The sequence below is a fragment of the Cupressus sempervirens genome, chromosome 9 (assembly GCF_028749045.1).
Source record: "Cupressus sempervirens isolate cs-2001-9-10 chromosome 9, ASM2874904v1, whole genome shotgun sequence".
Classification (NCBI taxonomy): Eukaryota; Viridiplantae; Streptophyta; class Pinopsida; order Cupressales; family Cupressaceae; genus Cupressus; species Cupressus sempervirens.
Window position 1 is genome coordinate 11,534,820 of NC_143126.1, and position 72,089 is coordinate 11,606,908.

General features: G+C 35.8%; 2 protein-coding genes and 3 long non-coding RNA genes across 6 annotated transcripts in view; 3 read left to right on the forward strand and 2 right to left on the reverse strand.

Annotated features, from left to right (window-relative positions):
• LOC149537387 (gibberellin receptor GID1A-like) overlaps positions 1-1,609 on the forward strand; it is a 4,740-nt gene extending 3,131 nt beyond the window's left edge. For both annotated transcript variants that reach the window (XM_089802883.1, XM_089802884.1), the window contains one exon: positions 19-1,609. In XM_089802883.1, the coding sequence (XP_089659009.1) occupies positions 19-1,047 (1,029 nt within the window). In that variant the 3' untranslated portion in view covers positions 1,048-1,609. The remainder of the gene's footprint in view (positions 1-18) is intronic.
• A 6,729-nt stretch (positions 1,610-8,338) lies between these two features.
• LOC149537388 (uncharacterized) lies at positions 8,339-33,970 on the forward strand. The gene is made up of 2 exons (XR_016356567.1): positions 8,339-9,217; positions 33,679-33,970. It is a non-coding gene; the product is annotated as an uncharacterized LOC149537388 (long non-coding RNA).
• Positions 9,631-17,488, reverse strand: LOC149537389 (uncharacterized). Its single transcript, XR_016356566.1, has 2 exons — positions 11,077-17,488; positions 9,631-10,373 (listed from the first exon to the last, which is right to left on the reverse strand). It is a non-coding gene; the product is annotated as an uncharacterized LOC149537389 (long non-coding RNA).
• On the reverse strand, positions 29,967-33,016 carry LOC149537390 (uncharacterized). The gene is made up of 2 exons (XM_089802885.1): positions 32,369-33,016; positions 29,967-32,009 (listed from the first exon to the last, which is right to left on the reverse strand). Exons 1-2 carry the CDS (start codon positions 32,389-32,391, stop codon positions 30,983-30,985), a joined length of 1,050 nt encoding a protein of 349 aa, XP_089659011.1. The 5' UTR covers positions 32,392-33,016; the 3' UTR covers positions 29,967-30,982.
• A 19,586-nt stretch (positions 33,971-53,556) lies between the features above and the next one.
• LOC149537391 (uncharacterized) lies at positions 53,557-57,443 on the forward strand. The gene is made up of 4 exons (XR_016356549.1): positions 53,557-53,613; positions 56,896-56,949; positions 57,050-57,115; positions 57,202-57,443. It is a non-coding gene; the product is annotated as an uncharacterized LOC149537391 (long non-coding RNA).
• Positions 57,444-72,089: the final 14,646 nt, after the last annotated feature.

The window sequence follows — 72,089 nt, forward strand, 5'->3', positions numbered from 1 at the left end:
TTTCTTCCGTGTTTGCAGACCGTGGTGCCCTTAAATACATGGATTCTCATTTCCAATTTCAAGGTGGCGTACAACCTTCTCCGCCGTCCAGACGGCACATTCAACCGCCACCTGGCAGAGTTCTTGGACCGCAAAGCAGCAGCAAACCCTAACCCGGTGGGCGGGGTTTACTCCACGGACGTCATAATGGACAGAGGGACAAGCCTCTGGAGCCGAATCTACAGTCCCGTGGCAGACGAGCCCGCTGACGAGCCTGCCATGCAAGCAGCAGCGCCTGCGATTCCTGTAATAATATTCTTCCACGGAGGCAGTTTTGCCCACTCGACCGCCAACAGTGCAATTTACGACGCACTCTGCCGGCGGCTCTCTTCCCTTTGCGGAGCTCATATCGTCTCTGTAAACTACCGCCGAGCGCCGGAGCACATTTACCCGGCGCCGTACGACGACGGGTGGACGGCGCTCCAGTGGGTTATCTCTCCATCTGCGCACGCCTGGCTTCGAACCGATGTGGATACGAAGCGCCACCTGTTCCTCGCCGGAGACAGCTCAGGCGGCAACATTGTCCACCACGTGGCTCGCCGCGCCGGTGAGAACGGTATTGCCCTCGCCGGAAACATCCTGCTACACCCTATGTTCGGCGGCGAGAGAAGAACAGCGGCGGAGCGCAAGCTGGACGGAAAATACTTCGTGACAATCCAGGATCGTGACTGGTACTGGAAGGCGTTCTTGCCAGAGGACGCTGACAGGGATCATCCCGCGTGCAATCCTTTCGGTCCAAATGGGACGCCTTTAGAAGGGGTTAATTTCCCGAAGAGTCTTGTCGTTGTGGCAGGCCTGGATCTTCTGCAAGATTGGCAGATAGGCTACGCGCATGGCCTGCGGGACGCCGGAAAAGAAGTGAAGCTCATGTTTTTCGAGCAGGCCACTATCGGATTCTATCTGCTGCCGAACACGCCTCATTTTTACGGCCTCATGGAGGAAATCAAAAGGTTCGTAGCAGGAACAGAAAACCCTCGGAATAATCAGCCAGCCCTAGATCTCCACTGACAAAAGATCAGGGAAAAAAAAAACAGATGTCGGAGAGAAACAGAAAAACAAAAAACAGAGATCGGAGAAACAGACTTCGATCTTAAATTATTCTTCTGCCGTGTCCGCTAGCTAGGGTTTTGCTGGTTTTCCTTGTGTCCTTTCTTCTTCTGGCTAGGGTTTCAATGGTTTTTTCCTTTTTTTTCCTCCGTGTAATTAATTTTTTTCTTCTGTCTTTTTTATATCGTCATCATCGTCATGAAACGCATGGTGTTGATAAGGGTGAAGACTTTTGCTAAGGTCCCGGCAGTTGACAGTGACGGCAACAGACGTGTGTCAGTTGACAGGACTTTAGCCAAATGCTTTATTGTTGACTCGGTCAATGGTCTTTTTGCGCTCTTCCTGCTCCTGCTGTATTTGTGTGATTTCCACTAATTTTCCCGATGCTAATTAATGTTTACTCTCAACATGGGACCTGCCATTCATCATATTGTTGACATACATTCCACATTATATATTTTATATATATATATATATATATATTCCTTTTTTTCATCCAATACAAACCATGGTTTTAGTGTAACGAGGTGGTTTGTGATATTATCATCATATGATTTTGCAAGGTGAATTGTTTCTTCTGATCTCCAATACAAATCAACATTTGATGCCACATTTGACATGAAATATTTGTTTGCTCATAGGGTTTATTAAGTTTTGTATTAAGACTATATGATGATTTTTTTGGGCGGATTATGGAGATCATAAATGCTTTAAACAATTACATAATCATAAAATGATTTACATTTTTGAAAAATTCTGAAATTTTTAATCACTATTTTTGGTGAACACTTTATTCTTTAATTCAAAAAAATTGATCACTATCATTAGTAAACACTATAATGCTTTAATTTCTCTTTCGTTTATGATATAAGTTGTATAGTATGAATCATGTGAATATGATAGTTTCATGAAAATGAAGTAAATAGTTGTCTACATGGTTGTTTTCCGAGGGGAAAAATAGATAATTTTTTACATTAATTATATATAATGAATGTGTTTGAAATTGGATATATAAACCCGATATATATTGTCTGAGGTGGTGGTTTGTACAATTGTTTTTGACCCAATCGTATATGCTTGTACTTGAATTTAGGTTCAATTGTGTGATTTTGTGTATGCAAACATTTTAACTAGTTTAAAAAGGTAAAAAAAAAGTGTTGATAGATATTTATTTTGTTATAAGTTTATAATAATCATATGATTATCATAAATGAAGGAATATAAGGAGGGGTATGCTCCTTCAAAGACCTTTGCAAGATAGCAAAGGCACTTACCCGTTCTTTCCCCCTAGTGCTTGTATTTGAACGAGGTAAAAGTAATTGTAATTTTGTTTTTTCAAAATATTATTTAAAAAGCTTTAGGCCTTGACCAATCAAAAAATAGTAATAATAATATGATTATAATTTGTTGATTAAAGTTGCAACTTCACATTTATTTCTCATGCTACAAATAATGACAAAAAATTACAGACTTTGATAGAAGGCCCACTCCTTGTTTAGATTCATGACATTAACAATCTTATAGTCAAAGGGAACTCCCAACTTCTCTTCAATAACATCACCAATGGGAAACATCAAAATAAAAAACATTGGTACATACTTCAATCAATGTTAAGGCCACTCTATTGCCTTGAAGTATAAATTTATCGTGTTCTTTCAAGAGGCGAATTACTTGCTTGCCTTTTGAAAAAATGAAAAGAATTCTCTTTTATTTTGGAAGGAGCGAGAAATTCTAAATAAGGACTTCCTAAATTTTCAATAAAATAGAAAGGGCTCTCTTTTAGTTTGGTGGTACCAAAAAAAATTAAAAAGGACTACCAAGGGCTTCCCATTTCATATAATGTAGACTTTCACCCTTTCTTTATCTATTTCTTCCTAGCAACTCATTCCATTTATAGCCTCCCTTCTCACTTTATATTACATGAGCTTACAAAAGATGTGTTATTATTACTCACCAATCATGAGAAGACTTTTTAAAAATATGCTTGCTTGATCTACGAATTCTACTAATTACTTGAGCTTCCTACATACATTTATTATTCTTTCCTTTGTTCACTTCTCATTGTCAACATTCCTATGTTGTGCATTATTTCACAACATTTCCTTCATGACACTTAATTCTATAGTGAACCCTCTCTATTTCATAGCATTAAAAATCTTCTTTACGCTTTGGTTTGACATGGATGAAATGGAATATGACTTTGTTTTATGGGTGCTTTTTCAGAATGGTTTTAGAGGCTTTTCTTCAATGAGAAATGTAAATTAGGTAATTTGGGACACATTTATAATGCATCTTGGTACCTTCAACCTTACTTCTATTGTGAAAATAATTGTCCCCTTATATTCCCCCACTAGTTGATGAACTCAAATAGACTTAATATTTTTGCCCTTTACTTCAATCTATATGAAGATATTAGCTTCCTTGAGATTGAGGTTATAGAAGTTGCTATTCTAGATTGGCATCCTTGCAAGGAGAATAATAGAAAGGGCCCTAAATCAAACACCTCAAATTTAAAAGATAAAATGTAATTACGTGAGCATTGACTTATGACTCGTGAAAAAATATTAAACTCTTTCATAAAATATCTCGAAAAGGTGTCCCCAATAGAAAATTGATAACCTCACCAACCTCATCCCACTCTTTATCACTTGTAATGCAAATCAAACCTCAGTCTCAAATTGGTAAGTGCAAATAAATTACAAATAAAATTTCAATAGAAAACATATCTTGTTGATGCATGAATACAAATAGGATCATAATTTACAAATGTCTCCAACACTCCATCTTAGTTCTATTCACTTAAATAATCAACTTGAGATAGTCAAAATCTCTTATGAGCCAATTCTAATTCCCTAATTAAAGTTAAAATATCATCTAAAATATGCAATTAGGACTATACAAGCTACATAAGAAGAGGAAAATATATAAGTCAAACTTACAAGAGTGTATGATTTGAAATGCCATTAGGTCATTTCTTAGACACTTGTGAAAATTTTAGTTGTTGTAAACAAGGAGTTTCATTATCACCTTGGTAGTTGTGAAACTTTCACTATGAAACTACCCCTTTAGAAAACTATTGGTGCAAAATCACCCTTCAATGTTTTTTTGGTCAAACGTCTCTTGAAAGCCATTACTTTCACATATCAACTCAAAACTAGTAGTTACTATTGTTAAATCATAACTTTTCAATAAGAATCCAAATATGTGAAAATATCTAGCTTTGGATGATATCATTTTTTGACCTTTTCATTGAGTTGCAACGTGATGATCTCATGCTTTTGATCCATTTACAAGTCACAACTTCCTCAATGGAGGCTTTTGATCCCTAAAAACTATGAAGAGTAAATAAATGAGGGAAGCTTATGCACAAGTATTTAAATTGAAGTGCACAATTATTCCTTAGGGACAAGTTAAATTAACTTTAAATATTAAATACACTTCGAGCATATGGACACACAAGCTTTGTACGTTCTTTTGATTGTAGTTTTATATGACTAATGCTAATCAAGTTAATTTACCCCTAAACAGTCTAATATACTTGAATAGCCATGCAAAATGATCTCATTGGTTTTGGTTCTATCAATCTAATTAGAAAAGAAAAAATATAGGTTGTGTTTTTTTGTTTTTTTAGATAGTAAGAATTGGGCGATCACCCTATAAATTGTAACGTGTTGAGTAAACGTTTTAACATGATGGATGACATTAGTGCAACACATCCTCCAATATCAAGGGTTGGGGGAGATTGGACGTTGACACCTCATGCCCACCATAGGAAGTTCTCATCAATCAAGCCAGATCCTTAGCCCTTTATGTCACTTTAATCTATACTATTTCAAAACATTTACATAATGGTTATCTTTTTTCTTTGTTTAGATATATACACTCTTGGATATTAAATGAACTCATTGAACAAATTCTAGACATCTTCTCTCAAAAACATAATAGCATTACTTTTTGTGATATTGTCATCAAGATTCAATTGTGTTATTTTTTTAGTCAAGCTCATTTAACCATGTTTCATCGGTAGTGGTTCATAAGAACCCACCTCTCATGAGGATGAATGGAACACTTAACACCCGCTACATCTAAGTAATGCTCAGAGAGCTAAAGCATTAATTTTGTTAGATATGAACCATAATCATATAACCATAATTTGGTTATTTAGTAGTCATAATTAAGATCTCAGTAATAGTGCATAAGTTCAACGTCCAAATCAATTAACACCAAAGTGGGTACACCTTCTAGATGGTTGGGTTAAAATGAAATTTGATGGAAGAACTACGCCTAGATAAGATTTAAGATAGTGACAACCTCTTAGAGACTTCCAACTTGTCATCAACAACCACCCACAAGAACCTTCAAGTGAAAAGCTTAGTACTTCAGTCAACCATCAATGGACTACACAACTTCATTTGAGTAGTTAGCCACTCTTTGCAAACAAAGCAGTTAATTGTGAAGTTTTCAAAGAAATTGATAGCACTCTCTCCTCCAACTAGAAAGGGCTTTTATAGACTCTAGCTAAGAACTACCTTAAGGTTATCCAAAAACTACATTGACATACCCTAAGGTTATCCACTATATGTAACAATGCACTTTTTTCTTATTATCCTCTCTCTCACTCTCTTCCATTTATCCAAGTGCACTTCTATACATAAGGAAATTGAAGTTGGGTTATCCTTCCCAACTTGGAAGGTACATTTAAGTAATAGTTGTATCTTTAGTAGTTGTAATGGGACCTTTTATATGTCTGCTTGCATGATTGAATTTTATTGCTGATTGCCTAGGGTGTTGACATACTTCCGTCGTTCATATATTATTTTATCTCCTTCCTTCTCTTGTTTGACTATCTACCTATACTATTGTCTTCTTCTCATCTTGACAGTCTTTTGCATAGGTTTTAAAACATGGAATGAAATGTAATCTTTTTGACTAAATACTTACTTGGAACTTTTGAAGAGGATCCATGCAATAGATGACATTTATGAACCAATTAGAACCAATTAAAGATAATGCTCATTTAACTTAAGCCAACGTTTCACATTTGCATGATCTCTGATTGTAAAAATAATCTTCCTCACACGTCATCCATTAGTTGATGAAATCAACTAATCTTGAAAAGTCTCTTTATCAAAGCCTACACTCAAAATTGAATGAAGGGGTTCACTACTCATCGAACCAAAGCTATTGACAATACTATTGTAGAGTTGCAACGAAAGGGAAAGTCAAGGGTCATGAATCAAGCGTCTCTTTATATTTTGAAGATGGAATAGATTTGCTCAAGCATCAACTCAAGTCGGTGGAGCAAATTGCATAACCTTCCAAAAAACTCCATTTATTATTACTTTTATTTTGTTTCAAAGGATAAATTTTCATTATTTTTATTGTTCAAATTATTTGATTTTTACTTATTGTTACGCCAAAGGCGTACCTTTCATGAAAAAAATAGTTCACTTTTATATCGATAGTTCATAGTAAGTTTGGAGGCTTGTAAGACAATCAAACCAATCTAATATCGCCTGTTCGCCAATTCTCCTTATTGAACAAAAGTTTATAAGAAACATGTGTGTATGTGTGTATAGCAATATAAACCCAACTATTTTATTAGAATTTATTCATTGTAAAAAACACAAATAAATAAGTCAAGAATCAACAATACAACAAAATCTACTTGAGCTAAACTAATAATCATAATAATTACTTATAAAAAGTAATAACAATTAACCTTGGCTTCGACCTCTTATTGATTTTTAAAAAATACAAAAAAAAGAAGAAGAAAGTTTTCGTTTAAAACTTGATGGTTCAAAATAAATTTATGCAACATGATTTTTTTGCTGTCCCTAATTAACTATTGTGGGTTTCAATTTTGATACTTATTTATTTATTTAATATTTTTAATAGATATTTCATTTCAATTTTATTTTCAAATATGTTTTGCATTTCAAATTTTTAGTATTTTTTATTTTATTTAATATTTGTAATAGATAGTTAAGTTGAGTTTTATTTTAAATGTTTAGAAAAATTAGGTTTTGATTGAATATTAAAGTTATGATTATAGTTGTATATTTTATTTCTAAAGTATAGGGTTTAACAATTTTATTAAGATATTTAAAACTATAAAATAATTAAAATATTTAATCTTATAATATATGAATAAAAAGAAAAGCAATTTTTATATATGGATCAATTTATTTGTCAATAAATTTTATAAATATTTCATCCATTTTATTTTTTATTTTCAACTAATGTTGTATATAATTTTAACTTCAAACTTCGTATAATATAGTATTAATCATGTTATACTAGTTCCTAATGTCATGGTTAGGGTTAACACTAGGTTTAGAGTTTGGGTTGTGATCTTGTTTAGGACTAGGGTTTAATGTTTGAGTTATGATAAGGTTAGAGTTATGATTGTCAATAAGGTTTAGAATTAAAATTATGGTTAGAATAAGGGATAACATCATTCTTAATATTACAGTTAGGATCATGATTATGATTAGAATTAGAGTTAAGACAACAATTGAGGTTAAATTTAGGAATATGGTTAGTTTTATGGCTAAAACTAGAGTTATACTATGGTTAGGGTTACGATAATGGTTTAGTTTGTCATAATTAGGGTTAAGGTTGTGTTTAACTTTTGGGTTATGATGTTGTATGAAAAATATACACCTACATTAATTTGTACTCATTGCACCTTGAAGATGCAATTGCTAGTTATATATCATTTGCAACATCTACCCCATCATATCTACCATAAAATCATTTTTTTTCAATCTTATCTTTAGGATCTGTTTTCTCCACTTTCATATTACTTCTTTTGTGTTAAATTCCAAGTTTTTTCCATTCCATTTTTCTTGGGCAATTAATATTGAATTATTTTGAGTTCCCTTAGTCAAAATTCCAAGAGTTTCTATTCCTTTGATCTTAATGTTGAACTTTTAAAAGTTATCATGTATTAGGAAGAATTTCCCAACGGCTAACAAGATCTAACTTTTATACTATTGTAATATAACTTGATTGGTTTATAATATATCAGAACCTAACTAGTGATTATTTGTCCAAATTGAATATCCCCTTGAAAGATAGCTACCAAATTTGTTGATGAACCAAACAAACATTATCAACTTAAAATCTTTATCAATGATTGCTCTACAAAAAAATCAGTAACATAATGGTGATTTTCGTATTAAGAAATTGAGTATTTGTCATGCAATTCCAAACTTAAGGTTAGATTAATTGAATCATAATTCCATGCCCCACGAGTAGTAATCAAATTATATAATTGTTGATCAATGATGCCCTTTCCCCATGCTTGGTCTCTTACGATTTCCCCGTCGCATCTCTTCACATGCCTTTTGTTTTTTATGCTAGGATAAAAGGTCGCATCTAACTCGTCTTTTGTTTTTACTTGTGATTGAGTCGTCTTTTTCAGCGCCTCTGATTCCCTTTAGCAGCTATTGATATCAGGAGTGGTTAGAAAGTAAATCTTCCTTGTCCAGTAGCAGCCGCCCACAGTTGCGTACCCTTTCGAACTACTCCAATAAATTATTACAATTCATGAATATTTTAATCAGAGTTTAATCTTGATGGGGGCAACTAGAACATTACTATTATCCATCCGCCAGTTGAGATTTTTGACAATTTTGAGTAATATTGTATGTACAGACAAGTCTATTGAATTATGGTCACTACCGCCCATACTTTTATACAGATGGCGATAGAATACTCCATTCATGCCTGAATTTCCTAGAATATAATGGAAAAAAAAAAAACATTACAAGACGAGCCCACAATGTTTTTGGGTTTCTTTTGAGGGGTACCCGTCCGCACTGCCTAATCTCCAGATAAAATGCATCAAAGAGAAAAATAAAAATCAAACTTGTTTTTTTCCAGATTCTCAAAAACACTGACTTTTTTGTAGATTTTTTTGTTATTTTTTAATACAAAATAGTAAATAATGAAGAAAAAATGTTGAAAATTTTGTGAAAATCCATTGTATTTTCCATTTTAAAAAATTTTGTCAACAGTGCATTTTGTATGGAGGATAGCTGTGTCCTAACTCTTCTGCCAAAATCTAGCTCATACGTGCACTCTGCTTCATCTCCTTTACGGATGCATTAGTGACAATTGACAGGTATGGTTCATATTTTTTTTTTTGATAGGTAATCGGCCAAAGCCTAGATGATTTATTATTATTGTTATGATTAATTATTATTGTGTGTTAATGTCGAGTAAATTTGAACCCAAGACCTTCCCGATGAGAGGCTAACAATTTACGGTTGCATTGTAGGCTCTTGCCTGTATGGTTCATATTATTACAACAAAGTTGATAGAGAAATTTATTGTAGTAGGTTTATTGAATGATTTAATGAACTGTAACTGTTTACAAGCTTCAACCTACAAATGTTAGCCAAACAAAAATGCAAACATAACACAGAAGCGATGAAGTAAAGCAATGTGTGCTTCAAAGAAACGACAACTGGATACAGACCATGACAAACTCCAATTTAACCAAGACAAATTCAGATATGTTAAATAGCAAGCAAAGGAAAAAAAAGTTCTTGTTTTTCAACCACTGAATATAACATTCCATAGCTTTTGGGTCATTCAGCAATTTAGCACGAGCAATTTAGCATGTTACAAACATTGTAAGGATATATCTGACAGCACATTTTCACTTGACTACAACTAAATACCTTTTGAAGTCATGGCTTGCTAACAAATGGTTCACTGACAAGGGAATTTATAAAATATTTGCATAAAGACCTGGCTGACTAAGCTAACATAGCTTTCGTGAAACAAGTTTGATCTAACCTTCCAAGTTTGTTCCGAGATTTCTTTCTGCCCTATACCCTTGATTCTCTTTCTCAGTTTCTGTCTTTGTTCATCAATTCACCAAATAGTACAACAGCGGAGTAGATTGTATGAGTGATCATGGGGGCAAGAATGTTATTAGTCTGCAAATGTGAGAAACTACCAGTTCATTGTGAATTTGATCATCTTGTCTAAGAAATCCGTCAGGGCATAATTGAATCCACTCAAACCCCAAACATAGTGCAAAAAAGAGACTCCAGTTGTGAGTGAATCATCTTCATTTACCTTCTCATGTTCCAAGCTATTCTATACCAGTGGAACAAGTAACTAACGGGTAACAATGGACTTTCTTCTTCATTTATTTGATATTTTCTACATTGTTATGAAATAATCAACACACCAACATGCAAAGCAGTTTTTCATGTCTTCATGTGCTCCACTACCATGAGGAACTTGAGCCACCATTTGCGAGGGATCTACATACAAGAACCACATGTTTCCATGATCAAAGACACAGCCAAACATTGTGCTTAAGCAATAAAATAACCAACTGGAATGAGACAATGAATGATGGAACCTGGCATTAGATGATTCGTTGTTTGTACCTTTCAAGAGTAAACATTGATTATTGATTTGAAATTGATGAATTTAGGCAAAAGTCAAATAGCAACAAATGCAGAAATACTTTAAGTTGCACTAGTACTTCATACCATGGACGTCCTTTTACACCATATGGTCCGACCTAAAAATATGGAGGATATGCATCCAACGATATCATATGAATGGTAAAACCTGAAACATCTGACACTTTATGACTGAGATAATAGATTTGTATCAGACGCTAATCTTTAGTCAATAATCTAGGTGTTCTCCCAGGCCTAGTAGAGAATGCATCACCAAGGGGAGAATCCAATGGCAAAAGCCAATCTATTACACTCGGATATTTCATCAAGCTAAACAAACACCCTTCGTTAGGAAAGTGATCTGAAGCTTTAGCAAATGAGGATGAACATTAGTCTAAGAACTTTGTGGGGGATCACTCCAAATGAATGTCATTGCTTGGAATGCTGAATGTAAGGAAACTTGGCAATAAAGAATATAACCGTTTCCACATAACCCATAATAGATTTGAAATAAACATGGAATTAAAATCCACATGCAAGAGAATAGACAACATACCCATAAAATGTGACACAAGATATACCTTGGGAAACCCTCATTGAGGGAAAAACCCAGCCTCCAAAAGCATCCATCACCATGTATTATTCAACAAAAATACCGTTGCCATACAACCATGGAAGCCTTCATGGCCATAGCCACAACCGAGCAAACTATGTTAACAAACATGAATCCACACATCACATGCCATGCTTCCAACCTTCACAAATGCTCCGTTGGCTAACCTGTCAAGCCTTGTCCCGCTTGACTCTTGCCTTTTGTCTTCTCCTTGTCACTCTCTCTCCTACAACAACTACCCTTGTGGCTGCTTATATAGTAGCAAGTCCCACAAAACCACTAAGTGGTATTACATAAACCATGTGCTACCTAACCCACTAACTCCACATTTAATATTGGGCATTTAATTCTTCTCTCCAATATTAAATAATTACATGAAATATTTTCACAATGTTACAATACAACTCATCAAGAATATTCCATGGGAATCTTTACATGTTGCATGTCCATCTAGGTACAACATTACATAATAAAAATAAAATAATAAAATAGCAATATTATGCAATGTGTGCAACACCCATTATCTCAACAATCTCCCACTTGTTGTATACATTGCATAAGGTCAATCCGTAGCCACACAAAATGAACAAGGGAACAATCCCTCCCAGCACATCCACCATCATGGATCAAAATACACCAAGTGCTCCATCCTGGTACCCGCAACAAAATCAAAGTATCCAGCATCTCGAATATGAATGATCTCACCTCCTATTATGCCACTCCCACTGAACATACATAGAAGCCATCCAAAGAGAAAACCACCCAACCTGTCGCATTAGAAGATCATAAAATCCTATACCAACTAAAATTCCAAGCACAAAAAACCTGATCCAAAGGTAATCACATGTATCCGTAGTTGTCAAAATATCCATAGCTAAAATAACACCCACAGCAAGTGCCAAACCCATCCAACTATCCATACCTCAAAGGTATAACAAGTGAATCTCATATCATCGACATATCCAATCTGCAACCTGCAATCACAAGCCTCAAGAGCAATACCTGCCACATATATATCAAGAAGCTCCCACTGCAAAAGATAATGTCAAATCTATAACCAATCCACTCAACACATCTCAAAGAAGTGAATCCATGTAGTATCAAGGACATCCACAATACATAAACTAATATCCTGCAAGAACAACTCTCATAACAAGTCTCCAATGCTCTCCCAAGTTCACCACAACCAACAGAGGAAAGAGATAAAGGAATAACCATGTCATCTCTCACATGACATACATGAGCACAAACCAGTGATCACAATCTCCAACCAATCTCAAATCCAATGTAGGCAAAACTGAACATCCAAGAAGATAACCAAGACCAGAGAAACCATGCAAATCATAACTTGTATCATGTCCTTCTACACACACCTCTAGATGTAAACTGTGCAAGTATGATCTCCTCCATAAAACCCCAACAAGAAGCCTCAACAACACCCAAACCATACCGTATAACTAATCATGGATGTAAGCCTCTCACAAGAAGATCAAACTCAATAAACCCATTCCTAAACCAAGGAATAACCATTCCTAATCCAAGGAAAAATTCCCAATATAAAACCATCTCCCAAACTCAACCAGCATAACAACATATGCACATGAAGATAACCAATGCTAAACCATCTCTCAAATGAACCCTCCAGAATTAACTCATGTACCATAGCTCAAGATCCATATCCATGAAAGACAAGCATAAATATAATGCAACTGAGAGAAACAATAGGCTATACCTCTCAAGTAGCAAACTGCCGAGTAGACCAAGAGTGGGGAATGAGAATGCTCATCAAGATACCCAAGTCTCCAACCAAGACTCATCTAAGAACAATCTCCTCTCAAGTCCATATCAGGTGACTGCCCCTCGGACTTCCTGCTGAAACCATCAATCATCCCAACAAATACTTCTCTAATCCAAGAGAAATCAGCGTCACCATCGTCTCTAAATATCCATGAGCACCCGTAACCAATCAATCTATGCCAACTCCAAATGCAACATAGCAATATCATGAAGTATCCAACTTATGATCAGTGTACTCAATACCAAGAAACTAAACCAAGATCAATGTCAAAGTTCCAACCATGGCCTCAGGAACATAAACATGAGAACATGATCTAACCATCTCAACCAAAGAGATAACATGCTCCACATGAACATACTATAACATATCACAACTCTAAATGCGTATCAAGAGTATACCATGACATAATAATGAAACCATCCTCACACCAAGGATAACATGCCAAATAAAAGCATAAACCACACCTTTGCCAAGAACCCTGTGAGTCCTCAAGATGCAACCATCTCCATACACCATGAAGAAAACCATCTCCACATACTAGGAAGAACCATCTCCACATACTAGGAAGAACCATCTCCACACACCATGAAGATAACCAAGAACTCCATGAGTCCTCAAGATCTAACCATCTTCACATACCATGAAGATAACAAGTGCACCATGCAAATGTCAAAGATGCTTCTGCAGCAACAGGATCTAAGACAAACCTCCAACATCTGCAAACACTCAATAAATATATCAATGCCAACAACTCCCACTCAACTGTGGTACCAAGTCACCTATGGCATCATAAAATCCATCTCCTATATGAAGATCCAAACTAAACCAAGAACTAATCCTGCACTGTCACCTCATCACTGTCACAAGCTCCCACTAAACCATGTATCCAAGCTATCCATGACATAATGATGAAAAACCATCTTCTAACCATGAGAATCAACCAAAGCATCAAACCATCAAAGAACTCAAAGTGCACATCATGAGCTCCTCAAAAGAAACCAAATAACCATGATCCTCAACCAAGAAGATATACCACCATAACCAAATCAGAAAATTCAAGCTAATGAACATCAAAGATGTACCTATATAACCAATCATGTCATACCAAAATCTATGACACCATGATCACATCCATGAACCGAGCATCTGGCTCTCAATATGTCCAACCTGTCAGCATAGTCAACCACAATCCTCTGCCATGACTGTACCTGGTAACAACATCTCATCCCTTCTACATGAAGATAAAATCATGTGACTTAGGGCATAGACAACCCAAATCCAAGCCACCAATCTGAATATGCATCAATAATGAAAGATCAATGGGCAAAGACAACCCATAACCAAGCGATAAATGCAACCTGTAAGTATAGACCGCTTACAACACTGCACAACTTGTAGACCCAAGAAGTCATCATGCATATCCAAACCAAACACTAATAACCATATCATCATGAGACCAATCTGAATATGAACTGAGTATACAATGACATCAAAACTTAAATCTCCAATGCCATAAACTCACAAGTTACCATAGTCAAAATATATACCATAAACTGTTCAGATAAATATATCAACAAATAAATTATGCCAAACCTGCACCAAATCTAAACCAATGTGTAGAGCTTTCCGTTGACTACTCGAAGTCCAAAATTCGACTCCGTATGCCCAAGTTATGACCCAATTCGTGTTCAAAATAAACAACATCTGACTTTAGGGCTCTTAAAACTTGACAAAATCTCAAAATCATAGAACCAAACCTACACCATCTTGTAGTGCTCTGAATTAGCTTTCCAACGCCTATAAGAACTCTGAAATCTGATATTCTGAGAAAAAGTTATGGTCGTTTTACTAAGACAGTCTTTTTACCATTTTCAGTACGATTTTTCATTTTTTATTTTTTCAGTGACGAAAATTCCGACGGGGATTAAATTTGACGGCCATCATGGGCTGAAACCAAAAAACTCTTTTATTTTCTCTGAACATGGCCAAACTAGGGCATATTATATATCAAATTTTATGAAAATGTCGACCCGGATCCAATGGTGAGGTCTGTTTTTACCCAGGAGGTCATTTATGCAAGCTACCCCTCAAAACCCTCATTTTAAATGAAACATCCGAAAAAAAAATTCTTTTGTCCAACAATTTCACATGCCCAAATTTTTTAACATCCCATCATAACAGCAAATCAAAAACCCTCAGGTCTGCAATAAATCATTCATATATCTTGCCCTTTCTTTTATCCTCTCATGCATTCCCATGGATTCAATCTAGGGTTACAATAAAACTATAGCTCTGATACCACTTGTAAGGAAACTTGGCAATAAAGAATATAACCATTTCCACATAACCCATAATAGATCTGAAATAAACATGGAATTAAAATCCACATGCAAGAGAATAGACAACATACCCATAAAATGTGACACAAGATATACCCTGGGAAACCCTCATTGAGAGAAAACCCAGCCTCCAAAAGCATCCATCACCATGTATTATTTAGCAAAAATACCGTTGCCATACAACCATGGAAGCCTTCATGGCCATAGCCACAACCGAGCAAACTATGTGAACAAGCATGAATCCACACATCACATGCCATGCTTCCAACCTTCACAAATGCTCCCTTGGCTAACCTGTCAAGCCTTGTCCCGCTCGACTCTTGCCTTTTGTCTTCTCCTTGTCACTCTCTCTCCTACAACAACTACCCTTGTGGCTGCTTATATAGTAGCAAGTCCCACAAAACCACTAAGTGGTATTACATAAACCATGTGCTAAAACCATGTGCTACCTAACCCACTGACCCCACATTTAATATTGAGCATTTAATTCTTTTCCCCAATATTAAATAATTACATGAAATATTTTCACAATGTTACAATACAACTCATCAAGAATATTCCAAGAGAATCTTTACATGTTACACGTCCATCTAGGTACAACATTACATAATAAAAATAAAATAATAAAATAACAATATTATGCAATGTGTGCAACACCCATTATCTCAACACTGAAGGCCTTACAAAAGTTTCTCATAAGTTCTCTGTCTAAGCTTCACCTCAGATGTTGGGTCCATACGACATTGTCTATCGACAAGAAATCCAATTCACAAGATTTTTCTTCAGGCTTCCTTGAATTTAGTCTTAAGTTGAACATTTTAGCTTATCACCTTGCATAGCGAGGGTTGCAGCAAGTGAATGTTGTTTTCTCCTGATTTTAGCTATTCACTCAGCTATTATTACCTCTGAGGAGGCCAAACACCATGTCGTGTGGGTGATCTTCAGACAAGATGGGAGAATGGGGAGAATTGCAAAACATTACAAACCTAATAAATCGCCTGAAAGAACAGCATTATTGCACTGGCTTGTTGAAAATTGTCACTTTCCAACTAGATCATTTGCAGTGATCTTACTATAGTGGTGATCTTACTATTGTGGAGTCACCCAAGGAAAATTTGGCTTGTAGCCAATGCATTTGTGTGCTATAAAGCATCATGGTTTTATTTCAAAACTTGTCCAGGCTACTGGACCTAGATTTTCAGTGGTAACATGTAACGTCAAATCCTTGGTTTACATCATCCAACTTGCAGGTCAGCATGGGTAAAGTGCTCCAACATCTTGATCTTGTTATTCTTTTTAACCAACATCTGCTCTATAGATCTGTGGAAGTACATCTTGGGATCATTCTTTTGGATCATAGCTGCATCACTTTTTAAAGTTGAATGGATTTTCATGCTGATGAAAACCACATGAACCCTTTTTCTTAGCATGTCACATCTGACTCATTAGGGGGCCAACCATGTCATTACCAAAATTTGCAATTTGGCTACACATCCTCCCTTTGCTGTAAGTTGATTGGTGTGATTTTGTGACTGCTCCCATAACCACCTTCTTGCGTAGGTTTGGAAAGCAAGTTGCCCACTTCTGTATGCATGTTAAGGCATCTGTTGCCAAGGATTTTGAGGGTCTCTTGCAAGCTTGAAGCAACCCTTTCAACATGTAACTGTAAATCTGTGTTGTCAAACTGCAACACCACCTCAAGAATCTTGAAGCTCATTGACCCAAAGATGCTCAGGTTTGATCTTGCTTATATTGACTCCAGGTGGGAGGTTGATGCAAGAATATTTGGGTTCACAAGCAATCCTGAAACGCCAGAAAAGGCAGTGGGTTATGTTTTTCAATTTCCCGAGTTTTATGTTGTTATTTGGTCGATTTCTTGCAAACTTGCTTTCTCAGAGAGTGCTATACAACAGATGCAGATTTTATTAAATGTTTACAAATTACGACCATCTGTAGTAGTGCTTCAGGTCATTTTCAAGTTTCTACAGGCTAAAATCTTGTTGATATAGGCCAACTCAAGTTGTGTCCAGACAGGTTCATGCTTAAATAGATCATTTCAGAAATGCTACATTAGCTGTGTAATTACTAATATTCTACCGGGGCTGATGTGTTTTAAAATATAATAATGATGACTTTATAAGTCTTAAGACTACGATAGAATATATGATGTATGAAGGGCTGCTACAAAGATTATGTTAAGATTAACGTTGGCAGGCTGGAATGTGGTTACTATTGCTTTTCCAATACAATCAAATATATATTGTGAACCCTTACAAACTGCTAACTACTATTTTTCCTAAACGCAACTTTTCTATTCTTAGCTGTTTTGGGTTTGGATTCCCATGAGATGACCATTGCTTTAGCAATCTAATCATTACGCAGCAATTTGTAAGACTATTACATCTGGCCAATAATTGACAGGATCCTGCTTTTACTTGCCTTCTATTTGTTAAGGTTGCAGCTTCTGTCGGATTGATTTTATCATGAGATACCTTGTTGATGGTAGATCATCTTTAAGATAAATATCTTATATATATTATATATATATTATACATTATATATTATTATATAATAATATAATAATATATTACATATATGCTTAACAATGAGTTATACATATAGTTATTTATTAACTAATGATGATTAACTATAGAGACATGTCTCCTCTCATATTTAGGAGTCTTCAAATCTGCATTTGGAAGACATCAATCACATTGGCCATGTTAGTACATTTGCAGAAAAGATCAAGTTATTCAAGATGGTATCAGAGCCAAGTTGCCACAAATGTAAAGAACTGCTCAAATACATTTTATAAAGAGCAGCAACACCTATAAAAGCTTTTGCATTCAATATCATAGGAGTTGCGTGAAGTTTTATCAAATGTGAAATTGTTGGGTTTCTTGAACGCATAATATCACACTTGGACAACTTAAGAATAAAGTCAGAGCCTAAGTTTTTATTTACCTACGGCGGAGAAAATAAATCTGAAGTATTACTTGGCAGTTTCAATTAATCGTGGGCATCTTACAAATAAAAGCTTTTTAAAAAATTTGAATTCATGAGACACTCTAGTCACGTCTAAGCATTGTCGCATATAGTAGCGTAGTAGCCCCAAATCTTGTGCTTCAAATTCTATTGAGACTTAAGGCGAGTATTATGAGTCTCCCATGGCTGTGGCCTATATGTAATGATCTTCGAATGTGCCTCTACCGCATAATTGAAAAATCCCATAGCAAAGACGACCTTTTGTTTGTATTATCATGTTGTAATAGGTTGTTGGTAATGCATTATACCAATGGATCCTCTGAATCGTCTTGTCGGGAATGAGTTGCCCGTGAATTTTCTGGAACATTATTATGATATTGTTTAGTACATCATTGTTAACATTCTTTGCTGAGACTGGTGTTGCATGATCTTCAGCTGGAAGCTATCCAACCGATAATTTGCTATTGAGAACTAATGCTCCTAAGCGAAAGATCTTAAGTCGAAGCCCATTTCCCAAATAGTAGTTGCCAGACCTGCAAACATCAACTCGTGGATCTGATGTTGGTGCCTCCTCTCTACCTCAAGCCAATGGTGGGAGTTGTCATGTAGTAATCTATGCCAAGCTAGTAGAGTCAAATCACAACTCAACATGCCAGATTTGAGAACACATCTCTAGAAGAAAAGTGTGATTTTGATGATGTTACAGTGTAAGAGGAAACTAGACAAGCTAGGAATACACAATGTTGACAGGAAGGACATTGCCATTGGGTTTGTGCCAGATGGTTTGAGATGGTTGTGGGATTGACCAGAGGATGTGAGATCACTGTCAACAACAAATGGTATAGATTAACGATGCTTTGTAGTGTTACGGGTATCCAATGTCAAACAAGGTCCCCAAAATTTATTTTAAAAAAATAAAGTGAAGACTAAGGTAATGGGGAATGGAGATCGATAAGGTATGAAAAACAATATATATTATTTTTAACTTTTACTTTATGAAAATGATATAATATGTTTATATGTAGGAGCATATTCATATAATTGCATATATACATTAAATTTAATAAGAATGTTATTTTTAAGTGAAATTTATATTGATTTAAGAATGATATTTAATAATTTGATATTATGAATCAAATGGTATAAGTGTGATGGTTAAACAATCTTTGAGTACCCACGAATGTAGAATTTCGCTAACCCGGAAGAGGGCTTGAGATCTGTGGGAGTTGTCGCAAGTATCAATCACTCATGAGGCTCTTGGACTTGCATTTTTTTGATGGACACATATGGAGACAATTTATGACTTGACGCATATAAGTATTTTTCTCTAAATATTACATTTATCTATTGTAGTCTCTCTCTTATTTTTATACGTACTATAATAATTATTTGCCTTGATCTTTTCCTCTGAGAATGGTCTTGTAGGAAAAAGAGGATTAATATCAAATTTAGAGAGTCTAAAACTTTGTTAAAGGGAAGTTTATTTTAGAAGCTTAGAAGATTTATGTTCAGAGGGATTTTGACACATCCGTTAGAGGGAGCAGATTGAGGATATGGTTTCATCAACCGTCAATGATATCAATCATATTGATTCAAAGGAAGTAAATCAATGTTGTGATGGACTCTTTAATGATCGATAAATTGTAACAGTCAAGAGGACTGTAATTCATGCAACTATGTGAATGGGCCTACCTGTTGTGTACATCATAAGAAAGTTGTGACTTTAATTAAACTATCTATGAATCTCTCTTTGATAAATGAAACTTGACGTATGAGTTGTAGAGTCATTCAAGTGACACAACCATACTCAATCAAGAGATTGGTGTATTGTAGACAAGTTTGTGTTCGCTTCCACTATTAAGTTTAATGAATGTTTGGAGCTCCAATGGATGAAAAGAGAAAGTTGGAACTTAGAAAGGAGTTGTCATATTTGATACAAAATTTTCAACAATATAAGAATGAGTGAAAATTTTACATTGTGGGGGGGGAATAATAATCAATGTTCCATTCCCACTTGAATCTTATTTAGAGGGGAGATGTTCCATTCTCAAATAATCTAAATGGACAATTTTTGAATCTTTAATGTGTAGATAAGAAAAGAAAGTTGGTACTTTACACATGCTACCAAATATTTTGTAGACTCAATCTAATGATAGTAGTTCCAAAGACCTTGATGATTAAGATGGATAAAGTGAGGCTCTTGAAGAAAACATCTTTGATGATTAAGATTATGAGATTCTTCTACATTAAGAGGGAGTATGACACTTCTTCGAAGGCAACGCGGGAGCTTAGAAAATTGATACTGAGAGGGAGTCCAGAAATACATGTGTGACTGCATGATTTTGATGGGCCCACTCCTATGTATATCACGAGGAAGTATATCATGAGGAAGTAATGACTTACCCCCAGAAAGTCAGAAGATTGATAACAGATTTAGAGGGAGTTTGAAAGGCATCCATAGGTGAAGAGAGTTCTATTGGAGTAAATAGAGGACCTGACTTCCCAGGATCATTGCTCAAAGGTAGAATTTTTGAGGTGCAATCCTTTGTTAATGATATCTTCTCTATGAGGAGAAGTTCTAAGTGAAATTTCTTGTAATGCTTTTTTCTGTGAGAGAATGAGGTGAAAGTAGTTGTACCACCCTTTAACTGGGTTCATGGTGGTTACTATTTCACATATGTAATGAAAGTGATGATCTTTCATTGACATATATAAACAAAAGGTAACCATTATAAGATGACGACAAACTCCAAGACTTCCTCTCCCATCTCAATAGCATCGCTCCTTGCATTTCCTTCACACTAGAGACTGAGTTGGACAACCAACTCCCTTTTCTCGACATCTTACTCATCAAAAAACTTGATGGATCCATAGGTTGTTGAGTCTTCCAAAAATCCACCCACACAGATCTATACCTCCATTTGTCTTCACACCACCACCCCAGTCAAAAATTTGGTGTTCTGAAGATGCTCATCTTGAGAGCCTTCCGCATCTGCGATGATGAACACATAGACTTGAGCTCTCACATCTTTGCAACGTCTTCCAGATAAATGGGTACTCTATAGAAAAATCACGAAGGCTATCAAAGACACCAAAATCCTTATCCTTTCTCAATCCAAACCCCCCAAAATTCCTCACGCTCATAGGGTCTCGTTTCCCTTTATCAATGGGATCTCCCACAAGATTGCCAAAATCCTAGCCAATAAGGGCATTCGCAACACTTTCAAACCCTTCTCATTGGTTAAACATCATATCCGCTCCCTGAAGACCCCAAAGATACCCTTATGGAATCGGGAGTCTACAAGATTGAATGTTCTTGTGGTATTCCTTATATAGGAGAAACAGGATGTGCTATCAAGACTCAATTAAAAGAACATGGGGTTGACATAAAACACGATAGAGCTGCCAAGTCAGCCCTAGTTGAGCACTCCTCAAAGACCAAATGCCACATTTGCTTAGAGAAGACTCAAGTTATATGTAAAGAAGATATTTCTTCAGGCAAAAAATTAAAGAGGCCATTGAAGTCGGCAACCACCCGTGGAACCTTAATTGAGATGAAGGGTTCTTTCTTAGCAACTCTTGGCAACCCTTATTATCCGCTATCATAAATTATTCGGGTCACCCCTGAGGATCTCTCTCTCTCTCTCTCTCTCTCCTGCTTTCTCTCTCCATCATTCCCCCACCACACTTCCTCCCATCCGCGTTCTCCCCTCTCGCCCCCCCCCCAAACTCCCCCTCTCTTCGTTTTGTGTTTTATTTTTCTTGCCTACTTCTATATATATACATTCTCGGGGTGTATCTTGTTCATTCTTTTTATACATATAGTTATATGCATAGACATTTATTTACATTCATATATATATATATATATATATACACACACACACACACACACACACATATATATATATCAAGTAGATATAAACTAGCAATTGCACCTAAGGTTGCAATAAGGACACTGAAGAAAATTATGTTAAGTTTAAAATGTTGGTATTGAATACATGATAAACATTTATTTTTATTGCATATATTTGAACAAACCTAAGTACAAAAGTTTGTGGCATAGAGACATCTTTGTATGGACCCATCGTATCTTGGTATAGCATTGCCTATTTTCTCAATAAAAGGCACATAACACAAGCAAGAGTCAATATCAGCAAGGAAATATGAGTAGTAAGAAATCGTAAATTTGTCATTAAATAGTAACAATGAAAGTATAGAAGACATGAATTTATTTATTTTCAAGAAATAAACAAAAGTTCAATGCAATCCAATAAGCAATAAAATGGTATTAATTAATTGAGGTGTGTAAATTTAACAAATGCAAATATAGGAATGGGCGTAGTTGGAGAAGGTGAGAAACATGGTTTGCATTTTTATATGTTTTAATTTTTGCAGATTTAAGCTTTAATGAAAGAAAAATTATAACTGTGGCTCAAATAAAAAACAAATGAAACTTTACTTTGCAATTTGGGGAAGTAATTAATTAATCGAAACTCATTAACGAATAGCTTTTCACTTAAATAATCAAATAATCAAAATTTTGAAGTGGTAAATAGCTGTAGTAAATTTTACTTTCCTTGGTTGTTTTTGAAGAGTAACCAGCAGCCAAATAGGGTTGAAAGGCTGCGATTTAGGCATGGTAATTTATGCTCCTCCCAAGACTGAAATTGACTGAACCTGTACTTTTAGTGAGTGTATTTTTTACTCATGTTGCTCCCTCCTTTTACTTCTCTCTGCACACTTTCTATCACACTTGGTCCTCTTTTTGCTGCTCAAAATGTTGCACATCATGCACTGTTATCATTATTTTTCATGGCATTTCATTGGTACTCTCAAAAGCAAGCCTGAAACATCATGCGCCATGTGAAGGAGAGCAAACAGTATAAGACAGAGTGTCGAATCTTGTTTAAAAAAAACACCCAAAATAATTGAAATTAAATTTTCTCCAAGAGCATCCAATGCTGCCCTAATTTAAGCTCATAATCATCGTGCAAGTTCCGCTTAATAGACAGTGCTCAATGATCAGTTCTGAGCCCTACAATTTCCATAAATCGTATTGAGGCTCTAAGAGATTTGGAGTGGTGAAGAACATATCACGGAGAAATAGGGCACATAGACCTGGCATTCAAAGCAAAGTCGGCCAGCAAGGGCAGATGGGCAGCGTGGGGCATAAATCCGACAGCCATGAGAATGGTGGAAACTCGAGCTTTGCTCACTTTAGGCAGAACAATGGCAGCATGTTTGAGATACCACAGATGGGGGAGGATCTCCTCCTCTTGTGATTTCTAGCATGAGCTATCCCATCTCCAATCTGAGCTCCGAGTATTGCCGCGACTCCATCATAATCTATGCAACTTCAAAGCGCACCCATCTTTATAAATCACATCATTTTGATTATGAAGGGATGTTACTACACTTGTCACATACGGATGGAGAATTTGCTAGGAAGCGTGACAAACATGCTGCTGAAAAGATGTGGAAGTACAAACGTTACACGACACATGCTAAAAGACACAACAGATGTGAAAAGAAGGAAAGACGAGTAACATTCTATCGAGTGACGGTGACAAAGCACTCCCAGTATGAATTGATTTGTGGCTTGGTCCTGGATTTGACGGCGGCAAAGCACTCCCAATATGAACCGGTTTGCGATTGCGTCCAAGATATGGATGGATCTGATGACGTGTGCTGGATATGTACTTGCAAGAGGTGTCACCTTTCTTAACAAATCCTCATTTTTTCTTTCACCAAAATAAATGTCAAAAATTGAGTCATACAATTCCTTCAAGACATTGATATCATTGTATATGTGGAAGTACAAACGTCGATATGTGCAAGACATTGATATCTATCAAGACTCTCCGATGACTTGGTGGTGGCGGATAAAGAGGCGGTAGTAATAGTGGGCTCTTCTAGTTCATCGCCTTCGCACTGGCCTTGAAAACTCACCAACCAAAGGATAGGGGATAGGGGAGCAAGAATTGGGTGGCGTGCATTCATAATCCTTCCTTTTTCTTATCAAGTTGGATCTGCATGTTATCCCACGAAATGATGGAAGGACTGCTTTTCTTTCGCCGCGTTTTCATATCTCCTACTTCGAATGATCCATTATGTGTGTAGCCCCCTGCATCGAACCCTTCCATAGCAAACGGATTTGGGAGACGTAACCCGTAGCATCTCGAGATGCAACTATATCCTCATTGAAGCAATCCACCTTGCAATGGGCTGTTATAACCAAGATAGCAGTGAATCTCAACTTCCAGTCAAAATGAAACATTTACGGTTCAAAATATTCAACGATCACGATGACTTTGATTGTCTTGCCTTCCTCTTGTACGATATGAACCGTAGATTGAAAAACTGAGGTCGTCAACTTCAGTAAAGGGACACCTTCGGCGTAATTAAATAAAAACTATATATATCGTTGCAGTTATAGATCTACTTTCTTTTTCTTTTAATCTTATATATATATTTGCTTAATTTCTTTAGCACTTTTATTTAAAATCCATCATTATTTTTATTGTCGCTATATTTCTTTAACTCTTTTATCTTAATCCATCATTAATTTTTATTATTCATATATATATATATATATATATATATATATATATATATATATATATATATATATATATATATATATAATTTTTATTATCGCTATATTCCTTCAACTCTTTTTCCTTAATCCATCATTAATTTTTATTGTTCATATTCATATATATATATATATATATATATATAATTATTATTATTATTTTGTTTATATTATTCATAGAAAATATTATTATTGTTATTACTTTTACTTATATATATATATATTTGCTAAATTTCTTAAACATTGTAAAATTCATCATTATATTATCTTAGATAATAATAATAATTATATATATATATATATTTTTATTTTTATTTTTTTTATTATCATTATTATTATTATTATTTTCATTCTTAAATTAGTTCTAATCTTGTTCTTTTTCTTGTTCTACTTTCTGGGATACCCTCTTCATATATATATATATATATATATATACACCATTCAAAGGATTTTTATCTTTATCTTTATTTTTATTTTTATTTTCATTAGTAAGTTTGTTCCTTATTTTTCGCTTATATTTAGATATATCTTTTTCATATTCTCTCACTATACCTGTGATCCTTCCCTTATTCACCTTGTTGCTAAACCTCAAACTCTCCTCGAATGTTGTGCACCCACAACAACCTCCTTCCCCTTTTATCCACCTTGGGTTTGCAATCTTACCACATTTCTCCTTTAGCTCTTTCATCCTGATGATGGATCACAGAGTGTGATCTGAAACGTTGATGCAAAAATTGTCACACAATCTGCCCAGAAAATACAACAAAGATTTCTAATGGATTGTGGAAAACTAATATCTACAATGGTAGACTTGTTATCATGGTTCTTTGGGCCGGATTTTGTCAAACACCATGATAACGAACAGTCAGAAGGTAACCATTATAAGATGACGATCTTATAAATGGTAGACTTGTTATCATGGTTCTTTGGGCCAGATTTTGTTGGACACCATGATAATGAATAGTTAGAAGGTAACCATTGTAAGGTGGCGATCTTACAAATGGTAGACCTGTTATCATGGTTCTTTGGGGCGGATTTTGCCAGACACCATGATAACGAACTTGTTATGGTTCTTTGGGCCAGATCTTGCCGGACACCATAGTTGCTACTATAGACCACACTTAAGGTGGCGTTTTTTAAAAAGTAATGGAAATTACTTCAATTGTGTGTTATGAAAGGTGAGAAAGTTAGTTTCATAGTGAATTGAATATCATACTAAGATGATATCTCTTCTTATTCTAGTGAACTGAATATCATACTAAGATGATATCTCTTCTTATTCTTGAGAGCACAATGTGTTCTATAAATCCTCCCTAGCTAAGAGGGAGTGTTAAGGTTGTAGCTTCTGGCGGATTGATTTTATCATGAGATACCTTGTTGATGGTAAATCATCTTTAAGATAAATATCTTATATATATAATATATATTGCATATAATATATATTATATTTATTATACATTATATATTATTATATAATAATATAATAATATATTACATACAGGGTTAATATATTAATATTATATATATGCTTAACTATGAGTTCTACGTATAGTTATTTATTAACTAATGATGATTAACTATAGCGGCATGTCTCTTCATGCGACATGTCTCCTCCTCTCATAGTTAGGAGTCTTCAAATCTACATTTGGAAGACATCAATCACATTGGCCATGTTAGTACATTTGCAGAAAAGATCAAGCTATTCAACACTATTTTGGGAATATGGTTTCTTTCCTTTTGTTACTTTTCACAATTTCCTTGTGGTAATTATTTTCTGATTGCACAAGGTTGCCTTATTCTGTATTGCATACAGCTATTATGTTGGCCATGTATTTTCTTCCTACGATACATAAACATTCTAGGCTGTTCCTTGTAAGTGTAGAGCTTTGCATGGGATATTTTTTTTCCTACATCATTACTGTTTGACCTGTACCTTGACTACATGACATTGTTTTGACTTAACTTTTGACTTTCTCTGGGTTGTTTCACCTTCTCATATTTTGAGCAGATGGACAACTCCTGCCAGCAGTGGTTTTTCTTTTGCTGTTGGCGATAAGATCTGCAACATTTTCCTCTTTGAAAGGGTTGGGTAGCAACAAGAGCTACTGAGTTTCTGGGCTAGGCAAGAGTTATTTGTATTCTTAATATTTTCTAGGCAAGAATGATCATAGTTGGGGAAAACGAGAAGCAAGAGGGACCCCTGTTGAATGAGGCAAATGAATGAAACTCTATTTAGTAGAGTTGAGAAGAAAAACAAAGACTCCATGAATTAGTAGAGAGAAGAAAGATATTAAGGCAAGTTGTATTTGACTAGAGGCAATCGATTGATCTACTGTAGCTTTAGATTTTGCTTCTTTCTCGCATAACGAAATGTTGAATAGGTGTTAGGTTGCTAGATTAGGCTCCTTTCAAAAGACTCCATTGTCTAGACTCTAGACTGTATTAAGTGGCATTAGAGCAGGTTTTCTTGCTGGGATGTGTTTGGGGAGGCTATACAATTTGTTATAGGTGTGAGAGGAAATCCTGCAACTGGAAAGAGCTTTAAGAGATTAAAAAAATGGTGAGTAGGTGTGTTTGTGTGAAGGAGGTGTTGGCTGTCCTCCAACAAAATGAGTGTTGGGTAGAAGACTTTGTAGGAACATCCTCCACTAAGTGGAAAGTGGGTAAATGGAGCTCTAAAGGATTACATTTTCTAGTGTAAATGTTGGAAAATTAGTTGTGCGAATGTGAGACTATATGTGTTATTGTGAGTCAAGATTGTGTGTCTTGTGATTGTGATAGGTCAATGCCTCTTTGGGTTGTGGATTACTTGTGTGTAAAGATGTCTTCAAGAATAAGGATTGGAGTGGCCTTGGGAAAAGCTCTGAGATTTTCTTTATTGAAGATGAGAGAAAGGGCTCAAATGGATAGGGATCTTTAAGAGTTTTGAGAAATCCAATCAAGACTCAGCATTATGTGGACTTTGCAATATACAGGAGTTGTTGTAGATGTGAGTAAAGGGCAATGCAATAAAGAATGTCACATAAGCGGCATGGTTGAGGAAAAGAATGTGCTAGTGGCAGAAGAAGAAAAGAAGTTAACTGAAATGAGTATTAAAGTGGCCTTGGTTTGTGAGATTTTCTTCAATGAAAACAGAGGAAGGGCTAAAATAGAGAGGGCTCTTCAAGAGTTTTGAGAAACCCAATCAAGACCTGAGGTTCTGGGGACTGTCCAATATACAGGAGTCGTCTTAGATGTGAGTAAATAAAGAATGTCGCATAATTTGCATGGTGGAAGAAAACAATGTGCTAGTGGTGGCAGAGGGAAAGGAGATGGGTAATGTAGAGCTATTTTTTATCTAACATTGTTTTGTGTATAAGTATCGGGAAAAGCCAAGCCAGACAAGAAGAGATCTTCGCACAGAAGGATAGCAAATAGCAAAACAGCAATCTTTGAGTTAGGGTGATAGTGATTGAAGAAGAGAAGAATGAGATTGAAGTGAAAGTATGTCTTTCAAAAGGCATATAAAGGTCAGGAAATGAGGATGCAAGTGGCGATGGTGTTGCAGTAGAAGCATTGTAGAAATGACCGATGACAATGTAAATATAGGAGTGGAGTGTAAGTTCCAAAAATTGAAGTTTAAAAATGAAGAATGAGAGCAGATGGTTGAAGAAATGGTTTTCATCAGAGGCTATGGAAAAATAGTTAAGTGGGACAGTTGAGTATTCTTTGGATGTCATGAGGGTGTTGACAGATATGGTGCAACAGAGCACTAAGACAAAGAGAGGATGAAGAGGCAGTTACAGAGACATTTTATTTCCATAAATTTTGGTTTTGTTGATTTTGTCCAGGTGTTAGTGGAGAATTAGAGAAAAAGCTTTTGGTGGAAGCCAGAAAATGGTAATTTAAATCCCATAAAAGAATAAGAAAAGGAGAAACTTTAAGAGTAGGAGTTAGGGTTATGGTGGACAGAGGTTCACAAGAGGAATAAAAGCAATGGCCTTGTTTAGTGGATGAGGATGGTAATTTTCCTAACTAAATGCTGGAAGAGATAAATTAAGAAATTTTCCAAACATACCTGTTAAAGGAGTTTGCTACAACTTGTATGCTTTTTGGAAGGATGGTTTTCCCACTTAGCTCCACTTTGTGAGCACAATGCTCACAAAGTTTCTTAACCAATGTGTATGATGCAAGCGCATGATTCCACATACAATCATGCAATAACAAAAATAGCTGTAGAGTATGATTTTCAATTTTCTTGAGCCTTTAGTTCTTGTCTGGTGGATTTCTTGCCAACTTGCCTTCTCTGAGAATGCTATAGGAAGCAAGAAGGTCTATTATACGTATAGACCCTCTGTTGCTACAGGCCTGAAATAAATTGCTTCTGAATAGTTTCTTTGCAGATGTGTATCATGCCATAGGGGTGGTGTGTGTTTTAAAATATAATAGCTTCTGGAGGCTATCACTGGAACTATGATGCATAAAGGCTTGCTACAGAAGCTATTCTTATGATTAACGCTGGTTTCTTGGGTAACATGCTTATTGTGTTTTATTCAATACAATCAAATATGAAGAATTTACTGAAAACCCTTACAAACCACCAATTGTTGTCTTTCCTTTAAAAAGGAGATACTTATTTTTGCTATTCTTGGCTATGTTGGGTTGGATTCCCTGGTGATTACTATTGCTTTAGCAATCTAACTGTTATGAAATAATTTTTTGTGGACACATTCACATATGGCAGCTGATTGAAGGGGGCTTTTGCTTTTCCTTGCCTTCCATTTTGGGCGGATATTTGCTTTCCTTCCATGACTTCTGTCTCCTCCTGGTAATGGATTTTCTGACAGCATGAGGTTGCCTTCTTTTGCATGTTTAGTTGTTACCTTGATTGTTAAGCTTCTTCCCTTGAAGCATCTAAATTCTGAGTTGTTCCTTCTCTGCATTGCGTTTTTCCTGGCTTGTAAATCTTATATTTTGTTGCATCATGACTGTTCATGTTCCTCGACTGTGTGGCATTGTTCTGCATTTTGCTGGGTTGATTTATCTCCTTGTGTGTGATAAGCCTCATAGATGGAAAATAGTCTAGTTACAGGCAGTTGTAGCTATTGTAGCTTTACATAATTTTGTAAGCAAATTGTAATCTAAAACAGGCAATTTATTAATTTACAGTAGCTTTGCATTTTCGTTTTCATCATGCACATGGATGTGTTGACTAGGTGTTGGGCTGCTAGATTAGGTCATCTTTCAGTAGACTCCATAGTCTAGACTAATTAGAGACAAAGCCTCTAAAAAAGCCTTCAAATCCCCACATATCAAGCAAACCCACTCACAGATCATAGCCTATCTATTGTATCCTTCCATTTACATCATATAGACAAAGCCTCAATGGACTTGATCAAATCCCTGCATATCAAGCAAACCTACTCGCAGATCAAGGCCTTTCTTTGTTGTCTTCCATGAATAAAAACACCTACACAATCTATCAAAATACATGAGAGGACCATTGAATCAACAAGCATAGACCATTGAATAAACAAACATAGAATTTCTAGCTTCGGGATGGAAAACCAGACATGTATAAGAGGGCTATTGATCAGATAAATCTGTGTGTGATGAAAGGAAAAAAGAAAACTTACAGTACTGTTTTATCAGAAAAGCATGTACTGATCACTCTTGAGCCAACTACATTATTAATTATCTGAGGGTTTTAATGACTTGCTTTGAATGCATTACATAGATCCTTATGTAGTGAAAACATGAGTCTTCAATTTGGAGAGTTCAAATTCTGCCACGCAAACTCCATTTCATTAATACTCGAAATTTGAAACAACTTTACCCATAAATAAGTTGATTTTGTAAAAATGGCCAAGTTGTCTCAAGACCAAGCATGTGTGGTCAAAACAATCCTTTATAGCTCTTATCATCGTTGTATTAAGCTTGCAGACAAATCATTTTTCGAAATGGTGGCTGCCACAACCCACATCTAACAATATCAGGTAACACGATTCTAGAAAATATGCATTCTCATTATGAAGAGGAGAAATATGAAACAAGAAATTCTTGGGTCCAGTTGTAAGCAAACCATTGCACTGCTGCTGGGAAGGTCAATCATATGAGGATGAACAGATTTAGAAGTTATGAGTTTCCTTGCTATATCAACTGACTAATCTTGTCAGAAAGAACTGCATCTGTACATAAATCCATTAAGAAGATGCCCTTATCCTTTGGGAATTTGATATTTTTCCTGATCAGGTCATCCATCAATGTCTCCAACTGATCATACTTACCTGCTTGAGCTAAGACAGTGGCTACAGTACCAGCGGTAATAGCATCAGGTATAAGCCCTGAGCATCTAAACTCTTCAATATACATGAGAGAGCAATCAAGCCGGCCTATTGACATATAAGATCTTATCAGAGTTGAGTATATGACATTGTTAGGTTGTATTTGAGACTCTCTCATCTCTAAGAGGAACTTGCGAGCTTGGTTCATTCTGCCAGCCTTAGCCATAATGTCGATGAGGATAGAGTAGGCATCAACATTTATATTGCACCTGCTCTCTTTCATCGACTGGAAGGTCTTCATCACATCCTCCAGCCTTCCCAAATTCCCATACAAGGTCATCATATACAAGTAAGCTCTCTCATTCACAAAACCATGATCAGACATCTCTTCAAAAAATTTCTCAGCGGAATGCTGCATTTCTGCTTTACAGAAAACACAAAGCATAGCCAAATAGATAGACTTGTCAATAATGCGATTGGATACTTTCACATAATCATAAATCTGGATGGCTTCTCCAACCATTCCTACTCTGGCACAGGCATAAATGACTCTGGAAAGATCAAGATTACTAGAATCCAGACCAGATTTTTGCAAAGCATCAACTTCTTGCAAGGGAATCTTTTTCCCTGCCAGAACCTTGATCAAGTCTAAAATTCCATTTCGGTCTTTTGGACCTCCATCTTTTAGCACATTGTCACCCTCATTAAGCATATCTGATTTCAGATATTCCTTAGCTGAATTCCCCGAAAAGATCTTGTCTGTCTTAAACCCCAAAATCCTCATCTCTTCCACAATGGCCGAAGCAACATTCATTCTCCCAGCAGTTACAACAACAATCAACAAAAGCTTATAGGTGTCCAAGGATGATTTTATGCCAGTACGTTGCATCTCCCTAAAAATCCGAACTGCCTCGTCAGCATTGCCAGAATGTTTACAAACCCTAAGAACATTACAATATGTATCCTCGTTAAAACTAACATTTTCTACCCTCATTTCCTTCACGATTGACAAAGCCTTATCATACAGCCCATGACTCAAACACGCACCAATGACAAAATTGTAGGATCCCACACAGAGAGTGGGACCATTGGCTCTCATAAGCTCAAAAAAGATATCTGCAAGCTCCAAATCAATGCCTAAAAAAGTACTGAAAAGAATGCCATACTCTCTTTCACTGAATTTAAGGTTCCTTCTTTTCATTTCATCTAAATAAAACCTAATTTTATAGGGTTTAGGGTTTATGGACTTCACCTGGGTATCGATGAGTGCTCCATACAGATCCCCTAGAGGTTCGAACCCGGGCTGCGCTTTCATAAAACGATAGAAATCATAGGCCATCAATGGGTCTCCAATTTTATTTATGAGCAAAGAGGCCTGTGAAGATGAGATATTATCTGGAGATTCACGCAGTACAGTAAGAATTTTTTGGAAATGACTATCGTCTGAATTTGTTAGGAGCTTTAGAAATCGACGACATGCTTGCCTGGCCTTTCTGGATGGTATTTTACCGGTTTTAATTGTGGGCTCCCCTTCTTTTGTTGTAGAAGATATATTGTAAATTTGAGGACTACGGTTTGTGAAGTTTTGAATATTTGTCGAAATAGGTTGGAGTAATTGTCTGTCATTGACATTATAAAATGGCATAGTGTAAGAAAGCATTAGATATCGTAGAGGTCCCTTAATTTTGCTGGCCATGGTGGATTTGCAGCTTAGTTCAAAAATTAAGAAATCTGATTTATAACTAGAAGCGTAAGCAAATGAGCTCCCGGATCTTGTAAAAGGGCTCAGCGTTTAAGAACTCGATCGACTTTTATGGATTTTAACTACAATTCATATATTGAGAAATGTCATTTGTAACTAGAAATGTAAGCAAACGAACTCCCGAACCTTGGACAGGGCTCAGACCTTAAAAAGTCGATCGATTTACCATCTCAAAATGACGAGTTACAGAACGAGAAACAGTGAGAAATTCTCTTAGGACTAAAGTACGAGGGACTTTTCCTTGCAGATTATTTGGTCAATTTCACGTAGCTTGAGTAGAGCGAAGGATCGATCAGGAGCTATAGCTAACTTTGTGTATTTATAGCTCCTAGAGGGTATTACTGGATTTCAACATTTTTAGTTCCTGCATAATATGCAATCCAGTAGGTGTCTCTTTTGTCTTTTTATATTGTCCAATGAGATCAATTTATTTTTTTCAAAACAATGATCTAATATCATGTATCTATATTACTCTCTTAATTTTTAATTTTATAAATTTGATTTCATTATTTATTATATAGAATTGTACAATGAACATTTAGTATCATAGAATTTTCTAAAACTTTTCATTTGTCAATTTTAAATTTTTTTTTTTTGCTTTATGGAAGTAGTGAATAAGAATGAAGACTTAAAACTAGTGCTTGGAAAAGACACATTTCTAACATTTTCTGAGTTGTCAGCTATCTACTTTATGTTGTATGGAGAAGTGCATTTATTGAGAGTGGTCTTAGTGGACAATAGGTTGAAAGGTACTAACTGAAAAGCATTTAATTCATGCCCCTTCAAAATGTGTGTGACAGGGTTACCCTTAAGTTCTATGGATTTATCATATCACATTTAGTGGTGGTTGTGAAAGCTTGGAAAATGTTGGATGCAAAACTTGAGTGCCGAGCATTGATTTTTTTTGGAGAGAGTAGGTCACGGTATGTCTAAATTCGTATCCATTTAATGGTTGTGTCAGAATCAAGATATTTTAAGATCAATTTTATGCAGAATGTTACCATTTCAGTGTGTGTATCTCTGCACACACATAAGCATATGTCTGGCTAAACAGTGGATGGAATAAATTATTAAATCTTTAGTACACTACAAGATTGTTTAAAGAATGGTTCATTGCGATACGTTCATTGTTAATGTCGGTTTTCACAAGTTACAAATAGAGATATGATCGTAGGTGTATGGTTATTGAAATCAAAGAGAGGAATTTGCAGAGTGCACTTCCTTCTTCTGAGGTAAGCAACTTTTGGTTTTCACATCCTGTTTACCGATCTCCTTCAAATTTCTTATGTGTGTGAAGGCATATGTTTTGTTCCTTTGAGGTTTTGAATGGTTGTTCTTTTCAAGCAAGGGCAATAGTAGTTGTAGTAGTTGTTTTTCATACATCCATGAGATGTTCTCTATTGTTCTTGTTTGTAAAGTATTATTTATTCATACTCCCGCCCTTGTCAACATCTGCAACTTCTTCCTTTTCCCCTTTCCAAACCTTCCTGTCCATATTGATTCTCAATTTGTAACAATCTAAAAAAGCGTTGCTTGAGTAGTTGAAATGTACAACTTATGTATTGGAAAATTATGAAGCATTTTACTTCAACTTAAGATCATGATCCGTGGGTCATTATTTCAATCACTTATTAACGTCGTCTATAATGGAGCAAGAGTTATTTACCATACTTTATTTACATAAATATTTATTACTAGATTTGATAGTTTATAATAAAAAGATGTTTGTTCTTCTGTAGATTATTGTAAATTTTTATCAATCGAGTTTGTTTTTTTGGGCTTCCATTTTTATTTGGAAAAGCATTCTATTTTTCCTTGACAGATTACCCTTCTTTACAGTTACTTCTCCAACCCCTTTCCCTAGCCATTACGGTTGACAAAAGCTACCCATATGCAAGTAATCTTGTGCTTTTTCTACTATATTGTGACGTTGTGTCAAACCCTAACAGAAGGCATTATGTTAATCATAACTTATTTGTATAACATATGCCTCCATGTATGGATCATATTTTATTCTATACTAATTTTAGAAAATAGATTGCCACCTTTGTCATGGTTTATAGTGAACTAAAACGTAATAGTTGAAGCTTGAAAAATGAGAACATTAGCATTGATTGTGATGGTTAAAATTTCCAAAACACTGCAAGGATGGAAAAATCATTTATAGGGCCACAGACGCATCCAAAGGGAATATAGTTGTTTTCAGAAATTTTGAATGAACAAATTTTTTTCATTCTTATAGCAAAAAAAAATAGTGAGATATCTTTAAGTTTAAATAGTACTGTCAATCAAAAAATTATTTAGTAATAATGTTAGCTATTCCCCACGATGAGTCCATGTTAGTACTTTCTAACCTGAAACAAACACATACGTAAATCTTGAAGGTTCCAATAATTCAATTCTTCTCTTTGCTTTCAAACAAAACTATTGTGTTTTTTCTCTCAATTATATTCACACTTGTTGTAACTCATTGGTTTTCTTGTCATCATCCTTAATTAGCTCACACCATGATTCATTTTGCTACTCCCTTTTCGCCTATTTTGAAAAGTGATGTCCATTTTTTCTTTCTCAAGTTCTTATATGGTTAAGGGGCAAACCATTTCACCTTGGTCCATTTTGTTGAATAGAATTCACTAATGATTGGGAGGTTGTATCTAGTCATTTTTGATGATCATGTCATAGTTTTTTATTTGTGCCTTAAATTATATATGTCCATATTTCTTTTCTTTTTTAAATTTCTAGGTTTATTAAGCCATTTAGATGTGCATTTACGTTGTTCAGTGTCATTGTTGTTGGGTATGTTGACATTACAATTGGACCCAAGTTCAAGTTTTGTGGAGTGACATAGAATTAGCATTAAGGATGCTGAGTTGTCTAGTATCCCTACTTCCTGTTGAGCACTATTTGTAAAAGTTATTTTCATGATGGTTTCCTAATCCTGCTATTAGTAGAATGAATGCTAGGATTAGTAGAATGAATGCCAAATGAATAAATTAGCATGTTATTGTTTGGAGAATAGTAGTAGTTTGTGAGATAATACTCTGGGTGAAAAAAAACTCCATGATGGACAAATATGCATGATTTTTTTATAAACATTGGTTTTATGGCCTTGTTGGTGGTGTTTTTACGGGCCAAATCGATGAGTTTGGTTAGTAGACTAGCCATGTTAGCCTCCATATCAGGGGATGAGAATTATGAAACAATATAATGTGAATATGTGGCTATCAATTATTATATAGAGAATATTTAATTAAATTTTCTTCTAAGTTTATATACAAAAGAGAAATTGAACAAAGTCTTTACAATGGAAGCATCTAGGGATCTCCTGTCATGGTTTTAGATATATTAAATGATAAAATTAATTAGTAATGTGAACTAGAAAATACAATTATTTCACATTCATATATATATGTAAATTAATTAGTAAAAAAAAAAAATTGCTGAAATTATTTATATGATAGGAGATGTGTGAGTAAGAAAACCAATCATGTTTTGAACATTTTCTTTTACATCTTTTGTGTATGCAACCCTTTGTTTATTATAATTTTCCCTATTAAATTTATCATTTGTCGAGTTAAAATCATGGAAAATTTGCTTTTCTTCTCAATACATTGTATAAGGGTATTCTTAAGGTGAAATGATTTTTCTTACTTTAAAATAAATTGTAGCAAAAAATGTAGAAATATGTGTTTTTACCCAAAATAAATATTATTCTAAAATCTTTAGTTTTTAAGTTTACCTTAAGACTTTTAGTCAACTTAATTTGTAGTTATAATAATGATAAAATAATAGAAAAACTAAAAAACTAAATCTAAATATATATTCTTTAATTTATGAAACTAACTCACATAACACAAGAGGTACAATGTAGGTCTACTATGTTGTTGTTAAAAAGAAGAAGTTTTTATTGAATATGAAAACTGTTAACAATACATAGAAATTTAAAATTACACTCATATTAAATGGCTAGAATGGTTGACATTCATATATAGTTATTACCATTGGACAAATGCTAGATATGAATAATTTATTTCCTCAAATAATAATTCCCAGTTGCAATAGTAAAATTTTGTCATAACTGAATGTGTACCCATCTATTTCTACATTGGTTTGTCTTACATTAGTAGATTTCATGAATAACATTTCTCTTATCTAATTTTTTAGCAAATTGTGGTAGATTTGACCTTTTCAAAATGTGTGACCGAATTTTTATTCCAAGTCCAAGTCCCCAATGGGATTTTTCAATTAATGTTGTGATTGAAACTACACATTTGGAAAATGTGTTTGTAATTGAGTGTTCAAATGTTGAAAAATCTGTGTGCAATGTTCTCAATGAAGAATTCTTGCAGAATAGGTCAGGGTCAATACATTATGCAGACATTGTTTTAAAATTCCTCACCAATTGCATAGACCTTTTGGAAGATACAAAAGTTGTGAAGCAGCTAGCAAATGCATATGTCAAGCCTTACTTCAAGCATGTTGAAGACTATGATCCATACATTGAGGCATATGTTATAGAGATGAGTTATGCCCTTGTAGGTGGCTTGTTCTTGCTTGAATCTTTAATTTTATGTCCTATGACAACTTGTGTGTATAATTCTGTAAAAATTGCGATCAAGACTAAATTTAAAGCCATTGTAGGTCATGCATTGCATGCTCACTGGTGCAAGTTCTCAGAAAATGATGCTTTGAGAATATCAGATGTGTGCAATGCAATCATATTCTTGCAAGCGCATATGTCTCCTTGTCCAATTAGATCTTTTGGACAAAGCACTTTCTCGTTGACAATAACTAGTACTACTTAGTTCTATGGAATTTAACAAAGTTTGCAAATAGTGGTTGCCACACATGTTTTCGTCATGCTTATATGTATGTATTTTGAGGATATGAAATTGAATAACAATTAAATCTATATACATTTAAGCATGTTGAAATAATGAATTGTTGGAATATTCAAATAGGAAGAATGCTTCTAAGAGGGGGGGAGGGGGTGAATCAGAAGTACTGTATTTTAACCATTAAAACCTTTTAACTGAAAGTAGATTGCATGCATATGAACATATCAGACAGTTATGAAAAACACATAAGTATCACCACATAACACTTGAGATTTTGGTAACCCAGAAACCCTCCAGGAATAAGAAGGTAAAACTGGGGTGGGGATGATACCCACAAAATCACTGCAGTAATAATATTTAACCACTTTTGATGGTCTGCCCTATTAAAGGCCTACCCTATTAAAGGCTTTACACTGTATCAATAGTGACCTGGTTAAAGGATTTACAAACACTTTACGTGAAGTGTTACCCTATTAAAGGATTTAATCACCTATTTAAAGGATCTACAAAATAGCTGTTAAGCTAACCTATCACCATAGGGTTTTTCATTCTAATACAATTGCTAGAGATATTAGGTACAATAAACCTGATAGCTTGCAATCCTTCGTTTGCTGAATACAAGCACTTGATCTGCTTTCTCTAATCTTGATCCTTTGAGATCTGATACTCTTTTCTTTGAAATAGTGTTCCTTTGACACCCTTGTACATCCACTTTGTTGGTCTGATTTTTCACACTTGCAAATTTTTTTTGAAAATTATGGTGAGAAATCATTTGAGTTTTTAGGATTGCCCTAGTCTTGCCCTGTTTCATGTGTTATCAGAGTCTATTGATATCTCCAGATTGATCTTCTAAAATAGCCATGAAATTGTCCCAGGTCTGAAATTGATGGCATCCCTTTTGAATTTCTTAGAAGGAGTTGTAAAATGTTTTAAGTTAGTCTTTTACGTTCTTACGGTGTGAGGTTTCACGTAACAACAGAATGCCTTTTGCTTTTGATTTTCGTGGCCATGCTTTCTGATATAGTGAAGAGGTGTAAATGATTTATCGCGCCTTGAAAAGCTCTTGTTACGGGCTTACGAGTAAATACCTTGAGCAAAGGAGCGGGGAATCCTGCAATGTGATCTACGCGTATATGCCTCAATGGGTAGCGTAAAGGTGTAAAGCATGATCTGAAGGGCACGCGAGGGTATTACAGTGTTACGAGTAAAGGTTTTTCCGTAAGCACGGAAGCAAGGTTTCATGGTGTTTACGTGTCTACGATTCTTGGGTTTGCGGACAACTGTAAAGCTTTGTTTTTAGCGGTAAAGGAATCATGTGGGACCTGTTGAAGCGTCAGAAGGGCCCAGTGGTAGCAAATCAGATGGAGGCACGACATTTATGTCAGATGGGCCCATCCCTCGTGGCATATGACTTAAGCTTTTGGTATTACGCCCTTACGCTTGTAAGTTAAGCGTATGAATGAAGAGCTATTTTTTCTTTTTCCCATGGTTACGGATCTAGTCTCAGTGTGTAAGCGTAAAGAGGTGAAAAGGAAGATCAGTAAAAGAGGTTTATGCTCATACGATAAAAGGAAAACGTGAGACCGCAATAACAGTTGAGAGGGCTCTCCGGTGATACGAATAAAACTAAGTCGTAAGAGCGGAAGGTAAGTTTTGAATCCTTACGCTATCCCGAGAAATGAAGTAAGTGGAACAACGTAGAGGGAATTTCCAAGGTCTCCGCAGATACGTGCACGTAGGAGCGTAAAGGATAGAAGGACGGCTTGAGTGAGGGTTTTACGCTCACACGAGGAATGTTGTGTTGTAAGGATGGAGATTTTAGTAGAAAGGTTTTCGATGTTCCAGTGTAAAGGGTTACGTATAAGCGTAAAAGGTAATAAGACTGAGTTAAGGATCTTTACGCTTATACAGAAGAAGCTTAAATTGTAAAAGCGGAAACACACAGTAAAAGGGCTTGAGATCCTACGGGGTAAAAGGTTCCGTAGGAACGTAAAAGGGATTTGCAAAATAGTGTAAAAGCATCATTACCTTCCTACGATTAGGGCATTCTGAAGCTTCTCCGAGTGAGCGTAGAGATCCATCGAGAGCATTTTCGGCATCACGAAGATTGAAGGTTTGACTCAACGTAAGAACGGAAGATAGTCATATAAGAAAGAACCTTTGATGTGTCATGACAGATAAGCAAAAAAGGACAAAATTACTGTAGCCAAGAAAAATAAGGCTTTGAAAAGTACAACTAGGATCCAATTTTGCGGCTGATATACCCTGATGGCGACTTGCGATCATAAGTTTTAAAGCTCATGCATGCTAAATTTATTAAAAAGGGTGGCAGATATATAATTAAAACATCAAGGATTTAATTGAATTACCAACCTCAAGAAGCTTGTTTCTGTGCTGTTCTGAAGTTTTGAAAGCTACAGAGCTTTGTGTATCCTGTGAAATTGCAAAAGAATTCAAAGTAAAAAAAAATGGCCGACCAAGAAGTTGAAGAGGTACACGCAGAAGAATTCAAAGTCGAAGACGAGGGTGATGATGTGGTAGAAGTCATACCAGAAGGAAAAAGGAAGAAATCTGCTGTCAAAACAGAAAAGAAGACAAGGGTCAGAAAACCAAACAAGCATGCAGAAGACTGGCTAAAACTCCTTCCAGGGTCGTCAAATGCAATTTCTGCAAACGATCATATATTCAGAGACCCTTATTCTTTTGTTCGAGATGTTGAATGCCCTAGAATTACTGGTTATGATCTTTTCATGTACTTTTATCAGAATAGAATAGAGAATGTGCCAGTATGTAACCCATGGAATAGAAATATGGCAAAATTAATTTTTCCAGAAGTGTTCGTTGATGTTGACCTGTTGAAGGCCCTAATAAATTCATACAATCCAGTAACCAGGACTTTCCACAGGCATAATGGGAGTGTATTATGTACATTAGACAGAACTTCTTTTATTGAGGCTTTTGGATTGATGGGACAAATGGATGTACCTATTGACATTGCAAACTTACAAGGAAAATTCGCTAGGAATAAAACCTATTTTGTAAGCAATGTCATGCTGTCGCACATTCCTTACAAAGTTAAGAAGGCAGGGTTAATTCCAAAAAAGGTGGGAGACTTTTTACCTTTGAGTAGGTTCAAAAATTATTTCAAAAACACAGTGTATGGGTTGCACAAAGTATTAGGAAGTGATGGTGTAGAGGATTGTGTATATGGTTCTCTTTTTCTGATGGCACGCGACATACAAGATCCTTTTCATCATAAGGAGTATGATTATGTGGCCTTTATCATTGACAGTATGCACATGCAGATTTGTGACGCTAAGAAAGGAGAACTGGAAGACTTCAAGTTCCACCATTATTCATTATTGATGCACCTTATCCTGTATAGCAACATTGGGTACATCAATGGAGACTTCATTCATCAAACTTCTGATGAATTTGGTGAGTTACCTGTGCAACTCTGGACTCATATTTGGCATAAAGATTTCTTCTATTCAAATGCCCTAGTTTTTCTCAATTTGTTTAGTTCTGTTATTATGAGGCAGCTAGATCATACTTTCTTTAGGGCACCCAATGTTTTGAAGACTCTGCTTAGGCCCTCTTTCTTAGATGAAAAAACAAAATTAGATCATAACTGGGGAAGCATATTTTTGTTTAAAGAATGTACTTTAATTAGAGTTTTTGCATGCCCACAGCCTCCTCATCTATTGCCTAAATATCTACCCCCTAGATTGGCCATTATTGAATTCTTTTGGCAATTCTTATTGATGAATAAAGAAATGATCCCTCCCTCTCTGCATAAGCCGACTTTTGTATGTAGAACCTTTAAGGTAGGAGACTTTGAAATAGGCAAGAATGCTTTTGAGGAATTGAGTGACTATTTAGGTCAGTATAAATTTGCTACTGGGCCCTATAAGATGTATGATCCTGACAGTTATATTGCGAACGAGGTTAAGACCATTAGGGGTTTTGTTTTGGCTCCAAGTGAGCCTATCCTTGTAGAGGACCTAATTGCCAACATAGTAGCAACAGGGGAGGCAGATGAGCTATTGAGGAAGTATGAAGAAATAAGGAAAGTGGAGAATGCTTTGAAGAGGACCAACCTTGATTTTAAGGGTTTTTATACAGAAGTTCCATATCCTAATAATCTGAGGAAAATGATTGAGAATTTTGATCATATTATGTTACAAATGCCTCATGAGCCAGAGGGAGAAGAAGCCATTGTAAATAGAGAATCCCTTGAACCAGATACACAATTAGAAATTGATTTAGAAGAAGAGCAACCATCAACTTCAGCCTGGGTGCCACAAGGAAATAAAAGACAAAAGACAATGCACATCCCTGAAAAGGTGGTAAGCAGAGCTATACAAGTCATGTCTGGAAGTAGTGAGTATTTTGCTGATATTAGGCAAAATTATTTTCACCAAAGGGCTACTGAAGCAGGAAAAGCTTCTACTGACATGCAAATTGCAGCATCAAGGTTGGATGACAGGCTCATTCAATCTAAGAAATTCATGGAAGATGATGATTTTATTAAATCATTAGAATTTAAAAGTTTTCTCTATAAAATCAAACAAAATGAACTCACATTGATTCTCATGCCAGGAGAAGATCCAGAGAAGAATAAAGAGTTAGTTGAAAAACTATTGGCTTATGACCTTGAAAGTGAAACAATGACTGCTGCAGAAGCTAGAGAATTATTACATAGGAGTGGCATGATTCTAATACCACATTGGGATATTGAGAAAGCTTTTGTGTTGGACCAAATGAGAATACAAGATAAGGCCATCAGTTATGAAGCCACTAGCAGTGAAGGCTTTAAAAGAGGGTTAGGTTTTAATGTGGACACTAAAACCCTAGCAGTATGGAGTGTGGCCCCTGACACCAAGAAGCCTAAGATGATGGATATAGAAGAAACTGCTCAGGGCAATATGATTGTGTGGACATTGGAGAGCACTATTGGGAAGGAAATCTCCAGTTTGGTAAAACATTTTTCTCTTATGAATGAGGAAAAGGTTGATGAAATTGAGGATAAGTTAGCTGCAATGTTTAATGAATGCCTTGATATTAGGAGAACATATGAAGAAGAGCTCAAAATGAGCCATGTACAGAAACAAAGAATAGAGGAGTTGGAGGAAAAAATTAAGATTATGGAAACAGAAATAAAATCCCTCAAAGAACAGCTCAAGATAGCAGCAAAGGCAGAGCATGCACCAAGGAAAGAGGAAGAAAGAAGGCAAGTAGTAGAAGCAGAGGCCCAAACAGAAGGAATACTTATGGGAACAACAGTGTCAGTGCCTGTGATTAGTGTGGAAATAGAAGTTTCCCAGGTTGAAAATAATACCAAGAAAAATGCTTTGATGAATGTATTAAATCATAGAATTAGCATTCTGAAAAGAATATCTCAGGATACTTATAATACATTCATCTGTCTACAATCTGCAGAACAAGTATGCATGGGTGCAGTTAGATGGCTTGAACCTATTTTTCAATAGTGGGGACCATATATGCAATTTTTTGACAAGTTGATACCCTTGTTAGCCAAGAAGCCAGATCTCCCAGATAAAGTTATAACTGTGAAGGAGGGTATGGACAAAGTGAAAGAATTATTGCAAATCTTCACAGGGAAGCTGGCAGTAATTCAAAGCAAATTGAAAATACTAACAAATGGTTTATATTCTTTGATTCCTTTTGTTATTGATTCCAATGATAAGTTAAAAGATTTTGACGAGTGGTCCAATTCTTTTGATCACATTATAGACTTGCCACAAGTGGTATCCGTTCTCCAAGATGGTATTGATGAATGTCTTTTCAATGAACTAATTGATACCCTTTTCAAGATTGAAACTGAAGTGAATAGGTTTATCATAGAAGGAAGGGTGATTACTGATGCCAGGTGGCAGAAAAATGTGGATGAATTAACAATAGTTAAGGAATGTGATTGGCCCACTAAAAGAGAAATATTTTTCTGGGAAGCAATCGCAGAAATCAAAGCACTACCAACAGGGAGCAGTTAGAGAAAAAGACAAAATTGAAGATTTTATGCTCCAACTGTCATCTGCCTTCTATTTTTATTTGTTTTGTTTTGGTTTGTTCGGTTCTCTTTTGAAAGAGGGTAATTTACCCAATTTTTGTAAAAGGACACCTATCACATTCTTTAAGCCTGAAGCTTGTTGCATCTCACACTATTTAAGTGAGATTCCAAGGCTAAAGAATGGTCCGAATTCTATTTCTTCTAAGTATTGTGCTTAGTCTGATTTTTGGTCCAAATTTTGAAAGCAAGTTTGTAATGTATTTTTTTGTAAAATTCTCTGGGAATACATGACTATGGAATGAGCTGTGTTTCTTTCTGAAGGCCATTCTAAGTCTATTGTAAAGGATATACCATTTTCAAAAGAAATGAATACAAACTATGAACTGTCCCCATATCAGTTCTTTCTAAATTTTATCTCCTTTTAAATACTTAGCTACCTTGATGTTGTATGAGTAAAAGTTTGTGCAATTGAATGCAATCTAGTTAGGTTGTATATCCATTTATCATTGCCGTTAATTCAATGGATTAAATAAAGGCTTTGATGAATGTGATAAGATTCCTTAAGTATTGAAAAGGATTTTTGAATGATAAGTTTTGATAAGAATTGCTAATAGAATTTGTTGTAAGGCAACAAATTAGATCTAAGAATTTGCTATAGACTTTGAACCCCAATGGATTAGGCACTGATCAAGTTATTTCAGCTGAAGTAGAAATATCTTACAAATGGTTTTTCAAATGCATCATCAAATCAAATTTTACTTTTATTTCCTGTAGATCTTCAAAGTTGGCCAACACTTGTCTGCATGGAATGTTTTAGCTTTAGTTAGCCATTGCTGTTGAAAACATCTGCAGATCTATAGAAGAATTTTTGGCCATATTTGTTTATGGGATGTGTTTATCAAGTTAGTAAGAATTATGTATATGTTTGAGGATCTTGAAATGAGAATCAAAATGAAACTAAGAATAATAATCATACAGTTGTTTCAGTTTTGAACCATCCCTGGGTACACCCACCCTGGTTTTGCAGAGCCAAAAGAGTAGAAAACCATCTGTAGTTTTGTTGAAGTTGGGTCCAAATACCTTACATATGCCATTGTTAATAAGAATAGGCTAGTCTTTAGATTGTGTATGTACTGTCATTTTGGTATTAAGCATTTTGTCGCTTAGTAGTTTTAGTACATTTTAAAACACCAACACACTTCACTTTCTAATGAGATTTCGTCTTCCTTATAAAGACATTCAAAGATTTAGGGTTAGGTATGGATCTACGATCCATATTGAATCTTTGCTTCTAGCTCATTCCTTGCACTTTTCTTATTGGTTGCATGCCTTCTCCATTTTTCTTATTAGCTGCATGTAGATTGCATAAGAAATACAAAATATTCGATCTTATCATTTAATCCTTCAAGATTCGTCATATGTCGGCCATGAAAACGGTTTACATATGAATCAATGAAGTCACAAACTCATATGTAAATTATGTGTTACTCGACACTTGCTGATGCTCGGCACTAATAACAAACTGGCTTACTCGGCTCCTATTGCATTTCTGTATTGCTTGGCATCATCTGTGACTCGGTACTTAAATATCACTCGGCACTTGTATCATGCTCGGCACCTAAAGTCATTCGACACTTAAACTTTTCTCAGCACCTGATCTTTACTCGGCACCTGAAGGCTACTTGGCACCTAAAGATCACTCGACACCTGTAGTCTTTCTTGACTCGGCTCATGTTGTGGCTTGACATACATGGTGTACTCGGCTTCAATATAGAAAGTGGTTAAGTGTATTGGCACTCAATTGTCAAAAACCATTATGAGGTTAACAATCTCCCCCTTTGACATGAGTGACAAAAACACTTAACTGATCTTATGAGTACATTAACTAATCTGTTTGGTCTATACAGAGGTTTTAAAAACCTTTAATCAAAATTTGTGTAACTTACAATATATATACGTCAAAATTATTGTAGCTCTCCCTGAGTTGGTTGTTTGTGCCATTATTTGTATATCATGCTCCCCTTGGTTTCCTTGGTTTTATTTCCTCCATTCTCTCATTCGTCTTATAATATCTCCCCCTTTGTAGTATTTCCCCCTTTGTTAATAAGATATATATCTCCCCCTTTTTGACACTTATGTCAAAGGATTTTAAGGGTTAAGACCATATTTTGCCAAAAATGTGTTGTTTACGTCCATAATCATCTTGAGAGCTGCATCCCAATTGTTCAAAGCAATTTCCAGTGACTTGTGCTAGATGGTAGTCTCTGCAGCAAGATGAATAAGTCCATCTGAAGTAGAAAGATTGGGATCTTTCTTGAGAACAGTTTCTGCATAGACTTGTTCCTTATGGAGTATTTCCAAGTGTGGAGTAATGGAGGATTGGAGCTGTATCAGTTTTGCCTTGATATTGGCCTCATCTGTTGATAATACAACTATTTCTTTCTGAGTGTGAGAAAAATGCTTCTCACTTTGAGTTGGATCATTTGGTAGCTGCATGCTTGAAATATTTAAATTTCTCTCCAAGCTAAGTATCTTTTGGCTTGTCTCTTGTGTGAAGTATGAAAAATCACACAACTTTTTGTACAATGAGAATATATTCTCAAGTACCTTTTTCACTTTGTCTATAAGCTTTTCCAATTCAACCTAGGAGAGTGCAATTTGACTTGACACCTGCTCATTTACTTTTCCTTGGAATTTTCTTTCAGACCATTCTATAAGTTTTGCATTTGTCTCTTGGTGTTAATTTGTCACCTGGTCAACAATATTTGATAATTGCTCTATGATATGCTTTGACTCATCTAGTGACTACAAACTGAAGGCATCCATAAAGATGTCCTTAATCTCATGTAGTGTTTTCTTTTGTTTATACTCCCTCCTGAGTATCTCTTGTCTGTTTCTCCTATTCAGTGCTTCCTGTACTTCATTGATTTGATCAATGGTTATTGTTTTTGAGTCATATACTGGTATGACTATCTCCTCATCTAATTTAGGATCTCCATAGTGAAGTACTCTTGCAACTTTTGTAGTACTGGATCCTGGTGCAGATATTTGCAATGGCTGTTGTGAAGGAGTTCCCAAGGTAGGCAAATCTATCAATGTTTGTATTGCCTCTTGCTCTTTAGGAGTTTCCTCTGTTTTCTCCCCCTGCTGTCTACTTCCTTGATCAATTATGGTAATCTTAGGAAGTGTACCTTGTTTTTGTGCTGTAGGATCAGATGTAATAGTCTGTCCTGTTTGTTTTGTTTCTTTTTCTACAGCTGCACTTGGCTTCTGTATTGAGGTGTCAACTATGCCTAATGAAATAACTATGGGCATTTGAAGTTGACCACTAGTAGTTGTAGAGATGATGGAAGGTGGTTCTTATGGATTCACCTTTTCTCTAACTGTGCTTTCTACTAGTTTTTGTAATTCATCCATACTGACCAATACTGGATCTGTACACAATCTTGCTTGCTGTGTAGATTGGTCAAGGATTCTTTTGAGGTCTTCTGCAGTTAATGGATTGAGGTTCTGACCAGAAGTGTCAAGAACATCTTTTATAATTATAGTTTGTGCAGGTGTGTGTTAGATTGTGGTGACTGATCAGAAAGTACTGTACATACTTCATAAATAGTGGGGTTAATTTTTTTTTGGGAAGTAGCGGACATGGTAGCCGACATATTATGGCCGACATGTTATAACCCTAAAGCGGTTTAATACTTGTATAAAAAGGGCTTAGGGTTGGGTATTTTTCATGTGTGGTGATATGAAATTGGTTCTTGTGGTGGTATTGAGCTGTAAGGGATTACGGATTGTAATCAGGTTGTAATCACTGGATTGTAATAAGATCGGACTTGCTGTTTGGTGGACGTAGCCCAGGGATTGGGTGAACCACGTTAAATCTTGGTGCCTTGTGTTCATTTCTGTGTGTTCTATTATTTTCTATTATTGGTTATATTTGCATGTAGTTTTTATTTTTGTCCGTGGTTTATCCTAACAGTGTGATGGGTACATGAGGAGGGCTAGAGGGTCGCAATTGTGTGTCTTGCACACTCTGGTCTGGTTGCTGCTCTTGCTCAACTGTTGCCGTTGCATCTTGTTCTTGTGTCTCTTCCTCCTCTCCCTCGTTCTTTTCTTCTTCCTTCTCTTCTTCTTCTTCTTTCTTTTCTTCTTCTTTCTTTTCTTCTACTGTCTTCTCTTCTCTCCTTTTTCTTCTCTCTTCTTGTGGAGCAGCTGCTTTTTCCTTGCATTCTTCTTCAAAAAAATCTTCAATCTTTTTGTACAAGTTTTTCCATGATTTCATTGTTCTTTGAACAATTTCTTCCATCTTGTTTTGGAGAATAAAGAATGCCCTATACTTAGGTGTAAACCTAGTATTGTGCCTTTTGACTGCTTTCTTTATTTGTTCCTTAGTCAAATTAGGCAACACGCTTGCTAGGGTTGATTCCCTCATCTCCTTTTCCATTTTCAAACAAAAATGCCATCTGTCTTCTACAATTTTAGACAGTTCTTTTAGCAATCGTCCATCTAGTTCAAGAGGAGTGTACTTGAACTATGCCATCATTCCATAAACTGTTTCCTCTATCCTATTCTATTCTTCTTTAGTAAACTTATTGAAATCAACTTTATTTAAGATGCTTAAATCACCATTTCCAATCTTTTTACATAAAGTATCAATTGAAAAATGGCTTACCTTTTCAGATTGATCTTCTTCATCAGTATCAGGTTGAGCAACATATCTTCTTCTTTTCGTCGGCTCTTCCTGTGTTTCCTTGATTGGTTTCTTCTTTGTAGCTTCCTCTGTAGCCTTTTTAGTGGAGGCCCTTGTTGCAGCTCGGGTTGTTGGCTTTTGAGGTGATCGCATAGCAAATTTTTTTGGTTTTTGCTGAGCTGGAGGCTGATCTGTTGCCTTCCTTTTCTTTGACTCAGCTTCAGTTGGTGCTTCCTTGGCTTCTTCTTCCTCTGCACCTTCCTCCTTGTCTTCACCTAGGCCTTGGGTTAATTCCATTGGGCCTTGTTCTTGTTCATCTTCATCATCATCATTGTCATCTTCATCTTCTTCTGCTTCAACCTCAATTTCTTCACCAAATTTCTTTTTAATTTTCTTCAACAATTTATCTTTCTTCTTTAATGTTGAGGCAGTCTTTAGCTCCATATTTATCTTTGATCTTACTACATCATAAGTGCCAAAGTGTGCAACACTTTTATCAGTCTCTTCTGCCAATAATGCAGTTATTGCTGCAGAAGCTTCATCTATATTGATTTCATATCCAAATGGCCTTAGCCATCTTACCCTTGGAATTACTGCTTGAATATAGGTAAAATCAATGTCAACTAAGAAGCACAAATCATTAGTATGTTTTTCCACTAAGGAGACTGGTATTCTTGATCTTTGCTTCATGGATTTCTTGAAATCCTCAAAATAACTCGTCATCAGTGTATCAAAATTTTCTCCCATCTGTTCTATATATTCATTGATTTGGGCAATGATAGTTCTATCATTCCTCCATGTAACTTTTTCGAAAGAGGGAAACTCATTCTGAACATAAAAGAATATACAAACTAGAATTGCTCCAAATTTGCATTAAGCACCCTTTGTCCTTCTTATGGCAGCTAGGTTTTCATTAATCTGTTGTAGTTGCAGTTCTGCAAGATCATAAGTATGATCCTTTTTCACCAATTTGTAACCTACATCTACTGCAATACATGGCACACTGTTGAGTCTACTGGATTGATAGAACTTATGGGCTATGACTCTAATAGCAAACTCAACTAGAGGATCCTGGATGGTGTGAATTGTCATTCCTCTTTTATTCCACTGAGCACCGGTGTTCTTTTCAATAACCTCCTTCGATTCACTTCTTAAGGTTTTGAACCGATCTAGGGTAGGATACCCAGTTACCCTATGTATGATTCCTTTGGTTAATTTGATGGGAATATCTTCCAACCAAAGACTTCCACCATGAATTTTTCTTAACACAAGTTTAACCCATTCTGTCTTGTATATGGTGGGAAAGCTCAAAACTCAGGTCAAACCCTTTCTTTCAACAATTTTGAATTCATCTTTTAAGATTCCATCTACGCACAATTTTTCATAGGCTTGCCTTATCTCCATATCTCCTAGGGCTCCTATCTTACAATTGTAGCATCTTTTGATGTCTTGAACCATTACAACTTTTGGGGGTATTTGGGAGAGAGCTCCGACTGGGTCATTTTTGTATGCAACTTCAGGGATGGGATGAAACTCAGGTTGCTTGAACTCATTTGACACTAACTGAACTTCAAACGACTCTTTCTCCTCGGTTTTCTTGGAACTTGACGCCATTTATGCAAACTAGGGTTTCCTCTTTATGAAATATGAAACTGCATAGCTTGGCACAAATGAAAATACCTTAAGATCGATGAAAATGCGTTGAGAGATGTTGCAATCTACTTGAAATGTTGGATTCTCTGCTATGAAGTCACTCTTCTCTCTTTCTCTTCTTTGCTTCTTGATCACGATGAGGAAAACTGATTGGAATTGCGATAATATACCCTATTTTCATCGCATTAAATGCTCAACTGCCAACTTGGCTTCTGATGGATTTTAACATTACTCGGCTTGTACTACACTTCCACTTTACTTGGCTTGCATTGGAGTTAACCAACTTGACATCAGTTATCAACTCGATCGCTGTTAGGAACTCGGCATGTGTTGGAGTTTAGCTCGGCATCCAAAGACAACTTGGCAACATCATTTAGATTTTGTCTTGACATCTTGTCTCATGCAGATTTATACTTTGCATTGCTTCTTTGTCTTGGGACTGATGTGTGATATAACTTTTTATATCAGTCCCATATACTTCTCATGCTTAGTTTGATGAAGTGTGATCACTTGACCCATTGGGTGAAGTGATCCCTCTGCTTGATGTGTTGCACTCATCTTTCTTTTTCCAAGTCTTATTCATTTGCCCCCTTATCTTTTCAACATCAATCTTTTCTTTGCCCTTATTTTCTTCAGTCTTGGGTGCCTTTGACCTTGTAGGACAGTTTTCGCTGGTATGCCCAGTTTTCAGACAATTGAAACATGTAGTTTGGCTCAACTATCTTTTATAGTTTCCCTTGAAATGTGTTCTTATGCAATTCTGGGGTGTATGTCCATATTCTTGACAATAATGACAACTATACCTGGTGTTGTAATCCCAATGATAGTGACTTTCATTTCCTTTTGATTTTGCTGGTTGATTTGATGTCCACATAGGCTTTGATCTGCATTCAAATGCTCTATGTCCATACTTCTTGCAATTATGACAATGTCCATCAAATCTTTGAGTCCTTGCGGCATTGGATCTGCAATCTTGTGTTATATGTCCTTGCATGTTGCACTTGTGACAGTAACTCTTGCTCTTGGGTGTATTTGTTTGATTGAATCTCCTACTCCGACAAATATTAGCAGTATGTCCCTTTTTATTAAAATAATGACAAGTGGGTTTAGAATCCTTACCTCTGTCACTTCTTTGTTCAACACTCTTTGACGATTCTCCAACTTCAGTGCTGTTGTATCCAAGTCCTGATGTATCATGGGTGGATTTTGGGAATTTCAGCAATTGTTCAAAATACTTGATGGCTTCACTTGACTTGTTGATATTCTCTGCTACCTCTTTTTCTCTGTTTAATTCATTCTTCAGTTGTTCATTCTGCATCTTCAAAGTAGAAATCTCAATATCTTTCATATTGAGTTCATGATGAAGGTTCATCATTTGGGCAAGTGTATCCATTTGCATGTTTGAGATCCTTGATAATTCAGTACATTTTTCTTCAAGTCTATTTGTAAGATTTCTTTTGTCATTTTCCATCATGACTTTGTCCTCAACTGCTCTTTTCTTTTGTTGAGTGATTTCACATAACATTATGGCCTATGATTCATGTTCCATCTTGAGAGATCTTATCTCTTCTGCTTGAACTTTGTTTTTCTCCATCAGTTCTGCTATTGCTGCATCAAACTCTTTGGTGTCTCCATTGGCACACAGTTTTGTGGTATCAATCTCCTTGTAGTTTACATCATTTTTAGCTATGGCTATATCCTTTCTTTTCTTCAAGGATTTTCTCAATTACTCCCTTGCTTCCTCTACTTTGTGTAGAGCCAGTTGCACATCAATCACTTGATTGTCAATAATCTTTCCAAGTTTGAAGACTTCCATCTTTAGATCTTTTCCTCCAAGTTGTTAGACTTCTTCTTATGAGAACCTTGCTCTAATACCAATTGTTGGAATATTCAAATAGGAAGAATGCTTCTGAGAGTGGGTGGGGTGGGGAGGTGAATCATAAGTACTGTATTTTAACCATTAAAACCTTTTAACTGAAAGTAGATTGCATGCATATGAACATATCAGACAGTTATGAAAAACACATAAGCATCACCACATAACATTTGAGATTTTGGTAACCCAGAAACCCTCCAGGAATAAGAAGGTAAAACTAGGGTGGGGATGATACCCACAAAATCACTGCAGTAATAATATTTAACCACTTCTGATGGTCTGCCCTATTAAAGGCCTGCCCTGTTAAAGGCTTTACACTGTATCAATAGTGACCTAGTTAAAGGATTTACAAATACTTTACATGAAGTGTTACGTTGTTAAAGGATTTAATCACCTATTTAAAGGATCTACAAAATAGCTGTTAAGCTAACCTATCACCATAGGGTTTTTCATTCTATTACAATTGCTAGAGAGTACTAGGTACAATAAACATGATAGCTTGCAATCCTTCGTTTGCTAAATATAGGCACTTGATCTGCTTTCTCTAATCTTGATCCTCTGAGATCTAATACTCTTTTCTTTGAAATAGTGTTCCTTTCACACCCTTGTACATCCACTTCACTTTCTAATGAGATTTCTTCTTCCTTATAAAAACATTCAAAGATTTAGGGTTAGGTATGGATCTACGATCCATATTGAATCTTTGCTTCCCACTCATTCCTTGCACTTTTCTTATTGGTTGCATGCCTTCTCCATTTTTCTTATTGGCTGCATGTAGATTGCATAGGAAATACAAAATATTCGATCTTATCATTTAATCCTTCAAGATTCGTCATATGTCGACCATGAAAACGGTTTACATATGAATCAATGAAGTTACAAACTCATATGTACATTTTGTGTTACTTGGCACTTGCTGATTTTAGATGCTCAACACTAATAAGAAACTGGCTTACTCGGCTCTTGTTGCATTTCTATATTGCTCGGCATCATCTGTGACTCGACACTCAAATATCACTCGACACTTGTATCATGCTCGACACCTAAAGTCATTCGGCACTTAAACTTTGCTCGGCACCTGATCTTTACTCGGCACCTAAAGGCTACTCGGCACCTAAAGATCACTCGACACCTGAAGTCTTTCTTGACTCGGCTCATGATGTGGCTCGGCATACATGGTGTACTCGGCTCCAATATAGAAAGTGGTTAAGTGTATTGGCACTCAATTGTCAAAAACCATTATGAGGTTAACATGAATTACACCTTTCTTGTTCAAAGTTCAGAATATATAGTAAATTCTTGTTGTCTAATCTTTTTCACAATGATGGTAAATGGTGAATGCCAAAATAAGCAACCAAAGAATTGAATTTTAATGTGTTCTTCGTATACAAAAATTAAATTCATCATAAATATTTTAGGAAACCACTTCTACATTTAGAACATTATAATCAGACAACTTAATTAACATGTCCATTGCGTCATAAATTTAATGTACTACACTCATAATATAGGCATTTCTTTTACACATTGAAATTTTTATGTACTTGAATCTAGTATGATTAATTACTTTTTTCTTTTACCAAATGTGCTAGGTTTTTCAATGGTCGTTGAATATCTTCAAGTGCACATACAAATCAAAATGATCGGGTATGTTTCCATCTGAGATGGTCACTTTTAAACTCTCATTTGTCTATTTACTTTAGTCATTAACTATTATTTATGAAAATCCCTATTTATCAATGTGTAATGTTTATGTTTAATTGAAATGCAAAAGTCATTGATTTTATAGCTATTACTTTTGTAAATAATGGATAGAATGGCATGTTCAATAAAGACAGTTTAGCAGGATATGTTTTTTTATAATATGTTTGAAATGTATTTATTGAAAGAGAATAATATAGTGGTTTGAGAATGTTGGTTATATTTTGTAAACCATAAAATGATTTTCATACGATATTAATTGCAAACAATTGTCTCCAACTAATTGTTAAACTTTCAATATTTCCTTCATTGGAAACATATTCTTATTTATGTCCATCAAAATCTTATATGAATCCCTGTCTATAGTCACAATGGCCTCTTCCATTACTGACATTGCTTACGAGCATTGAACGGAGGAGAATTGAACATGTTTCCACTCACGTAATGCCAAAATATTGAGCCATTATTACATACCCTGGTTGGGAAAGAATTACAAGTTTAATTTAAACTATGCATGTCATGTGCACTATTTACATGCAAATAGTACAAACTATAACAAAGTTTTAGAAAATAGTATAATTGTAAGGCATTTATTGCTATATCAATGACTACATGCCAAACTATGTAAATCACATATATATGATTTATAGTGTTAGCCTTTTCAACTTGCGGACCACATTGATGTGTACAATGTTTGTCTTGAACACTTTTCTTGCCTAGCTTTTGTTACCATATATTAGGCTTATATGGTATGCAACAGTCACTCATAAAGATTTCAAAAGTAATGCATATGTGTACAATGGTTATATTGTAGAAGCATGGTGTTACTACAATGAAGAATCATTGGTTCTAGTAAAACTAACATAGAAATGCATATCTCTTATTGTACACTACTTCTTTGAAAGAACCACATTGTCCATCACATTGTCCACCTTTGGGAAGCAAATGTAATGTGCACATGATTTGTAATGGTTGTGTCTAATTGTTTGAAGAGAAATGAATAGTTTCCATTGTCCATATTGTCCAATAGTTGGTACAACAGTGGTTTTACATTAGAAGTATACTTGAAGCAATTTTCAATGTCCACAAAGTTCATTTAGGCTTCCTTTCGACCAACCTAACAACTGCTACTCGAATCTTAATTTGTATGCCTTTTAACTCTCTACATACTACAATATTTTGAGATCATGGTTACTTAATTATATTTCTATGGTCGAATAGACATAAAGTGACTGACATTCTATAACATATGGTTCATATATTTTTGTGGTAGGGTGGACCTACTGTAAAGATGTAACCGTGCTATAGAAAGGTGATGGTTGCATACACAAAGAATTCCCTAAGGATCTTTGTGGTGGTCTATGAGATAACCATGTCTTTACTAGAAATATTCATGCTCATAGAGATATCAGGGTCATGCACCGAGTTGTGGTGCCAAAAAGGTGACAACTCTTTTTTTTTTTTTTTTTTTTTCTATTTTCAATAGCACGTACGCCCTAAAAAAAGTGAATTTTTATAGATGGGCTACATACTCGTAGCCCATCATTTTCATCTCTATTTTTTTGCATTCCTACACCAGCAGTGTGTATGCAGGTTCAAGAAACAAAGGTTTTCGCCATTTTGGTTGCCAATATGCCTCCTCACCGGCAAAATCTGAGATCACAAGCATGCCCACGCCCACGCTGTATGTGATCTTAACTTCATTTTGCATTGTTTGATATGTTTTTCATATTGTTTTGTAGGTTTTTTATACTGTTTTGTAGAGTTTTTACAATTTTTATTTAAATTTGTTTATTTATTTGGATTTCAATTGATTTTTTATAAGGAAATGTCCATAATCAACTGGCAAATCCATAAGAACCTCAAAACCCTCAAAACCAAAATCCTCCCCAAGAAGAACAACAAATTCCACAACCCAAACCAATTGCAAGACCTCCGCCAGGCACACAAGAAAATATAATAAGTGAAATAGAGAGAGGCAAAATTGAATTAGAAGGACTCATTGCTTGGTTGAAAGAATTTGGACAAACCAATCCAATGAGGGCTCAATTGGCATCATCCCTCGAATCCATTAAGACCTAGATAGCCTCAGTTAGTGATTAGTTAGATATTTGGCGGGTTAAGAGGGATGAACAAAAAATATTTTGTGCAAATAAATTGTCATATGAAGATGTTAAAGAAAAAAGAAATACCAAAAGGTAGAATATGTGCATTATTTAGAAAACTCGATGAGCAAAATATTGTTAGAAAGGGTACTAAACGGTTCACTATCCATTGCTGCATACACGATGCTATTAGAAATAATTTTTGGGATAGATGGTGGATGGTTTTTGGATGCCCCTCCTTGCAACAATCACGAGGTCCCCTTGTATTTTTTGAAGAAATTATATTGTGATTTTGTCCTTGGGGAGATCCCCAATTATTTTAATATATTAGACTCCTAGGGTAAAGGTGGAGGATCATCATTTGAGAGGTCAGGAGCACATTGTGACCCTAATGTAGTTAGGGCACCTGTGGTCAAGCCACAGTGCGAGCGTGTGACTATTCCTTCACTTGTGAAGGAACATGTAGAGGCCAACGCTCTAGGGACCATTAATGCTTTGATGCAGACTCTCATCCATTCCACGAGCCCATTAGTTGAGGGGGGGCCTTCTGTGTGTCATGGTCACATGTGCACTTCATGCGGATCTCTATGCACATTTGGCACTCATGCTGGAGATGATGCAGATGATGGGCTCGTCACTGATTAGTTCTTGAACAACACATTTGACATTGAAACATAGGTAAATTACAATTATAATTTACTAATTTGATCACATTTCATATGTATAGTGAATGATTAATTAATTAGCATCTATTGACATTGTTCAAAATTTAGGGTCAGAGTGTTGTTGAGCCTACCAGCGATCCTTTGGGCCCATTTTTTGTCCCCTCCATGAGTCCAAAGGTATGTATCGATTTAATCATTTGAAATAATACATATATTTATTAAGTAATCATATTAAGGATTGACAAAAAAAATTATGCATGTGCATCAGCTCTCTATAGGACCCTCAACCTTTACTACGGACTCAGAGCATAGACATCATACGAGCTTTGTACAAGTATAGTTGTTTCATGCTAATTTAATTCATTTGATTATATTTGTTTCATGTTTCATGTTACATGTAACGTGTATTGTATGACATGCAACTCATGACGTCATACACCCCTCCTCATCTCCGACAGTTTGTTGATCATGGAGTGCCCGCAGCTATGGCTAGCTCACAGCCATTGACTGAGGTATGAAAGAATTTTCTTCATTTTAGTTGTTGTTTATAATAGTTAGTCTCAAAATTTATAATGTTATTTATAAGTGATTATATTTATTGAATTGTTGTAGGGTCTTGTCATGCCTGATTGTCCACGAGCCTTCGAGGTGGACTTACAGAGTGACTATTTGATGGCGGTAAGAAAATAATTGATTTTGTGTGTACATATATTTGATTTCAACGTATAATAAATATTGATTCATATCTACTTTTTTTGTATCAGCTCGAGTTAGAGAAGAGCCTCAACAAGAGGACGAGTGAGTGTGTCAGGAGGACCCCATTATCTTCACCGTCTCCCTCCACATGATGATAGAAGACGTCATGAGATTTGTTTCCTTCCCCTCATGGGAAGGAAAAGATATAGTTGACTTAGACATGTATATATAAAGGAATCAGTGGACATATTCGATACACATTTGATGTATATGACATTTTATAGTTGATGTATGAAATTTATTTGATGTATGACATTATTCGACTAATATGATATGTTTGTTCATATACGACATTATTGGTTATCATAATATATTATGTGTTTGTTAATGTACATGATATTATTGGTTATCATTTTATATTATATGTTAGTTCATGTATGACATTAAATTAGATATGTTCGTGTATGACATTAAATTAGATATGTGCATGTATGACATTAAATTAGATATGTTTATGTATGACATTAAATTCAATACCTAATCTGTTCGAAACTTTGATAGAATATTGATTAACAATAAACTTTATCACTGTTTAAGCATAAGTTAATCATTTGCAATATGTCATTGTCATATGATTTATGATCTTGTTCATGTTTAAAGTTCTCCTTCTCTATCATTTGTTTATCAATTTTAATTCAATACCTAATTAGTTTGAATTTTTGATACAATACTGATTGGCAATAAACTTTATCAGTCAAGATCGATTAGGACCTCCTAGCAATAAACTTTATCAGGCAATATTCATGGACCTCCTGGCAATTGGTCACCTAAATGAGAACCTTGAGATTTATTAGGAACTCCATGAAAGAAATCAGTAGCTTGAGAAGCTCTCCATTTGTTAGCTGAATTAAAACCTTGGATTGTAGATGGCTAGCTTTCATTGTACAAACAAATTTTATAGATATATAATCAAATAAATAGTGTATTTATCTAAGCATAGAAAAATTGTTACATAAGAAGAAGATCAAGTTTTACAATTGCTAATAATCATTAATGTATGCACATACACTTAAACCTAAAAAGGATGACCTAAATAAGAAAAATTAAGTATGAAGTCGATACAAAATCAATAAGAGAGTTCTAGCATGATATCTTCAATATTTTTTGAATTAGAGAAAACTAAGTATTGATATGATGATTTCTATGAATCTATATCACCATCTAGATGTCTCTCTGTGTCTCCCTAACTCTCTCTATCTTATCTCACATTCATCCTCTTCTTATATCTCTATTCATTTATCACTATGTTTTTATTTCCTTTAATCTTCATGTCTATCTACACCTTCTTATGTTTCCCTCTATCTCTATGCATCTTCTTCATGTTCAGCAAGCGTTGGAGTTATAGGGATAGTGTTAAGAAACATGCTTATGTTGCAAAGAGAGGTGAGAAGGTGAAAATAAGGGCGTACTATGAGTTGGAAGCTGAGGATGATTTAATGGTTGATAAGTGGGCATTTTATTATGATGATCCTAATGATCAACACATTTGCATGGAGGTTGTCCAAGGTAGAGCTCATTGCAGTCTTATGCTATATGACAATCCATATGCAGATGCTATTTTGAATAAGTCTATTTTTGTCCCTTGATTGCAATCTTGGCTCCATGATTTTTTGATTTGGGAGGTGGTTAGATGGAACTATGAATATCTTTAAGTAGTAAATTGTATTGATTTTGATTTAATTTATTATTAAAGATTTTAATGGATACAACTTTACTCTAAATATTTCTTCATTATAGGCTTAGTTATACCATTTTTACAATATGAATCTTCATGGTCACTTGTGGCTCTTCTCTAGTACTTATTTTTATAATCTTTATAAATAATAAATAATTTAGTTATAATAGAGTTTTAGTCTTTTATGAAAATAATTTTTTGATGGAAGATTTTTCATTTAAAATTTTTTCTTACATTCAGTAAAATTGATATTTTTTGGACGCTTAAAGAGATTTCAACTTCATCAATAGATCAATGGCCTATTGACAATTATCTTTGTTTGAAATTACTCTATCCAACAAAATTAGATCAAAAGTTCTCTAAACATTTATGTTAAAAATAAGATAAAAATTTGATCACAAGTGGTCACAAAGTTTGCGTAGAAGAAAAAATCATTGTTACAAAAAGAATATAGACAAGAAGAAAAAACACAATTAGCTTGTTGAGCTTCAATACATAACCACCATTCTTTATCATCAATTTAAAAATGTTAGAGATAGTAGAGAAAAGATGGATTATTTGCAAAAAAAGTCATTTTAAAAATCATAAATGTAACATAATCACTGATAGTCTTATGTGTTTTCAAACATTAATGATTGTAACATAATCACTAGTTGATTGGAATGTGTTGTTATTATTCTATAGTAACTAGATTAAGGTAAAAATAAAAGTTTAATAAATAGTTGTGATGTATAGGAAAGAGAGATATCTCACATGAGAGGGGGACGAATCTAAGATGACACATAAGATACTTGTAAGAGGGAGCTATACCTATTAATGAATTTACAATGCATGTTATGGAAAATCATAGAGCATCTTTAAAAGGAAATAAAAGAGTATGACAAGTGGAAGGAACATGTTGTTTTGTAGACTCGTATTCAAATTTGCGCGTCGATTTTCTAATGAAGGATTCAAGCATTGCAATTTGGTAGTTTTGGCTCATGTTATCCTTGTATCTCACTCTATCCTTGTATCTCACGCTCTCTTATTCCCCCCTTCTTTATATTTCTATTTTTTCCATATCTATTTTTTTCCATATCTATGTAGCCATCTATCCTCTTTATCTCTATCTCACTAATGCAGAGATGTTGAGCAAGAAGTGGGGTTTTAGCACTTTCTTCTTCCTAATCTACCAAACTAAACTTGTGGCCTTCCTAATATCTTACTCCTTTAGGATATCATTTTTGTGGCCTATCCAAAGTGATAGGGTCATTTTTGAACTCCTCCAAGGTGAGTACTTCTCCAATCAAGATGATTAACACACAATGGTACTTGAACAAAGAACACTAATAAATATTGAGGATGTGAATTGATAATACCATTTCGTAGATGATTTTGGCATCTCACCCTTTATCACTCGTGCTTCGACTTTATTAGTCCTCTTCTTTGGTGACCTGCAAATGAAGAATTAGCACAATAAAAAATTTAAGATAAGATTAATCCACTAAAATTAGAGAATGACAAAAATTGAATTTGGCTTGTCGTTAAGAATTATCCATTTGTAGAAATCCTTGCTTTCTGAGTTATATGGTAACTCTTGCTTAATGAGTATTGAAAACTTCTCCCATTGTATCCTTGCTTTCACCAATTTGAAGTTTCTGGTTACATGCACACAATCATGACTTTACATCACAAAGCATTCACATTCTAACAATTTTCATGTTCTTTCATTACATTTTGATCTAAACAACAAATTCAAAACTTTCACTTATTCAAACCACTAATCTAAAAATGGGTCCTATTAAAGAATCTAATATAAATTCAAATAATGTATCTAGATTCTAAACAAGTCAAAACATAAAATATATGATTTAAACTAAATCTCATCACTTACACATCATAACAATACGGTCCACCTTAGCCATGTGGACAGTCTTGGGGAAGAGGTTGCAACATTGTATTTGGATCCAATTGATCTCTCTCTCTCTCTCTCTCTCTCTCTCTCTCTCTCTCTCTCTCTCTCTCTCTCTCTCCTATTCAATCTAATGAGCCAACTGGATCTGCTCGACATTTTAATGTCTCAAGTATTGCCTCATGGTCTGACTCGCGAACTTTCCAAAGAATCTTATTATGTGGTTTTCCACCATATTTTATCAAGTGGATATTTGATGCAACAACAAGGTTTGAATAATGAAGAATCTTCCTCTCTATTTGCCAATCCTTGAATAACCACAAGTTAGGGTTCTTCATAGAATATCGTTTAAGCCATGTGCCAGTTACAACCACCGCATCAACATGGTACTCTAAACCTTCACCATCTATAACTGAGTGATCCAATTTTTGTTTGGCTTCAACACAATGACACAAATAATAATTTTTCCCTTCTTCATTGTCTTCAGGTGCAATAACAACAAAAACATGGCCTGCAATGACAAATGTACAAAATGCGATCATTAATTCAAAAAATACTTTGGTAAAAGTTATAAAGTTATATATAACTAGGTTGCACTAGATCTGACAAGCGGTCAAAGTCAATAGACGAATCCGTCTCTACCATTTCTAGTGCTTGTGGGGGATAATAGGTGTCAATTGGGTCCAAAACTCGTATATCCCATTTGTCTACCCATTCAGTTGACTCAGAGTCATCCCAATTTTCCTCTGCACATGATGGATAATAGCATACCATTTTTTGTGTGTGAATACTCCATGAATCTACATCAGAGCTTCTAAAAGAGTGTAACTCACTAAATCTTGTTAGTGTGCAATAATCCTGATATGGTGCAATGTTAGTATTATCTATCAACCAAAAAAATCTACAAACCGTAGACTCACCTTCCTTACCTGGACCCATTGTAGTGTTACACCATTGGATGATGGATTTTGCATCTATCAATATTGCTCCATCTTTGTACTTTAGTTCTTCATGAGCCAAGGCTCTTTTAATGCATGCACCTGCACCATTGTGCTCTCCCTTACCATGACTAGCCTCTATGAAATTTCACATATATTGAATTCTACACAACCTGTATATCCTGCTCGACCAATAGAACATCTGTGCATTCTTGAATTGAAATGCGCAATTGTCTGACCAAATAAGGTGTTGACAATATGTTATGCCCCTGTTAGCCAAATCTCCATAAAATAGTTGAAAACAACCATGTACGAACTCTGTAGAATGTGATCGATCATTGCTGATGTAAAAATGGTACTCCCTCAAAATCTTCATGTCATCCTCTATACTTGTAGGTGACTGAATGAATGTTATGTGAACAAATATGGAAACCTGTTGAGAAGTATAATACTTTGCTTGCACCTCATTTTGTGGTTGTAGTGTGTAGTTCTTTGCGGAATCTACAACCGAAACAATGGTATCCAATGGAAACGTATCCTTGCACAACTTGAATTGCAAATTCAGCCATCGAGCTCTATGGGTATGCCTTGCATACTTGTAAATAATCTTTTCAGGAAAAATCTTCATGAACTCATACACTGGAATCTTTTCAATGACTAAATCACAACTTTTACCAGGTTTCTCATCTTTTAGAGCATATGTCACTATCTTAAATTTTTTGTAATCTACTATTTCATTTTCAATTGCATGTGTACTATCCATATGTTGATAAGTTGATAAAAGTTGCAAAGAACCACAAAATAAGCACGTACCATCCAAGCATGATGTCTTGTAAAATTGTTGGTCATCCCCTATTTCACATAAAATGTTGGATATGAATTCCCTTGAAGATCTTGGTGGCTCATTCATGTCACAATTCTGCAAAACAAACTGAGAATGCAAAACTACGCATGTATGCCTAAAAACATCAAAATGGTTAGAAAATTCAATATGTATCCTACAACAACAAGTTGTGCATGTGTGATTTATCTTCACATTAAAAGGTTTACCCATCTCAAAAAATCTTTGACTTATTTGAATTTGAGGATACATACTAATAAATTTTGCAAAAAATTGTGTTTGAGTTGAGTCCAAAAAATGTTTCACATGTGGGTTGTGATTTTGGCTACCAATCCTCCTTCTTACAACATCTCTTTGATTAGGGGAAACACGTGTGTTATTTTTTCAAAAATTTTCAATCAATGATTTCAAGGCTTCGCTAATTTCTTTATCCTTTTGTGGTAGTCTATCACTAAATGTCCATAACTCATTTTTTGTTGGATCTTCCAATCTCTCACGCCTTAGCATGGCTCTCCTTAGAGTACCTCTACCAATTTTTAATGTTTTTCTTGTCTTTCTCATGAGTCGAGCTTTCTTTATTTGGCTACTTACTATTGTCGATGTAAGTACTTGTCTTGTGATATTACTATCTTTGGTGCGTGATTTAGAACCCACTTTGTCATAAGCACTCATTAGATTCTTTACAATGCTTTTTTCATTTGAATTGTCCATCATTCTTAGCCCAAGAATCTTCATGATAGGCCTAAATTTCAAATTCCTCATCATTTCAAAAAATAATTGGCATTGACCTGTAATATTTAATTCTTCAAAAAATAATCTTCACATATGATTAATTTTTCTTTGACAAGTACACTTGCTAATCTTGTCAGACATTGATTTCAAAATGTTAGTATCAATATCAATCATATATTTTGGTCTTCTAAAATAAATTCTAGAAGGTGTTCTAATCTCTTCAATCCTCTCAACATTTTCAACATCAATATAAGGTTGAGTGTATTGTGTACCTTGAACCGAAGATGATGTGCCTTGGCAATAAGATGTAATATCACCTACTTGATGTGTTGATGTTGTGCTTTCAACATGACATGATGGAGTGTGTATATCGTTAGATCTACAAATTAGTGTCTCTTCAACATGAGAGGACGATATGACTTCAACATTGGAAGATGGTGTAGCGGACGATATGACTCCAACATTGGAAGATGGTGTAGCTTCACAATTCAATTGTCTTCTTGAGCGTAACAATCTCATTCGTTTTCTTTGTCTTTCTAATTCTTCTTGTTTGTTTTTTGGTATTGGTGGTTCTTAATCCTCTTCGAAAGTCAATTCTTCATTATTGCTTTGCAATTTTCTTTGTTCACGTAGTAATTTCATTTTATCTCTTTTAATTGCCAAATCTCTCTCCCTATCTTCATTTGTTTGAGTTTTTCGTTTCTTCCTTGGCATGATGATGATTTCTACATGTCAAATTATTCAAACATCTGAATTACTTAAAATGTGTAAATTACAAAATATTCAAATAAATATAAAATTTATAATTATTTGAATGAATACACAATATATATCAAATGACTTGTCAAATTTTTAACCATTTTGAAATAACATTTCATTCAAACATACAATTTTCAATGAATTCACTATATATTAAACAACATGTCAAATTATAATCAAATTTTTATCTATATATCGACAAACAATATTTAAAATGGATTGCACTAACCTTTTCTATACAAGGAATATTCAAAAAGTCTTTAAATTGCATATCCAATGATCGAATTTGGTGTTTGCTAGCTTGAAAAAGTGTTTGCTATGTTGAAACCCGTGATTTCTGTTAGAATAACAAAGTGCACAATAGACCAAAAGTAGAGAATCGATGAAATGGGCCCCAAAGTTGTTTTTTGACTGTTTTTAGGTGATTTCATATAGTGCGTATGCACTATGTGAAAACACATCACTCCCCATCCTCCCTACTCTCTATCCTCCCTACACACACACACACACACTCTCTCTCTCTCTCTCTATCTCTCTCTCCTATCCCCTACTCTCTCTCTCTCCCATCCTCTACACTCTCTCTCCCCCCTCTCCCATCCCCTACTCTCTCTCTTTTGCTCTTCCTCTCCCACTACCTATACTCTCTACCTCTCTCACCCTCTCTCCTCTCCCATCCCCTACTCTTTAGATATATCACACACACTCCCATCCTCCCTTTCCCACTTCCTACTATCTCTCTCTCTCCCCCATCGCCCTACTCTCTCCCATCCCCTACTCTCTCTCACACTCTCTCACATCTGTTACTCTCTCTCTCTCTCCCCCCCTCTCCCATCCCCTAAACTCTCTCTTTTATGGATACACACTCCCATCCCCCTCTCTCTCTCCCCCTCTCCCACTCCCTCTCCCACCACCTACTATCTCCCTCTCAAGTTCTCTCTCTCTCTCTCTCTCTCTCTCTCTCTCTCTCTCTCTCTCTCTCTCTCTCTCTCTCTCTCTCTCTCTCTCTCCATCCCCTACTCTCTCTCTCTCTCTCCAATCCCCAATTCTCTCTCACACTCTCTCCCATCCCCTACTCTTTCTCACACTCTCTCTCTCATCCTTTCACTCTGTCTCTCTCATCCCATACTCTATCTTTGCCACCTCCTACTCTCTCTCACACTCTTTCCCATCTGTTTACTCTATCTCTCCCATCCCATACTCTCTCTCTCTCTCTCCCATCCCCTGCTCTCTCTCTTTCACACACACACACACACACACACACACACACACTCCCATCCCCCCTCTCTCTTCTCTCCCATCCCCTACTCTCTAGATTTTTCACACACACTCCCATCCCCCTCTCTCTATCTCCCTCTCCCTACTCTCTCTCACACTCTCTCCCATCCCCTAATCTCTCTCACACACTCTCTCCCATCCTTTACTCTCATTCTCTCTCTCCCATCCTGTTCTCTCTCTCAGCCACCTCCTACTCTCTCTCACACTCTCTCCCATCCCCTACTCTCTCTTACACACACTCCCATCTACCTTTCTCTCCCTCTCCCACCACCTAGTCTCTCTCTCCCATCTGCTTCTCTCTCTCTCTCTCTCTCTCTCTCTCGGGCTACTCTCTCTCTCTCCCCTCTCCCATCCCCTAAACTCTCTCTTTTTTAGATACAAACTCCCATCCCCCCCTCTCTCTCCCCTCTCCCATCCCTTACTCTCTAGATCTCTCACACACACTCCCATCCCTCTCTCTCCTCCTCTCCCACTCCCTCTCCCACCACTTACTATCCATCTCTCTCAAGCTCTCTACTCTCTCTCTCCCATCCCCTACTCTTTCTCTCTCCCATTCCCAACTCTCTCTCACACTCTCTCCCATCCCCTACTCTCTCTCACACACTCTCTCTCCCATCCTTTCACTCTGTCTCTCCCATCCCGTACTCTCTCTCTTCCACCCTATACTCTCTCTCTCTCTCACTCTCTCCCATCCTTTCAATTTGTCTCTCCCATTCCATACTCTCTCTCTGCCACCCCCTACTCTCTCTCACACTGTCACACACACTCTCTCTTTCACACACACACACACACTCCCATCCCCCCCCCTCTCTCTCTTCTCTCCCATCCCCCTCTCTCTATATCCCTCTCCCTACTCTCTCTTACACTCTCTCCCATCCCCTACTCTCTCTCACACACTCTCCCATTCTTTACTCTCACTCTCTCCCTCTCCCACCACCTACTCTCTATCCTCCATCCCCTACTTTCTCTCTCTCCCCTCTCCCATCTCCTACTCTCTCTCTTTCATAGACACACACACTCTTATCCCACCACTCTCTTCTCTCCCATCCCCTATTCTCTAGATCTGTCACACACACTCCCATCCCCCCTATCTCTCCCCCTCCCCCTCTCCCACTCCCTCTCCTACCACCTACTATCTCTCTCTCCCTCTCTACTCTTTCTCTCTCTCTCCTATCCCTTACTCTCACTCTCTCTCTCTCTCTCCCATCCCCTACTCTCTCTCACACTCTCCCATCTCCTAATCTCACTCTCTCTCCCCCATCCCGTACGAGCTCTCTCTACCACCACATACTCTCTCTCACACCCTAACACTCTCTCCCATCCCCTACTCTGTCTTTCTTACACAAATTCCCATTCCCCCCTCTCTCTCCCTCTCGCACTCCCTCTCCCACCACCTAATCTCTCTCCCCCATCACCTACTCTCTCTCTCCCCTCTCACATCCCCTACTCTCTCTCTCTCTTTCATATACACACACTCCCATCCCCCCTCTCTCTCTCCTCTCCCATCCCCTACTCTCTAGATTTATCACACACACTCCCATCCCCCCTCTCTCTCCCTCCCCCACTCCCTCTTGCACTGCCTACTCAAGTACTCTCTCTCCATCTCTATTTTCTCTCTCCCATCCCCTACTCTCACTCTCTCTCTTCCATCCCCTACTCTCTCACACTCTCTCCCATCCCCTTCTCTCTCTCTCACGCCCCCATCTTGTATGAGCTCTCTCTGCCACCCCCTACTCTCTCTCAAACTCTCACACTCTCTCCCATCCCATACTCTATCTCTCTTATACACATTCCCATTCCCCCCCCCCTCTCTCTCTCACACTCCCTCTCCTACTGCCTACTCTCTCCCATCCCCTACTCTATCTCTCTTACACACTTCCATTCCCCCCCCTCTCTCCCTTCCACTCCCTCTCCCACCACCTACTCTCTCTCTCTCTCTCTCTCTCTCTCTCTCTCTCTCTCTCTCTCTCTCTCTCCCTCTCTCTCCCATCCCCTACTCTCACTCTCTCTTTGCCACCCCTACTCTCTCTCACACTCTTACACTCTCTCACATCCCCTACTTTCTCTCTTACACACACTCCCATCCCCCCTCTCTCTCCCTCTCCCACTCCCTCTTCCATTGCCTACTCTCTTTCTCTCCCATCCCCTACTCTCTCTATCTCTCTCTCCCCTCTCTCATTCCCTACTCTCTCTCTTTCACACACACACCCATCCCCCCTCTCTCCTCTCCCATCCCCCACTTTGTCTCTCACTCTCTCTCCCTCTCCCACTGCCTACTCTCTCTCACTCTCACTCTCACTCTCACTCTCACTCTCACACTCTCTCTCACTCTCACTCTCTCCCTCTCTACTCTCTCTCTGCTACCCCCTACTCTCTCTCACATTTTCACACTCTCTCCTATCCCCTACTCTCTCTCTCTCTCTCTCACACACACACACACACACACACACACACACACACACACACACACACACACACACACACACACACACACACACACACACACACATTCCCACCCCCCCTCTCTCCCTCTCATATCACCTACTCTCTCTTCCATCTCCTACTCTCTCTCGAGCTACTCTATCTTCCCCCTCTCCCATTCCCTACTCTCTCTCTTTCACACACATACACTCCCATCCTCCTCTCTCTCTCGCTCTTCCTCTCCCACTCTATCTCCCACCACCTACTCTCTCTCTCCCCCATCCCCTACTCTCAATCTCTCTCTCCCAACCTGTACTCTCTCTCACACTTCCTCTCTCTCCCATCCCCTACTTTCAATCTCTCTCCCCCATCCCGTACTCTCTCTTTTCCACCCCTACTCTCTCTCACACTTCCTCTCTCTCACATCTTGTACTCTCTTTGCCACCCCTACTCTCCCATCCTGTACTCTCTCTACCACCCCTACTCTTTCTCACTTCCTCTCTCCCATCCTGTACTCTCTCCCCTCTCCCATCCCCTACTTTCTCTCTATCTCTCTCTCTCTCTCTCTCACACATAGCTATTCCCTCACCCCCTCCCCCCAACCCACCCCCACCCATCTCTCTCTTGCTCTTGGGTTGTAATTTACGTCTCAATAGTGTGTGCACACTATAGCGCACACGTGCTATTGAGAATTTAAATGCTTATAATAGCATGTGCACACTATACGGTGCAAGTGCTATTGAAAGCTTTGTATTAAAACCAAGCTTAAGGCTTGGTTTTGCCTTGGAGATCCAACCCAAAGGTTTGGAGTTTATAAATAGGTCTGAGACGTGTTTTCCAACAAACATACGAAAAAGTCATTGATTTTTCTTGTGTGCTCCCCTTCAAGATTCCTCATGGTTGGGTATCGATAAGATCAGGTTACATAGCATTATAGGTCTCTGTGTTAGCTATCTAACCATATAATTTATTTTTAATTTGAACTATTTCAAGCCTTTCATCTATAATTTCTTTTGAATGTATGTTCATTTTTTGTCAAAAACCACCATGTACTAAGTGGGCTATAGATTTTAGCTCGTTCATCAAATTTTGCAACAACTTAGTTTTTTAGAAACTAGACTCCATTCTACACACTTTGAAAAAAACAAGTTTTGATTTTAGATTAGTTTTCAATTATTTCTAGGGGAAGCACATAGATATTTCATGTTTTTGGGATGTGTCTAGTTATAAATTCATTTAAAAAAAAAAAAACATTATAAAATTACCTAAAAAATCTTGGATAAACTACATAGTGTTAAGTAACTTTTGACCAGAGTGATTAAAGAATTTTTAAAAAAAAGTTAAAATTTTAGGGGGGCCACACTTTGTATTGTGTTATGTTTTTTTGGAATAAACAGTACCACTTTTTGTGGCCTCCTTTTTTGAGGACCTAAAACTAAACCATTTTGAAAAAAAATTAGTACTTTAGAAACTAGATTCAAAGGACTATGACTTTTGTTTTTGTCATAGCTTAAAATTTTGAGCATAACTATCTTCAAATTCTTGTTGAAGTTCAAAATTTACAGATTTCAGGAAAAAGGTGTCCACTTATACCCCCCTTTTGGCACCACAACTTGGTGCACTTACCCATCAATTCTATTGGTGTTTTTTTTAATAGCCAAAGAAGCACCTCTTTTCATTCTTCTATTGGCATCAAACGTAATAATATTCTATGTGTCTATATATATATAATTGAGAAATATATGTAGTGTATGCAATGTCAAACAGAATAATGTAGAAGGAGGTACAGAATTTGAGCCTCCTATTTTCTATGAATGATGTTATAAAAAATGGGTGAAGTAATTTAATTTTCAAGATCAACATAATGTTAAAGTTCTTGAAATTATTGATATTATTAATAGAAACACTTTCTTTACTAGTTGCAATATCTTATAATTCCCATTCCCAATATACATTTTAAATGAACAATGACCCAAGTGTCCTAATATCATTAGGTTGCATTGTTTGAGCTCTTTGTCCACCATGATTGAATTGTTTTATTTACTATTTTCCTGAATATTGGTGCATAATAAACCATAGTTAGCCTTAATGTTGGTACGCAAAACAATCTTTGAATATGATTTAAAGTTAAAGTAATGCCAAAATAACCACAACATTATAAATGTTTTTGCATTCTTCTCCATACAATTCTCGTATAAAGGTTTCAATCTACTAACTTTTTTTTCTTTCATGTATTCCATTCGTGTTCTCTTTCTACATTGTTCACACCCTCTACATAGGCAACTATAACAATGGCTAGTTTAACACCAAAAATAATTATTGATTTGGAGAATGAAGACACATCCACTTTTGATCAAATTAAATTGCTCTCCACCAAATGTGGGAAATGTTCCAATCATAGGAGGTACAAAGGTGTTAGAAAACGCCCTTGGGCTCACTATGGTGTAGAGATAAGGAACCCAGAAACAAAATGTCATCAATGGCTTGGAACATTTGAAAATATAGAGGAGGCTCCAAATGCATACAACAAAGAAGCACTTTCCATGAAAGGCATGACAGAGTGCATCAATTGTTATGCTAAATTAGTGGGGAATACAATGGTCTAGTACTCAATAGTGAGGCATTAATTATGAGAAAGCCTCTTTGTCAAACCCCCATTTTTATTTTATTTTTTGAAAAATAAGAATAGTATTTAATTGAAATCTTATTGGGTCTTACTAAATAGTAATGGAGAAATTTAATTTTTAAAACCAAAAATCAAAGAAAATTTAAAATTCTAACTTTTTGTATTAATTGTGCAATTAATATAATTATTATAAAAGATATGTCACACCACACTTTACCTTACCATTAGTCAAATTAATAATAATAGAATATACTAACTCATAAAATTTTGATTCATTTTGTCCTTAAAGAATTATCTTTTAAAAGAATTAAAATTAATAAAAACTAAATAATGTAACAAAGAATTTTAAAAACTAAAAACAAAATAATACTACAAAGAATTTTAAAATGGTAGTTATTGTACATCAATTACGTTGTAGTTCCTGCCATATGTGTCATGATTATAGTATTGTAGAGTGTGTCAATAAAGGGTTGAGATGGAGGAATAAACTTTTTAATTTGAAGGAATGCAAAATGTATGAGAACAACATTCTTTATATCCTTTAATCTTTTAGAGGTTGAACTATCTTTAAATTGTATTAAAATTAATTGTAATTGTACATAGAACTTAAGAACTAAAGATAATGGAGAAACATAGACAATTACATTTTGCATTAATGTTTATAGTTGAAAGTGAGTAGATAAGTTATAGCTCTCACAAGTGCAAAATTACTTCTTTGTGTCATTAGAATATTAACATCAACGCCTTTACAAAAAAAGTTAAAACAAGCTCTAAAATTGGTTAAGAGGACTAGATAATAAATGATATTGTATGGCGTGCTCAACATAATACAAGGTTTGCTTTTCATATTGTAATGAATTTGGTGTTAGTAATGCTTTTTTAGAATAACTAAACAACAAAAATATTGATTTTTTTAATTATAAAAAAAGAAAAATGGTTCATACTTTCGGTCTACTTTGAAATTTATCACAATTAATTGTGGTTTCTTAAAATAAGCTATTATACTCTATACATGTACAAAGAGAAGAATTTTAGAGCATTATAAATGTCTAATGATATGATTTAATTAAAAAAATGGGTAAATCTAAACTCTATCGTAGAAAACTCAATAGTGTATAAGAATTTTAGAACAAAATGGAATTCTTTAACTTCAAGAGTTTTGAGACTGAAAAGCATCTTCATAAGCCCTCAAAAAATGTTCAATTTCACTAAAAAAATCATGCATCCATTACAAGGCAACACATTTTTTGCATTATTGGTTTTTCCATGAGAAGTCTTGAGATAATAAATAAAATTTCTACAATATTAGTTTGAATGCAATTATAAAGTTGTCATAAATGTCTTGTAATGTGTTGTGAACAAATGGATCATTGAGATCTTGTGCAAGGTTAAACAATACCAACCAAAATCCCAACAAAAGCATAAGCATGTTATAACTAAATTCTACATATAGAAAAGATATCCACAATTTGAATTGCTTATTCTTTGTGTCTTGGATTTTGTAGTACAATGAATCTTATTTTATTATTAGCATGTTTGCAATGTAAGAAATTAGAAACCAATTGTTTATCCTCAAAGAAAGAATTATATGATTAAAAAACTAGAGAAATTGAAAATTACGAAACAAATTTTTTTTCTTCAAATATTTAACATCAAATAATTCTTTATTTAAAAAAAAACTACAGTTAATTGTCATCTTCATACACTATTTTTATTTATTAAAAAAAAAAATAATCAA

Excerpts from the sequence above, each read along its gene's own strand:
- LOC149537390 (XM_089802885.1), bottom strand. The coding sequence starts at position 32,391 with ATGGAGCACTCATCGATACCCAG. Across the intron at positions 32,010-32,368 it reads GAGCACTCATCGATACCCAG|GGAGATGCAACGTACTGGCA; the intron begins GTGAAGTCCATA and ends TCGGATTTTTAG.